This window comes from Drosophila busckii, chromosome 3L (genome assembly GCF_011750605.1).
Source record: "Drosophila busckii strain San Diego stock center, stock number 13000-0081.31 chromosome 3L, ASM1175060v1, whole genome shotgun sequence".
In the NCBI taxonomy this organism is placed as follows: Eukaryota; Metazoa; Arthropoda; class Insecta; order Diptera; family Drosophilidae; genus Drosophila; species Drosophila busckii.
In genome coordinates, this window is record NC_046606.1 from 7749101 (window position 1) to 7821189 (window position 72089).

Sequence of the window (72089 nt, forward strand, 5' to 3'; positions counted from 1 at the left end):
CTGAATTGGGCGATATTTTGTAGGCAAATGTGCAATAAATTGTAAATGTTTGCGAAATGCTGCAGGCCAAGCGACAAGGGTTTGAGTTTGTGGCTTCGACTGGCTGCTGGGACTGGAGCTAAGGGGGGCTGTCATGGGCGGCAGCTGTTCCGCTCTAAATTTGTGATGCACCAACGATTTGAGCCGAGCTGAGTTGCCCGTAAAACTTGTCCGCTGCACGCCTGTCAAGTTTTATAAGCGTTTCTGCAGATTGTTTTTTAGCGCAGCAGAGAATGGGGCCCTAAGGATTTTAACTGTTAAAAGTGACGCGCTTGTTCCAGCTGGCAAATTTACATGCAAGTTGTAGCTACAATAAATTTTGGCACACATACATTTAGTAAGCTCTATTTTATGTTGGTTAGCTGAAGTCAATTTAATTGCAAAATATTGCTGTCGGAAATTAGAGCTAAATTAATGGAAGTCTTCATTTTAACAAAGCGCAGCAATACTTCAGTATAATTATATAGCTTAAAGATAGCATTAAAAATCAAAAACGATAGCAAATGCAGCTCAAAAACATATACTATTTAATTAGTTTAATAATTAGAGTAAGACATTAAAATAATGCGATTTGAAAAGCGAACGAGAGTGCAGCAGTCACAGCTGCAAGAGATAGCCAGAAAAAAGCTCACTGCTGCGCAATTGCTGAGCAGCTATCAGCAGTCACAGCTGCTTGTCTTTGTAGCCAGAAAAAAGCTTATTGCTGTACACTGCTTGCCAAGCAGTGATTATCAGCTGCTAATGAACAGTGCTCAGTTTAATGAAATTGAACGAAGAACATTTATAAGTTTACAATGCGTTGTTAAAAAACAAAACAACAAAAAATAAAAATATAGAAAGCACAAACATAATTCGCTACTGCCTTGAATATGAAAATATTGCAACATTCTTATGCGTTGACTTTTATTTATTGAAGCGCTCATATATAAATATTACACATCAATTTTTCATATAAATTTTACGCTTGTCAGCTCAATTTAATATAAAATCTTTGCATCCGAATTTACAGAGAACAGTAGCAAGCAAATTGTTGTCTGATTTTTAATTAAAACATTAACAACGAACCACTTTATAGCCACTATAGCAATTATTTATGCAGTTCAAGACACTTTAACCTATGCAAACAATTGTTTTAAAGCGATCTTTGTCTAGGCAACAATTGTTGCCTCATTAATGCAGTTATTTTCAACAATAACGTGCAACGAGGCGTCAAATTTTTACGCGCTGCAGTTGGCTTCATTCAATTATACAATTATTATATGGCATTTATTTAATGCAATTAAAAGTCAAAAGCATTGCGTGCGCTTCTCGATACCGAAACGATGCCACAAAATTCTGCTGCATGTGCAGGATATTTCCATTACACATGCACATGCACATGCATGTGTGTGTGTGTGTGCGGCACAATGCAATCAAGCCAAGTTCAGTAGGCGCGGCAAAGTGCAATTGGGATGCATGAACTCGTGTATGCCACAAAGTTGCCTAACGCAGCAAAAATACTCTCTCACACACACACACATACATATTTAGCTATTGCATTGCACTTGTATTTGGGGCTCTGCTTTGTTAAAAAATTATTTCGTTGGTCAGCTCTAAAGTAGCCCAAGAGCTGGCAGCAATTACAAATATGTTCGTCCTGCTTCGGTTTGGCTCAGTGTATGAGGCGCTTGACACAGTGGAGCGTAAAATTAATCGTTGCAGCTGCGCCGCTGTTGTGGCAAAAGGAACAGACTGAGTGCTGTTTTTTTAATTCATTTGTCCCTTTTTTTTTGGGGCGCAATTCATATGAAGCCTTTATAGCTGGAATTTAATTTTTGTGCCGTTTTTTTTGTGGGTTTGGCGAATTTTTTACACATTTCCTTGGGGTAACATTGCTCTTTGAATTATAAGCCTTAACAGACATTAATCTTGCGCCAAAAATTGCATCCACTGAGAGCGGTTTTAAATGTAAATTAAGTAATTGGCATACGTTAAGTTTTTTTTTTTTGCTGCAAATAAATTACATTGAAAGATGAGAGCAGTGCATGAATTTAAAATAGTTTGTATAACGAGTGAGGCAATTAAGCTAGAGAGCTGCTTTGAGTACGCATTTGCAAGTGTATATTGGAGCTGGGTGTGCCACTTGGCATATGTGAAGTTTAGAAGCTGTGAACAAATTACAATAAAAATAGTTTAGATAGCGACTGCAAGACTAGAGACTGGTGAATTATTTATTAATTTCTGCATTTGCAAGTGTATATTATAGCTGGTGATGCCTGCTTGGCTTCTAACTTAAAACTGCTCAATCAAGCACACACATTTGAGTTGCCTGATCATGGATTATTCAGCTGGCAAACCAATTAGAGCAAATTCGAAAATGAGCTCGGCCCCTTGTGAGGTCTTGGCCAAGCATAAAGTGCCCGGAAAGCCTTTTGGCAGTGCTCTGGCTCTGCAGTTTTGGCGCATTTTAATCTCGCAGAGCTGCTGGGCACAGAGGCACAGGCACAGACACAGACTCTCGGACAATTAATATTCAAATTTATTAGCCACCTATGAACTAAGTGTGTGCATTATCAGCAGCCACTCCAGCCAGGGCTGATGACAATGCACGTGCAACTGCTGCTGCTGCTGCCACAGAGTGTTGCCTGTCTGGCTCTGGTGTGGCACGCACAAAAGTATAGGCGACAATTGCACGATGGGACCTAAGGGAAATATTTCAACGTCTCTCGCCCTGCCAGTGGGTGGCTTGGGCGGTGGCGTTGGGCTGGCGGTTGATGCGTGCTGGGTCGTGTCACTGGGCTTAATTATTTGCATATGATTAGACTTAATGGTCGAGTGAGCTACTGTGACTGGTGGTGAACTGGTTGGGGGAACTTGTGGTGTTCGGTGTAATCACACGAGCCAGCGACGCTGCTGTGTAATTGTTAATGATGATTAGATTCAATTTAAGGCATCATTAGTTAGCTGACATCAGAGCCACACACAGTGGACTTTATTGTCTCTGCGCTGGCGTTGGCGTCTCTTTAAATTTATGCCAATGCCGCAACGTCAGCAGCCTCTAACCCCACGGACAAGACAACGAGGGAGCAATCACAATCAATGTGTGTGTGTGTGTGTGTGTGTGTGTGGGTTGACGTTGACCCGAAAGCGCCTTACGTGGCACGCTGACTGTTAAATTGCAACGTGACCTGAGGCCGTTGCCGGCTGTCGAGTCTGAGGTTAATTTTGCAAAATTGTCGAGTCAACGACTATAGCCTGTCCAGCTACAGTTCCTCACTCCTTATTCTTCGCTTCATCCACCCACACACTGCGCCCTGTTTGAATAGTTCAAAGTGTATGCAAATGTGAGGCATTGTGTGGTTTTACTTTTGCCGGAAGCAAGCGAGAGCCACTGGGCGTTGGATGGGTGGTGGGTGGTTGATAAGGCGGATGCGCTGGTCATCTTTGCAGGTAGCATATAAGGATGGCGCATTGTGCGATTTTAATCACGCTGAAAGCATTCACGAAAAACTCAACGTCAACTAATCGCCGTTAGTTGTTGAGGCTAATTGCTATGGGCGTGGTCAATGCCGGGCCAATAAGCGTTACAATTAGTTTAATTGGCCGTCAACTCATTGCTTAAAGTTATGAAGTCTACGCTAATGCGAATTATAAAAAATATAGCGTTAGGCTTTATCTACTTGTGTCCAAAAGTTTTCATTAGACTTCTTAATAAATAAACTGCTGCAACTTTTTTAATATATTATTAATTAAAATGCCAAATTTGTTTGCACCACAAGTTCTACAACAAAATAATTATTAGAGCTGCTTCGTTTTGATAATGCTGCTGGCAATTTGCCTCAGCTTCAGTTTATTAACGCAAATTTATTGCAATTAGCTGTTGGAAAAAAAATATAAAAATGCCGCGCAGCAAGTGGAAATAAGTTTGAGTTAATTTTTCGGTGCTTATAAAAAAGTTTTTAATTTAAGCAGAGCTTATTATCCGCCTGCTGCCATAACTTTGCATAGGTGTGGAAAGTGATTAAAAAAGTTATGCAAACGATGCGATTAGCAATGCAAAATTATGCGCGAATTTAATAACATTTATTGTTTTGCACTGAATCAAACAAAAGTTATAAAACAAAATGCAGATACAGAACAAATTTAAGCTACTTTGAGATTACTTTTATTTGAGTAAATATAGCAGACTGAAAAGTAATGTAATTAGATTTATATAACGAATGCAAGTAGAACAATTTTCTATGATTTCATATTTGCGTTGGTGGAATAATCAACATTTTTCTAAATAATTTTTGTCCACATAATAAAAGTAAATCTCTCTCTCTCTCTCATCAGCACTTCAATCAATAGATGGGTTTGATTTTTATAAATTAGTATTCAACTACGCTAATATTTGCAGCAGCCTCTATACTCAAAGCCCATGTAAGCGCCTTTAGTTTACTGCTACTCATTCCAATCCATCATACATATTAACTACTGTTTGTAATAACGTAAATAATATACTTGTGAAATTGAAATTTATTATAAGTAAAGTGTGCACTATTTTTTCGTATACATAAAGCAAATATGTACTTAAGCGCTGTCATAAAAATCAGCTGTCAATGCTGCTGCTACCTTGCCAAGAAAGAAATTGCTGCTATGAAAGTGCTAACCATTGAGCCATGAAATTAACAACGCTACCCGAAAAGATCTAACAAAATGCAAAAATATTGCAACGGCAGTCACGTTGGCCCAAGACGGTGCACCAAACACTTTTCAACAATCTTTCTTTTTTAGCAATTTTTCTTTATGTGTGTGTGTGTGTGTGTTTTATTGGCAGCCACACAGACACAAAGAAGCGCAGGCAAGCAGCAACAAATTTTGTAGGTATTTAAATGAAAATTATATGCACTTTGGCGTTAGTTGAGGATTTATGGTTATTGTCTGTGTCTTTACTTTTCTTTTTTTTTTGAGACTAAAGCGGCGTAGATGAGTTGGAAAATATTTGTAGCTGCAATTTCATTGTTGACCAATTAAAATGCTTGCAGGCAAGCAATGCAATCAACTTGCCTGTAATTTGATTTGAGTTAACATTACATATATGTAGTCAGCTCGCAGTGGATAAGCAAGAAATGAACAAAATACAATTTGCCCTGCGGTGCAGTTGGGATAACAATAAAGACAGGTTTAAGTTTCGCGCAGCTGACTATTTGATACACTTTGATAAGCGCAGCGCATGCTGAAGATTAAATTTAATATTTGAGTAAATATTTAGGGAAGGAAATAAAATCTAGAAGTAGCTACTTACCAAATTTGTTGTCTACAGCGTTTATAGTTGAGAACTGCTTCTAGCTCATACAGATGGATGGACGGACTGTCAGACTAGGCTGCTGCTGATCTAGAATATATAAGTATTATCTTATAGTCTGTTGCATGCATTTGCTTCAACTTCAACATACCGTATACAACTTTTTATACATCAATATCAAAGTGTATAAAAATATTTTTTTATATTTTACTCAAGAGCTTTTCCTGACAAATGGAAAATGTACAGGTTATGTGTGTGTGTGTGTGTGTGTGTGTTGGCCGCAAGCTGCTGCACTTGACGCTCACTTCAGCGCAACATATGCGCAAAAATTGACCACAACTCTCAGGTGAACTAACTACAAGTATGTACGCTATGTACTTGTGTACTTGAGATTGCTGCCACGCGTTCATACAAGAAATATTGGCTTGGGTGACTGGGATAATGCACAAATATATAATTGCTGAGTGGCATTTAGATTGAGTGCCGAGCCAGGCAAGAGTTGATTATTAAATTGGAATTAAAGTCTCGCCACTTTAAGCGCAGTAGCGAGAGACTTTGGGAACTTGTACAGCTGTTAGAAAAAACTTCAGCTTGCTGTAAATCGAATTAAGTTCAATTACAGTTAGTGTGTGTGTATGTGTGTGTTGCTTGTCAGGGGCGGCTAAATTGCTGCCACGCAAATGGAAATCAACTCACACAAAACAGCGCATGTGGCAGGCAACACACACACACACATATGTGTGTGTTTGTGGCAATGCAAAAAATAAGGTGAGACAAAGTGTGAAAACATTTTTGATTCATTAAAAATTTAAAAAGTTCAAAGTGTTTGCAGACGTGCTTGCAACGATTCAAATGGTTTGCATACTTTTAGGCGTAGTTGGTTACAATTTCCACTTTAAGTGCCGCGACACCGCAAGTTGCAACTTTAACTGCTGCTGCTGCTTCGAGTACGCCTGTCACTTGCCACGCAAATGTGACCGGAAATTGTTTAGCATAGCCAAAGCTGCAAAAGGATTTCGAGTGGCACAAAAATATTAAAATCTAGCTGCTATTCATTTGTGGCCAAGCACACTTCAAAAATTCAGGGGGGGTGCAAACGGAAACGGCTGCGGCAACTTGGCTTTGATCTGCAACGCTGAGATTTTCGGCTTGAACTCAAACGAAGTTCAACCGAGCGGCAATAAGCGCACCTGCGTACCAGCCCCAGCAGCCAACAGCCAGCAGCCAGCATCTTGTCTTGGATGGACCAAAATGATATTGAGGGAAGCACTCATCGCCTGCTTGTTGTGCTCGCTGGGCGTGTAAGCAACGAGTGAGCGAATGAATGAATGAATGGGCGTTGTCACACTCGCAGCTCAATGCCCACAGCTTGTCCTTTTCATGTCTGTTCTTGTCTTCGAGCGAAAGCCAAAGCGGTATGCACTGAGCCATGCAGCAAAACGATAAACACATTGCGGCTCTCAAGCAGCATTGTAATCACTTTGACATTTATGCATATCAAGCAAAAAAATATAAACGACGCTCTGGTCAGCCCCCAATCCCAATCCCAATCTCAGTCCACGCCCCAGTCTGAGCTTCATTCAAATGTGTTATTTTTAATGATGTCCAAATATTGCGCAAAAATCTGCATGTATTTCGTTTGTTTGAGCTGCCTTCAATTTATTTTATATCTTTATGCTGGTTTTCGTTTCATTTAAAATGCAAATGTAATAAATATCCATTTACAAGTATCTGTGAAAAGAACTTCAAAGTGCGTTGAAGAGATTTATTAAATTGCATGCGTTTGCGTTTAAAAAAATTTGTTTAGTCAGTGAAAGTTTTTAACAATCGACGTTGCTTATTGTGCGCCCCAAAGGAATTTTCTGAAAAAAATAATTGCAGGTATTACAACTTGAGTTATTAAATGAGTTGTTTAGTTTATTTTGTTGTTATTGGTGAGCTTACAAGTTTAATTTATTGCTTAAATAGTGATTAAACTTTTAATTAACGCAATTTTGTTGTAGCATTTTTGCTTTGAAAGGATTATGAAGTTATTTCAAAATATTAATAAATTAATTTAAGCTTTTATCATATTAAACAGCTTTATTTCTTATTATAGCTATGCGTGAGACTTATTTGGTTCAGCATCAATCAATTTGTTGATGCATGTGATCAATTTTTAATTAAAATTTAATTTTATATTATACGAAATTTAATCATTTTTGCCACAACTCTTGTGAGAGGTCAAGTTCAGTTAACTTCAAGTAATAATAATGCAAATATCAACAAGCTTGCCAACATAAAATTGGCAGAATAATAGAAAATACTGTAAGCGGTACTAATTATAATCCTAAAGGCCTAAGAGCTTAAAACTTTATTGTAAATCGCGTAATCCAAGTGAAATAGAAAGAAGTGTCAATGCTTTTGTAACGAAAGCATCTGTATCTGTATCTTTACTTCTTTGAAAATATAAATTTGATTTCCTAGTCTGTGCAAAGTAAAATGCATAATGCAGCTAATCAGATTACACTATTGCCATTTGTATTAGCAAGCAAAGCGTCAAATAAAGTTTGTACAACTGTGAAGATTCAATTTAGTCCACTTATTATTGTGAAACTATTGCAATTTTCACCAGCTAACTGCATTGTCAAGCATTTTTCAATCATTTTAGTAAAAATGAACATCCTAGCTGCATTGATATTCACCTTGCTCTTGTCAAGTGTTTGGCATATTGATGCAAAACAAATAAAAATCGAAATTGCTATGGGATCAAAAAAAAGTGAAACAAACAATATCGAAAAAAGAAGAGACTTCTGGTGGTGGTAGTGGCATATATGAAGGTGGTGACGATGGACTGTGGGTCGTTGGATACGCCAAAAATAAACAATAATAACAATAAAATTTTTTGTAATTTTTGTTATGAATTTTTATTAATATAAAAATTAGTGTAATTCTTTGTATCTTTTCTGCTATCCGCATAGGGCATCCCTATGTTGTTGGGCTAAAATGAATTATACAATTGTAATGTTATAGTACGCTTTTGTAGTACTGGTTCTTCATTTAATAATATAAAAAAAAAACTTCTTTTCTTTTAGCAATTAAGCTAATATACATATTTGTATTATTCATTGACAGATTGAAATGAATAAGAAAAATAAAAACTACACGCATATTTAGCAGCTGACTTGAATTTTTAATTTGCTTAATAAATCAACCCAAACTAAACTTATTTATGGAAAATTGAATAATATCTCCATTACATTATACTTATATATTTATATACAATGCATTTGCATACATATCACTTATTAGTTTGAACTATATTCATAAGTATGCAGAACAGCCAAATCGACTTAATTGAATATTTATTTTATACATTATTTTTCAATTATATGTAATTGTAATCATTAACCAATAAAGCAAACATTATAGAACGTATTCTTATATGTCATTGTCTGCTGACAAATAGATCTTTTATTTAAAAATGTTTTATTACTTATTTACAAAACTCCTGGCACTTAATTTCTATGTAAGTCAGCTCAGAATGAGCCAAGCAATTTAGCGTTAACGCCCTATAAGTGTTAGCCGTGTCTAGTATAATTAAGGGGGCTGCTAACAAGAATGTAATGAAATAATTTTCATTGCTGAAATGATAACAATATATCAAGCGCACACTGCCAGACGCAAAGCGGCAAGTTAAATGACATTAACGATGCTGTTAGCTCTGCAGCAACAGCAACAACAATCAGCGGCATTTGTCGTGGCTGGCTTGACAGTTTTAGCTGACGCTGCTGGCTCTGCTACTGTTGTTGTTGTTGTTGTTAAAGGCTTGTCTGCGTATGCAGCGAATTGTCTCGAACACATGTTGTAGCTGCCAAAAAACCAATTTGTTATACGCTCAACTCTTTTACAATTTAACGGCTTCTGATTCGCCAAATTGCGTGGCTGCAATTACAAAAGCAAAAAGTACCAAAAAAAATAGAAGCAGAGATGTGTGCAGCACTCACGCTAACTCTAAGCTACAGCCATTGCCATGGCCAGCAGCAGCACGTGCAAGTTCTTTAGCGTTTTTATTGCAAAACTTTAGCACTTAGCTTCAGGGCAAGCGACCATTTGTATATTTGCTTAAAAACTCATTTGTTCATGTTAATGCATTAACAGCGCCTTGACCACCTTAATTGGCATTTTCATGCCGTTTTACAATTCTCAAGCAGCAGCAGCGGCAGCAACTGAATGTTAAAATAGCATATTACGTATACGCCCACGCTCGCTCCATTATGCGGCCTGGCACGTTGAGCGGCTATAGAAAACTAATTCTCTGGCGCATTCGCTTCCGCAATTAGGCTCGTTGCTTTGTGCTTTTGAAAATCGAAACCCAAACGAATCAACACACACAGACACACACACATAGACAAGCTGACAATGCTCCATCTTAATTTTGTGCTATGAGCCCACATTGAAGTGAAGTTATCGCCTGCCTTTGATATAAAGTACAGTGGGCATATTTATTAAATAAAAGTATAAATAAATTACGCTTAATGTAACTGACGATTAATATAAGTAAGCTAAGCATTAAAGATTTATTGGCTAGCTAAAATTTTATTTATATTCACATTCGAAATTTTATATAAATTGTAATTAGTTTAACTATATTTTGACTTAGATTTGTACACAGCACTTTCTTGGAATTTCTAGTGCTTTAAATAAAGCTGCATTTATTTATATTACTTACTGTTTTAATTGCTTAATTTAACTATATTTTAACTGTAATTTATCCACAGTGCTTTGGTTTGATTTTCTGCTGATTTTAGCGCTTCTGTAATTGGAAAATCGCAACGTATATAAAATGAAATCAATCAAGTGTGCCAATGTGCACTATTGTGGACTCGCTGCTTCAATTTTAGACACAAACGCCAACGAGGGTTGGCCTATGGCATTGGTATGCTCAACGCCATTTTGTCTAGCTGTTGAAATTAAGAGAAAAAGAAAAACTTTATTTGTCTTTTTTTGCTGCTTGCAACGCTTTTGTTTTTAGAACTGTGTGTGGGTGTGAGTTACTTTTTTCTTTATTCTGCTATAATATAGCGCGCAGTTGATTTCAGTTGCCAGTTAGCCGAGTTTTTGCCACATACGTTGTTGTTAGTTGCAAACTAAAGTCTTTGGCGTTAAATTAATTTGGCTGCTTTGTTTTACACACACACAGGCACAGATGCATGTATGTGTGTGCATTTGACTGCTGTGTTATAAATATTAATGAACATTTGACTTTTGTAATTTATTTTCAATCAAATTTAGCTGCAGTTGCAATTTAGCACAATTAATGTAGAGTAAACAAAAAAGATTTGTAATTAGCAATGTCTAAAATGTAGTTTAATTTATAGTTGAAAACTTAAGCATTTTTAATGATGTGGCAACAGCAACTGAGTGGCGCTTGTTGCTTATGCGCAACTTGAAAATTGTCTGCAAATTGAAAGCGAAATGTGTTCGTGTGTGTGTGTGTGTGAATTTTAATAAAACATATGCGACACTCTGAGCAGGACAACGCCGCATTGTTTGACAATAATTCTTGCACTATCTTAAGGGAGAACTCGCTTTGCAAGAAGTGCAGACAAAGCCGCAGTCACAGTCGCAGCCACTACTACTACGCTTGAGTTATGTGCGGTTCACAAAGTGGGCGTGGCTTACGCCCACACTGCCGTATGTGTGTGTTGGTTGGGTGTCCGCAAAGTACACACAAAATTTGCCGAAAATGTGTAACTCCCACTCCCAAAAGTAGTTCAGAGCATATGCATGTGAGCTTCGCTTCGCTTCTCTGCTCTCTACACTGGGACCAAACAAAAACATTTTGCGGCCAGCAGCAACAATAAAATGAAATAAAATGGGGAATAAAAATAAACTTAACTAAAATGCGACAAGAAAATTGTATTACAACAATGGGAAAGCGATTGCGGTGAAAAGTACAATAAAATGTCACTAAATTAGACATGACGACAACCGCAGCCACAAGCGCCAAGTGTGCGGCCAACTGCGGCGGAAGAGCTCTGCGAAGTTGTTGGGCGCCAGTTGCATTTGCAGCTGCAGCATTGTGGGCCCGAGCACTTTTCAAATGAGTCGAAAATGAGCTCGCCTAAGTATTTGGTTTTGTTAGCTAAGGACTTGGGCTTGACTATAATTGCACAGACTCGTAGCAAGGATCATGAACTAAAGGCTGTGTGGATGCAAACATTTTATGACCCACGCTAATGGAAGGAAAGTGCAATTTTACTCAGGTGAAGTTGCAGAGTCGTTTGTCGGCAACTTTGATATGCGGAAATTCATTGAAAATTCTACGACTAACTCTGGCATATATAGAGAGATTAATAATGTATAAAATGCTTATATAAATAGATCAATAGGATAACTAATTATCTTTCAAAACTTAAAAAAAATTACTATGCATAGCTTAGCTAATTAACTAATTAATTTAATTTTATTTAATAGCTTATGACAAGAGATAAAATTGCAATAAGTAAAAATAAACAACAACATTTAGTTTAAGGAAGTAAATAAAGCAGCTATCATAGTTTAAGAACATATTTTTTTTTTATTTTGTTTAAAATTTTCAATTTTTAGCTTTTTCTAAGAATGCTACTCAGCTCTATTTGCAGAGTCTCCTACTGTCGACTTGGATATAATGAACAATTTGAACTTAAGTTGTGCCAATTGATACAAAATCGAATCTGTGTCGAACTTGTAACATTATTTTTTATGGCAAAGTGCAATAGCAGCTTTTATTCTATTAAGCGTTTAGCTCCTCTCTAAAATTAAATTTTACTTCAAAGCTAAAGCAACAGATGAGCCCAAAGATGCAACAGAGGTTGTTATAAGAAAAAATCACGTGCAGCAGATTTGTCTAGCAAATATGAGAATATAAATTACACTGCTTGGCAACAAAAATATGCATTTTAAAAATGTTTAATCAAATTGAAAATTTTATTATAAACTCAAGTTTGTTAATTGCTACCAAATGTTGTTGTCTACGCTTTCATTTAATATATAAACAACACAACACCTTTAAGTGCAGTACTAGAAAATAATAAGCAATAAGCCTAGGCAATAACCCCAAGTGGTGAGCAACCCTCTAAGATTGTCGAACGGCAGCGACAGCTGTCCAAGTGTCTAGAAAATTATGCGATTATCGTGAATACGAGAAAGTAAAACCCCAGGCAAGCTGCTTAAAATGTTATCAAAGCTACATTGGTCTAGCGTCTTTGTCTGCGAAGCAACCTTAACCCCAGTCTACCATCAAAAAAAAAAAAAAGACAACAGCGCAAGACAACGACGACGACAACGCCATAGACCAATAGACGTCTAATGTGTGTGTGTCGAGCCGGCAACTGTTATCCACTTTGTGTGAAATAATTGCAAGGAATTTTCACGCGCATTTTCCTGCCTCACACCCCGCACTTAGCCTCAGCTATTTTTCAGCTCACCTGGGCGCAAAGTATTTCCGTTGCTCGTTGCGATTTTAACAATTTTATTAAATTGAATTTATATCATTTACACGCTTGTCGACTTCAACGTCTGCCGCTTTTAATTTTGTGCTTTCATTTTATGTGGCACTTGGCTATTCCATTTTTATTTTTTATATTTCCTGAGCTTCAGCTATGCCGCCTCGCTTTGCTTTCATGATTATTGATGCGGGTGAAATTTAATTGGTCGTCGGCTCGTGCCAAATGTACTGCTCGACTGTCAATGTGTCTGTTGCGCTCTCATGTCTGTGTAATATTTTTTGACGTCTAACAAGTTGCAAGTTGGAATTGGACCACTTGGCAAGGCGTTGACTGGTCTACAAATTCGGCTAGTCTGCGCGTCTCTGCTAACTTTTGGCTTACCTTGAATGCAATTGCAGGCTGAAACTTAAAAAATTACATGCCACGCATGTCTATGCGAAAGAATTTGTTTAAATAAAAGAAACTTTTCCTATTTTGCGCAGCGCTCACAAACTGCAAAGAGTAAGAACAACAAACAAACAAACAAATAAGCAAAGAAAAACTTCGACGCCGATACAATTTTATAAAATGTCGAAAACTGTGATTGCATACACAATAACCACCCCCCACCCAACCAGTTGCCACCCACTCTACACTCTCTTGCGCAATTTTAAACTGTAGGCCCAAAGAGCGAACGCAACTCGAAAGCGACACCAAACCAACTTTGAGTAAAATGTAAATACTTTTCCAAGCAAATATTATCACAATTCCACGCGACTGCTGACTGAGATACAAAATAAACGGTAAAGCGACAAGAAAATTCTGTCTGCAGTTGCCATTTGAGTTTAAGCGTGGATTTGTAACAGTTCTTTGACTAAAGCCCCAATGTGTGGCTGTTGCATAATCCAAAAGCGTAGGCTACATATTGATGAATCATTATTAAAAATTCTTTTAAATAGAACCAACTCCAAGAATTTTTCACTCAACAAACTACATTTTAAAATAACAAAATTACATTAGTTAAAAGAGAGTCGACTGTACTCAGCTGTTGTTTATAATATTGTATTAAGTTGCCATCATATATTTTTAGTTGCTGCAATTCCTTGTTTTATTTAGGTCAACGCCAAATTGTTGCTGTAAGTTATAAACTTAAATTAAGTTGGAAGTTAGTTACTGAACTTCATGTTCCTTTCTCTTTATAGAGATTTTTAAATAAATATCATACTTTATTCAAATTGTTACCCAGCTCAATATAAGCTGCTCAACTTGTATTCAAACTCAACTTGTATTCAAATATAAAAAATAATTCACATTAGCTTAAAATAAATTAAATTAAATAGTAAATTACTGACTTAAGTTATATTATTTATAGACTATTTATATAAAACTCATTTAATCAAATTGTTACCAAACTTAATATAAATTAAAAGAATTTGGCACAACTTGTATTCAGAAATCAAAAGTAATTAAGATAATAGATTAAGATATGGATTTCTGCTTGGGAACAAAGTAATTTTATAAGAATAGCCTAGATACTATAATAAATAAAACCTGGCCCAGATGATTTTATTATTTATATATTGCTAACATATTTCTATTAAAATATTTGCTTAGAAAACTTTTAACTCACCAATTCCTTTTATGTTGCACCCGCTTGCTTGTTGTTTATCAGAGTTTGAGCCATGTTAGGTGTCATTTATGTTGCAGAGATTAAACTTAAATGGTTTGTGACAGCGAGCAACACAAATTTTGATTGCTCAATTAGCCGACAATGTGTTGCATAATTAGCCAAAAAGCCGCTACGCCATTCACACACACACGCACGCATAAAAATTCATTGGGCAAATATTGCGTATACGCCGCTTGACGGCAGAACAAACTGCAATGCGATAAACTTGAAGTGCCATGCAATGATGACAACGCCGAGCCAACCACATTGCCCGTTGGCAAGGACAGCGTCAGTTTGGCAACAACGGACAATGGACTAGAACGTGGCCAGAGCAATGAACATCGATTACCATTACGACATGCGACAGAGCCAGAGCGAGGGAGAGCGAGAGAGAGGGAGAGAGTGAAGTGTATTGGATGCTTGAAGCTGCTGCCATATTGCGCCTGACTGTCAGTGGTTGGCGCTGGTGCCATATTAATCTGGTTAATGATGAAACTGAATCAGCGTTTAAAACGAGCCACTGCACAATGAAGTGCAAGCCAAACGGCCAGCAAGCCGGACAGCCAGAGCGACGCATAGACGGTCGTCGAGCCTGCAAATAAATTAGCTGCGGCTTTGGCCAGCGCCTGGCCAATGTCCATAAAGTTAAACACCCTTTTTTTTTCGAACACACCCAAGCTTATCTCGTTAGTGGAGCTTGTAATGGGCGCCAGGGATTGCCTTGAATATTTTATGGCTGCATGTTGAGTGCCGTGGCTATAAATAAAATTCGTAGCTGCATATTTAGTTTAAGTTTTTAAAAAATACTGCACGAAAAATTGCGCAATTATTTAAACAAATTTTTGCACACGCATTTAATTGTAGAAAATTTAGCCAGTCGCCAATTCAGTTTGTCGAGCTGTCGAAATGCCAAACAGTTTGGCCTGCGGCGCCCGCTGGCTAACGGTACGTAACGTCATAATCACCCCGAAGCGCACGTAATTGGCCAATCAATTGTGTCATTGTTCGCATTTATAACGCGGCCAACGCTCGGACTGCTGCTGGCCGTGATTTATGCCCTGCTGTGGCCAGCAACAGCAACAGCAACTGGCAACTGGCAACTGGAACTGGCGCTGAGTGTTAGGCCTAGCTGCATTGCTGTGGGTGGGTGGGTGGTGGGTGTTGGGTGTGGGTGTCTGCCTGTCGCTTCAGTTGCTTGTTAAACAGAAGTTTTTGTTGCAGTTGTGGATTTGTTGCTGCTTGTTGTTTTATTTAATTTTTCTTGCAGCTGTTTCTTTTTATTTTTTCTTTGCATTGCAACTTTTAACAAATGCACAAAACGAATGACAACTTCCGTTTCCGGCGCACAGCCGGCTGTCACAAGCGAAAAATTACATGCCTTGCGCAAAAGTTTTGCCTCTTCATTATTCTAACATCAAGTCGAGCTCGAGCTCGAGTCGACACGAGTTGCGGTTTGCAATTTTTCTTCGAATTTCCAGCAGCAGACACACACACACACAAAGTGTGAAAACTTCTTGGGCGGCCGCACATGCTGCCAGTCTCAGACTGCATGAAAAAAAAAACAAGAAAAGAAAAGAAAAAGTAGAAAGCAAGAAATTATACGCTGCATTTTAATCACAATTCAAATCAACGAAATCATCGTCATTATTCCAACAGCAGCACACACAGCATGCGTTTCAACTTGAAATGCGTCACACAGCGCGCGACTTGAACAATTCCAACTCCAACTCCAAATGGGCAAAGAAAAGCCGCCACTTGAGCCAAAACTTTTATCCACGTGCTGCAATGTTGGCTGGCTGCTGTTGCAGTTGCTGCTCATTAACTTGTTCAACTTGGTGACAAAAAATATATGCTGAAGCCAGAGCAAAGCGTGTGCTTTGGCTTGTGAAATTATCAGCACGCTATAAACGGAAGCGCCTTTTAAATGAAGCAGTAAGCTCAGTTTAAGACGCTGTTATTGCTAAAAATGTTAGCTATAGTTTTATTAATACTACATAAGTTGTAAGTACTTTAGTATATTGCGAAATTCAGTTATGTATTGACGGTTAATAACAATTAAATGCTTTGCAACGATTTTTTATTGCTTTATGATCTGATAAGAGTGGGGAGGGGTGGTGGTGACAGAGTCTTGGATCTTGGGATCCATGCTGAGGTTCAATGCGTCTAATAATTTTATAAATTAAAAGAATAATTTAGCAAGCAGCATTCTTTTATAGCAGTCTCTGTATTTTAAATGTTTTGATCTCCTATACAAGCTCCCAATTCAACTTTCATTCTTCTTAAAAAACATTGAAAATTCATTAGAAACTACAAAAAAGCAGAGGCAAATATACTAGTCTTTTTGTTAGATAATACCCCCTTCTCTAATGGGATTATTATTTATTGCTTATTGCAAATAGCTTGGGGTTAAAAAAATTTTAATGAAGTTCAGTTAAAATAACATTAGTTTATCATATTTTAACTCAAGTTTTAATGTATATTTTATTCTTAACAATAGTTTTATTTATACAAATTTTGTGTGCTTAATAATTATTTACGACTAGCTGCCTTTTTTTTTAAATAAATATAAAAGTTACACATAACTTTTTTTCAACTTCACACTATAGAATCAGTAGCTATAGCATAAAAAGTAGCTACCCATAAATGCTGCATAATTTCCTCGGAATTAACAATTGAAATGAAATTGAGCAAACAATTGCACATTTATGCGGATTAAAAGAGGCGTGAAAAATTTTTAATAAGCGTAAAATTACACGAAAAATTGTGAAAATAAAATGACAAAAATCAGTGAATTGCTATAAACTGAATCACAATTATTGGAAAGTTATGATTACTGCAAAAGTTTGCTGTGATAACTGTGCAAGTTACTTGCATATTTAAATGATTTATTAATGCTAAAGCAAAATGCAATTTGCTATAGTTTGACATGTTGCGATAAGTGGAAAGAAGTTGGCTAAAAAAAATTTGAAACTGTCAAAACCAAGCAAAATATCATTGACAGTTGCAATTTGAAAAAAAAAGAGGGACTGAGGCTGGGGCTGGGGCAGGGGCTTGAGATTCGATCGTATCGTGCGGCAATTAGCATTTTGTGGCAATGTTGCACAATAATTTAACGAGCCAGCGCAGCTGGAGCTGCCAGGATGAAACCGCACACACAGACACACACATACACACAAAGGAAGTAAAACGATGCCTGCAATTGTATAAAAGACGTTGGAAGCAGGAAAAAAAAAATTATTTGATTATCCTGCGGCCATGCGCTGTCACAATTTTGCAGACTGCCCGTTGAGCGTGTCCGTGTCTGGCGCTCCTAGGGGCAGCGGCAGCGAAAACTGCCACATCAGCGAAAGTCTGTTAACTTCCGGTTTATGGTTGCAGCAGCTTATGGAGTCATTTCCGTCCGTTAGGCTGCGTCGTCTCGCCCATTCATTTGGCTCAGCCCAAGCAGCTGGCGGTGCCCGCAGACCATTTCTATTAAATCATCATTTCATTTTGCGCTTGCTGCCTTTCTCTACATTCTCTTATTTTTTTATTTTATCTTTTGCCTCAAATTGTGTGCAGGACACTGCGCAGTGCGCTTGCGGTAATTTTTTCGCAAGTGCTTCCTTAGATTTATAATTAAGATTTGGTTAGCAGCAGCAAAAGCGGCTCCTTTTTTGAATTTATGTGCCGGCAAATGCAGCGGCAATTTATCATATTTTTTGCAAAAAAAGAAAAACTCTAGCCAAGCAATTTAATTAGAGTATCAAGTGTGTAGTAGTAGCAACAGTTGTGGCAGCTTGAACAGGTGAGCTAATAAGCTATGGCGTTGATATTAACAATAATTATGCCAGCTAATATAGAATGTCAAGTTCAGCAATTTTAATTTTCAAAACTGCTAAACAATTGTATTGCAAATGTGAGTAAATTCTCTGCTTTATCATTTCTAGCTAATTTGTTTGTCAATAAATAATATTTAATTAAGCAAGCTGCAGCTAACGCTACAGCTAATGCTAACTACAATAAGAAGCAGCAAACTAGTTTAAATACTAATTCATAATAATTAATATAATATCAATTGTAATACAATTAAGTTGTTGCTACAAAAGTTAAAGAGAATAAAAATTATTGAGCATCAAAATTAAATAAACAAAGGATTTCCATACTCTGCTCTTTGTTATGGTTACCACAGATTTGGTAATAGGTTATGAATAAGCAATCAATTGATTAATTGGGCTTAACTGATCAATTTGCCATCAACTTAAAGCTGAATTTTATAAGACAGCAGTAGATTAATGAGCAGGCGCTGAGGCTTGAGTGTGTTGTACTTTTTAATAGAGAGTTTGCCCATTATTTGCTCCATTCAAGTTGTTTCAACTAACAACAATATTATGCTAATTATTTAACTATTATGAGTAGAGCTTGCTTTCAGATAGACACAGCATTTATTTAAATGATTTCTTGACCCATACAACCTTATTGCTCAACATTTAAAATGCAATAAATCCCAACAGTTGTTGCTGCACATTAAACGGCTCATGAATCATGGCAACAAATCCGATCTCTAACACAATTTTTCACTTTCGATTGACCAAATCGCAGCACGTGCAGTTCGCATAAATAAATTAATGAGCTTCAACCTGAGGGCAACGCGACACGCGCCAAGTCCGCGCTGTCCAACGTCCAGCTAAAAAAAAAAGTATGTGAAGGAAGGACACGCAATCGAAATGCGAATGCGACTGGGACTGGGACTGGGACTGGCGAACAAGTGCAGCCAGCTGTTGGTCCTGCGATTTATGCGAGTGGCAAACTAAGCGCAAAATAATTTAAACACTGACAAAAGTATTTTGTCGCTGGCTGAACGACAGCTCGACAAGTTTTGCACTCGACACGTTCTCACGCGCTCCTCTGTGTGGGGTAAGTACGTACGCAATGTCTCAACATCGTTTTAGCTGCTTTTCTTTATTTTTATTTGCCTCGTCCTGCTATCCATTGCACTTCCGCCTGAAATCAAGGCAAAAACCAAAGCGCAATTTCTTGTATTTTGTCGCCAGCATCATCGTCATCATCGACAAGCGTCACAGGAAGCAGCGCGCAATTGCCATTGAAAACAAACCCAATGCAGTCTCAAGTCGAAGGGCAGAGTCGGCAACATGTACTCAAGGAAATTGCCATCATTATTGTCGTCGTCGTCGTTGTCGTACTTTGTGTTAAATAACGTTTAACGTTTGGTTTGTCTCTACAAATTGATTCACGAAAACAAAACTGCGTGGGCTTGACTTCGACAAGAAGAATTACACTTGAACTTGAACTATTGCTTTAAAATGTAGATAGCTTGTAATGAAGGCTATAGCCAGAATGTAATATATAATTTTTCTGTATTTTTATTATAATTAAGCTGGCTCTACGCTTGGAGCTTAACAAAGTTTGATATTACAGACAAAATATGCAAGCAGCAAATTTGTTTCAATTTGATTTTTGGTATTTAGGATGTTTTTGCTATAGAGTGAAAAATGTTAATACTTTCGCATTAGAGAATATACAATTTAGCAGGAATAAGTATTTATTATACCATTTAACAGATTTTTACCAAGGCTGCTCCCATAGTTCAAACTTAACACAGGTTGAAGTTCCAAAATAAATATGTCGACGGCATTATTTGGCTTTTTCGATTTAATATAAGGCAAGGGGTAACTTGTCTGCCGCCATTTCCTTATTTTAATGTTGTTTAGTTCGGTTTAATATTGCTAAGAATTATTAACAATTGTGTTAAAAGCAAATAAATGTAATAAATTCACTTAAATGTGCATATTTTCCAATAATCGGCCTATCGAACTACGAAATCAATCAGTTTGCCTATTGTGCCCTGCCCAATTAGCTGTGCTCCCCCCAATAGGCATTGAGCTAATTAAACAAAGCTTTACCTGACTTACGCTCATTAGCCCAAGTTAGGCGGACAGTTCAAATGGCCGCAGGACACGGCACATAAGCAATAATTATACCAGCGGGAATCGTGGCAAATTGGCGAACAAACACAAACGCCCACACATCGAGCCTGTGAACAAATCGCTGCAAAAATGTGTGAAAATTATGCCCTGCAGACAGGACAGAGGCTGGACCGCCTGGCGTGAGTTACAAAAGCGACAAGTGTTGTGGGTGGCCTGTGTGGGTGGCAATTAGGAAGCGATAAAGTTAAAAGTACGCACGCAATTGAGACAAGACGGAAGCCAAGTCAAAGGCAGTTAAAGCTGCTACTGCCACGCCCACTCTCACTGCCCATAGCTGGCTGCGACAGCTGCCAAGCGTTGAAGACACAGCTAAATTGAATGTTCTATTTTCAATTTTATATACGTTACTATGTATATTTCTTTTTTTTTTTTTTGTTTTGCTTGCACTTGACAGCATCGCAGTCGCTGCCGTGCCCTGCCACATGTTGCAGCCTTGCAGTGGATGTTATTACTTCTCAATCGTTGTCGCTGCTGCTTGGCAAAGAAAAAAAAGGTATAATAATAATAAAACACGAGCCGTAATGAATATGGATATGTACACAGCGTTGTGCTTGCCTCTGCAGGAAGTGTCAACATGCAACGCATCGATTATGCTTAAGCTGCTGCAGTTGCTCACGTGCATCTGGATATCGATCCCATTATCGTATGTTACAGTTTGTATGAAATTGAGTTTTTGATGGAAAGTCGTTGCTGTTAAGCTGACTTACTCATCAGCTGGCAAAATATTTATAAGAAAATATATTTTGATGCATTTAACATTTAAAAAAGTTTATATATATAAATGTTTTAAATATTTGGTTTTTATGTATGTATAAATCTTATATATACGTAGTACTCACCTGTTATAGGATAACTTTGGACAAAATAGTGAAAGGAATTGATTGTACATATTGGCGCCATTAATTCTTCTTCTGGCAACACGATCACCACTCACTGCTTGACACTTGTTCACTTGCCCACAGGCTTAGTGCTAAGAGAGCGCAAGTGGCCTCGCATGCTAGCTTCCCACACATGTAAGATCTGCTTGGCCTCTGCTCCTCGCTCAAATGCTAGTGAGAGCATCGCTGCTTTCATTCGATATGCAAGTAGCCAGCCTCGCTTGCTAATTTGCCAGCCCCACACAATCGCACACATTTATACAGATTGGGGCTCTGCCGCTGCTCGCTCAAATGCAAGTGAGAGCTGCTGCGTCTGATCGAGAGCGTCATTGGTTTATTGCAAAGAGAGCGCAAGTCGCCTCGCTTGCTGCCAGTCACGCACACATTGATCACAGTGCACGAATCGAAGCTGAAAGTGCTCGCTGCTCAGAGATCGTGAGTGACAGCCAATGCTTGTTATCAGCTCAGCGAAAGCAGCGCTGCTCGTGTCGTTCGTTCGTAGGCGCTCGTATGTTCTGAGCTGCTGCGACTAAACGACAGCGTCGCTGCTTTGTTGAGCGGGTGGAAAAAAACCGATTTAAGTACAATTACATATGTTCACAGCCACGTGGCATGTTCATTCATGTTTTTATTAAATATTGTATTTGTAATTATTAAATCACTTTTTCTTATTTGAAGTAGAGAAGGCTCTATGTGCATTGGGCTGGGTGTGGGCTTTGCTTTGACTGCGATATATATTTATTTATTTTATATTTTATTAAGCAGAAAGTATTTTGAAATCACAAAGGTCTGTGCAATGTCAAAAGCTATTAACTACTTTTAAATGTTATTGCTTTTTGCATTCAAGATCAAGCCAAAGTTGCTGCTTAGCCACTTATAACGCTGGCAAGTGTGACAGACAGCACATGTTCTTCAGTTTTGGTTTTATACTTGCCGTAGAAAAAATTAATTTTGCCGGAATACTCGCCTGGATATAGAAACTTATGTGATGTGCCCATGCGCCAGTTGCGTAAATAATAAGTTCCCACGTCCACTGGACAATTGAGCTTGAAGTTTCCATGTTTCAACATGCTTTTGAACCAGTTCTTGAAAAGTCCATCCTTAATATTGTCCACAACCGAACAGATATCGATCAAATGGCTTAAAATTGATTGAAAATTCTTGGCATTCTTCAGCTTCAGCTGATAATCAACGTGAGCTTTGAATCCTCGCTGTATGGGACGCAATAAAGTCATGTCCATGTTCAATGTGCCGTTCACTAAAGTCATAGTGAAATTTTTGAAATGTTTCGGATTGAATATAGAATCAGAGTAAACAAATTTCACAGAACGTTCCTGCAGCAGAGGCAAAGTTAGAAAATTATAGGCACAATATAATAATTTAGAACTTACGCTTGAACTTAATTCCACATTTAATATTAATAAAGCAAATACCAGAGAATAAATGCGCAATTGAAACATTTTAACACTTTTAATGACAATTTTATAATGACAGCTGAAAGTCATTCAAAATGTATTTTTACTAGAGTGAAGTGTTTATTTTCCCATTAACATTATGCAAGCTCATTAGCAAAAGTTGTGTTATTGAATTTTTGTTACTAAATTAGGCAATTGATCATTGTATAATATTTAAAAATAAAAGTATGAAAAATTCCATGCTCTGTTGTTGTTTTGCATTTACAGCTTCAAAAATTGTATTTAAGACATTTTCTAAACTTTATTTTCCATTTTCCATAAGAAATGTTGATTTAATTTATTTGCTCAAGGCTACACACAATAAAATACATAAGAGTTAATTAAGCACTTGAATATGAATTTAATATTATTTCACTATTATTTCACTATTAATTTAATATCACTTCAACTGCACATTCCAATAATTGATTACTCCGTGACTTGCGAGATTTTCCATAAAATATATTGAACAACACGCGATAGTCACCGAAATGTAGAAAAGGTGGCACCAGATTTCCATCCATTTTCCAGCCTCTTAAATAATAGTAGCCAGGCCTAATCGGGCAGGTCCAGGACAGATTGCCATGCTTGATCATGCTTTGATACCAGCGCCTATAGAACGAATCCTTCGCGCTTTTCATCAAAGCACAAAAGTTAACATTGTGTTGAAATATTTTCTGATATTCATCGTTTGCACTTTTGCGAAACTCAAAGTTCATTTTACTTTGTATGCCGTCAGGTACATTATTAACAATTATAAGATCCATTTCAACAACTTCCTTATTTACGCGTAGCGAAAAATTGGAAAAATATGCACGATCAAATTTGCAGCCTCCCGATCTGAAGAGTGTTCTCTTAGCCTGTTAGAGCTTTAGCAATTGAATTTGAATATTAAAATTTAGTAGAGCTTAATAACGTTACCAAAATATTGCAAAATATTCCTAAGATTGATATTAGCCAAACGTATTTTGTATTGCTTAAAGTCATGTCCTTAACTGTTTGTGTACAAAACTTATTTGTTCATAATATATTGAAAATATAGTAAGTTATAGTGTGCTGGCTATTGAAGCGCAAAATAAATTGTTGGAATAGCTCAATTTTGAATAATCATATGAGCTAGTCAAACAAATTGTCCACATGTGTTTTGTTTAGACCAAAACAAATTTATTAAAGTTAATAGCGCTGTGTGTAATTGTGGCGTGAGTGGAAAAATTATGGTAGTTAAACCTGCTTAATATACAAATATGCAAGTAAGAACTGGAATGCAAAAAAAATGCATTATGAGAAACTGACACTCAGAAATTTAGTGATCGTAATATTTAATAAACATAGTAAAGGAAATTTAATATAAGCACATGCAAGTGAATTGAATATTATATTTGATTTTAGTAACGAACTTCCTTGGCGCTTCTTTTAGCCACACTTTAGTAGTTGCATTTTATTTTCTATAAAAAATAATTTTGATTTAATATAATAACAAGTAAATTGTTCTTGATGCTCACACTTAACTCACTGAGCTTAAATAACTTAACACAACTTTGAACATTAACTTAACGCTTATTTCAAGACACTTAAGTCTTAAGTAATCCTTCCAGCGAACATTCTAATAGTGGATTACTTATCTTTTTATATTTGCCATAGTAAAAACTGCCTGTAATTCGATAATCTCCCAAATATAGAAATGAAGGTATTTGATTTCCCTCCAAATCCCAGCCCTTCAAATAGTAGTAAGCCTGGAGTAATGGGACACTCCTTCGGCAAAGTTTGCTGTCTTCATCATGCTGAGATACCAGCGACGATAAAAAGATTCACGCGCACCCTTAATCATTTCACAATAGTTAATATCATGTTGAAATCTGCTTTGATAAGAGTTCGCCTTAGGCAAACGAAGCTCAAAGCTAACATGACCCTTTAGGCCATGTCTTAGAGATTGTATCAACATCATATCCATGTGTATTTTATTGTGAATAACTTGTATAGTAAAATTGGAGAAGACATCACGATCATAGCGGCAAGCGCCAGTTCTGAAGACGACGCCTTTTGCCTGTCAAATTAAACAAATGAATACTTTAACAAATTTATGTAGTTTACTTACCAATACATGTTGCATACAACTATAAAATAACATTGTTATTAAAAATGAAAATAAATAAAAACACATTGTTAATGCTGCCGTTTTAAAATGCAGACTGAGCTTATTTTTTGCATGAATTATTTGTTTAATTTTAATTACGCTGTGGACACTGAAGCGCGACGCATTAAGCTAAAATAATTATCAATATGGAATAAAATTAAAAATAAAAAAATATAATTACGTTGTTGCTGCTATTTATTGTATAAGTTATGTTTTCAATGTTGCATAGATAACCAAGTTTAGCACAAATTCTTCACTTTTAGCTTTCAGTTTGCCAAAAAAGAAATGCCCAGTAACGCGATAATCACCAGCGTATAAATATTGCGGCACCAGCTTCGAGTCCAGCTTCCAATTGCGCACAAAATAATGTCCTGCGGTAACAGGACAATTGATCATAAGATTGCCATGCTTGACCATGCTTTGAAACCAGCTTTTTGAAGATGCTGCTCTTCATGGTCGAAACTACCAGAGCATGTATCCAATATATGAGCAAACACGCGTTGATAATGCTGCTGGCGGCCCAGATTTATAGAGAAATCCACCAGCACCTTAAAGCCGCTTGTTAATGGCAGCTTGGTAATCAAATCCAGATTGACTGAATTATTGATGATGCTAATGTTGAAGTTGTCAAAGTATTTGTCATTGTAGTTACACTCGCCGGACTTGAACAGCACGCTAGACTTCAATTAGAATTATGTGCCAAGCTACTAAGCTGTAATTAATTAATTTACTTACAGCATTTACAATTGTTAGCCCACACAAGCAAATTAGCACAAAGAGTTTGAAGCGGCTCATGCTACTAGCAAAGGCAAATTAACATTGATTTATAGATTTAAACAAATACGTAGTTTGTACTTATAGTTGGTTAATTGCATTATAATTGTTTTTATTCAGGGCTGCAGCACTCTATATGTTTTTAACTTCGATTTCGACAATGCATTTCAATGTTAATTTCTTGTTATGCATAAAGTCAAAGATAATTCTATAACTGCCGAGCACTATAAACGATGGTATATGCATCTCGGTTGCTGTATAATTTCTTATATAATAATAATTCTGATAGAGCGGACATTTCTTAACAAAGTTGCCATATTTTATGAATGTTAAGATCCAACTCTTTAGTATATTTAAACTTTGCCGCGCCATTATACTGCAAATATCCACAGTGCAGCCATAAAACTTTTGATAATTTCTTGATTTTAACCTGCTAAGCAGCAGCTCTAATTTAATCTGAAAGTCCGCATGTATCGTCTTTAGTATTGCAAGCCCCACATTAAGTCTGGAGTTCTTGAAACTTATAGACAAGTTGTTGATATACTGATCGTTGAGTACTTCACATGTGGGCACATTTTTTATAAATGCTTTTGATATCTAATGCAAGAAAAATGTGAATTTATTAATTGAGCAAAAAAGTTTACAATTTACCGTCTGTGCAGTTTGTATAAGCAAGAGAACAATCAAAATTGTACGCCAAATCTTCATATTTTGTCTGTCACAAAATAAACCACAAATCTCGATTTAAAAAATTATACTACGCTTATAAAATTTATATATATATATTTCAAGCCATTTTCAAGCCAATTCTATTTAATAACAAGCAATTTGAATTAATTGAGCTAGTTCAATTTGAATTCACAGAGCTAACCAATTTACATAATTGTATTGTAATTAAACTAGATATGTAGCTTTAAGCTAAAACTATTAATTTTTATTATTTTAAACGATTATAGCTAATTAACTTTATGCTAGCGAAAACTGTAACTTACCCATTCAACTACTGAAGAATGTTTTGAGTTTAAATATTTTTAACTGAATTCATTTATTTTTTAATCAATATGAGCTTGAATTATGTGCAAATTCCATTCAAAATAATTATTTTTATGTTTTGCATAAACTAATTGATTTCAATATTTTTGTTTATTTAATTTCAACGTTAGCTCTACAAGTTATAACATTATCATTAGTCTTGACACCTTTTTTACACTGCGTAATATCAAATGTTACGCGATAAAGACCAGCAAATAAAAATGTTGGTATAGCAAGCTCATTGAAACTATAGTTTTTGATAAAGTAATGCTTGGTGGGTACTGGACACTGTCTTTGAAAGTTACCATACTTTAGGAAAGTGAAGAACCATTTCTTAAATATATTATTCTTGCGAGAGCTCAGCATATTGCACATGTCCAGCGAGTAATGGTAGAATTTTTGATATAAATTTGACTTGGGCTTGCGTGTAAAGATGTCCATGTTAATGCGTAGACCAGGCGCCACTAGCTGACTAATTAAATCCATATCCATGCTTAGCGAATTGTTGAACACAACCAGCGTTAAGTTTTGCAAATAACTGCGATTGTATTGATTGCAGTCAGGAGTATCCAAGACAAAGACGTTGCTTAGCTAATGAAAGAGCTGCAATTATTATAAATATTATAAATATATGTGCTGCAAGGCTTACCAGAGTAACAATTGGTAGGAAACATAAGGATAAACTGAATATTATTGCAGGCTGCATTGTGCTAGGCAACTGTTTTAACTTTGTATAGCAGCTGAGGCAACGAATAAAATATTATTAGCTGTGTGCATAGCAATTATATGCCTAATTAGAGTATATAATTCGCAGCAACTGATAGCAGTTATATTATTTAAACATTTAAGTTGAGCAACAATGGTAGTCAAGCAATTATAATTGAGCACAGCAGCGATACATTTGACTTTTTATTGAATTAAAGCATCCACTTCAATATGCACAATAAACTCTTCTGATTTTGTCTTGTAGATGCCATAAAATATATGCACCATTATCTTATATTTTCCAGCAAACAGCGACGTATGCGGACCCTCAACACTTGAGTAACTAAAATCATTTATATAGTAACGACCAATGGGCACTGGGCAGGTTTTAACAAAGTTGCCATGTCTCAATGCAGCTAGAAACATGCGCTTGAATAGACTCGACTGCATAGATGCTGCTAATTTACAGATGTCTATAGTGCGATCTAATGCATTTGTATAGGTTTTGCCATTTGGAGCAAGTCGATTAACGCTTACTTTAGCCATCATTTTTGCTGGTAACGTTTGTATAACTTGTATGTCCACATTTGCTGCCGAGTTGCGCATATCCAGTGTAAAGTTCTTGAAGTATTTTGCATTATATGTGCAGTTGCCAGTTTTAAAATGCACCTTGCTTAACTAAAATATATATATTAGTTATATATGCATGTTAGTTATAATAACACTTACTATACGCGCCGCTTGTAGTACCAGCATATAAATGAGTAATCCATGTTTGAACCACATGTTGATTAATGCGCTCTATGAATAATGTTAGTTAATCATATAAACTTGGCAGCGGATTCAACCAAGCATAAAATTGAGCTATATTTTCATAGCTTGTAAGCCATAATTATTGGCTAAAAACTTACATTAATTGAAAAATATTATTTAAGCGCAGCTTTGAATGCTTTGATTTTTATTTTTGGCACGCCTCTAATACCATTTTTTTATGCACATTTAATATTTTCAACATTACACTTGCAGCCCTGGCGCGCTTGCTTTATTATATGCGACATATTAAAAATCATTTTTAGTATTTAACTGACAAGCTGCTCAATGAGCAAAATGATTAAGCACGTATTGATTTTAATTGCTTTATTTAATGCGCGCGAGCTGCTGGCCGTAAGTACTTTTTACTTTACTATTATATTATTTTATTTTATTTATTTGCTGTTTAATCGAATAGAAAAAACTTCAATTGCAAAATGACGGCTGCAAACATAATCCCAAACATTTTAATCACGTCAATATAACGGCGTTTAACAATAGCATTTATATTGAACTCGATATGAAAAGTCAAGTGTCAAGCGGCTTCAAAATTAATGTGGATTTACAACATCGTTTGCCAAACTTCAAGCGTTACAATAGCATTTTTAACTATGATATGGACGTTTGTCGCTTGCTCAAGTCGCTGCGCAGCAGCCTCTATAAGAAATGGCTAAGCAGCGTGCATGAGTATGGCAACTTTACAAAGAAGTGTCCTGCTCCTGCGGGCTACTATTATGTTAGAGACTGGCAGCTGAACGAGGATTTGGTGCCAGCGTTTATCTTATCGGGTCAATATCGCTTGAATGTCTATGCATATTACGGACGCCGCAATACAAGCTCTGAGGATATGTTTCTGGATTGTACGATGCTTTTAAATATTGTATAATAATCGTTAATTTGCCTTCAGTAGAACTGCTAAAAATATAATTTCTTAAGCTATTAATTTTAGATTTTCTAAATACAATTGCATATTAGTTTATTATATTAAATAAATAAGCAACAAAGCAACTTAGGTTGAGTAAGCAAAGCTCCCAGTAGAGTATTTAAATAAATAATTCCATTTTGCGTACTATATTTTTTATTAGTAAACATCACAGCATAATTATAATTAGCCGTTGAATACAAAAAGTAATTATTGCTATAGTTGAACAAAAAATATACTATTTATAATTGTAACAAGTAAACACAATAATTAGCTCAATGGTAAAAAACATATTAAGGCCAGTTAGCCAAATCGCATAAATTTCAAATTAGCTATTGCACTAAACATTGTATTGCAAAAAATCAAATTAAAGCAAGCAATGTATATTAGAATGCTGCAGCGAAAGTTTTGGCTGTATAAAGAAACTAGCTTAGCTTGGAATTGTATATTAAAGTCAAATGATTCTAAATGCGACGCATTGACTGCAAAACGCGCCTAGAAGCAGGCAACATTTATTTACACAAACTGTTGGTAAATATTGTAGCGAGACTCAGTCAGTCAGTCAGTTAGGCTGGCTGGCTGGTTGCTTGACAAGCAACTCTCATCCGATATGCAGCCAACGTGGATTTTGTTTACCCATCGTTGCATGTTGTAGTCGCAGCTCGTATTTATGTACACGACTCACTGTGCGGAGAACAATTGCACGTAATTCTGCTTACGACGTAGCATTGCAACAATGCAACAACCGTACGTAGCTGGCATTGCCGTATTTTTTGTTTTGTTTTATGCGCAACGCTTTTTTTTTTTCTATTTGGCCTGCGGTTGCGGCCAGACTGACTGTCAGTCGCATAGACATGCGCGTCAGTTGAGGCGACCTCTGTGCCCTTAATCAGAAAAAAAAAAAAAAAAACTAAGGCGCTATTTTCAATTGTCGTTTGCGTCGACATTCAGACAGGCTGGCCAGGCTGCTGTCTGGCTGTGTGTTCTGACCAAAAAGAGCAACTATGCTGCTTTTTTTTCTTAGCATCTTTGCTTTGCTTTCACTCAGCGCGCCTGCATATTGCATTTATTTACATAGGCCTGACTGGCTGGCTGACTTTTGCTTTAAAGCGCTTAGCTTAGCCCCAACTAAACTCGATTCCCTTTAGAGGCTGCAGCTGTCAATGTTTGTATGTGAGTGAGTCTGTGGCCTGCTGCTTGTTCTTTCTCGTCTTATATGCTACTGCTATTTACACATGCATTTACGTGCTGCTGCCCCGTTGCTGCTGCTGCTGCTGCTGCTGAGTAAATAGGCACACAGGTTGCAGGTTGCAGTGTTGCAGCCACAGCTCGTGACCATCAATACTATATAAGCGTGTGCCTGTGACTTTTCATGCGAGTTTACTTACTTTAGCTTGCATTTATATATGTGGCTGGCTGCAAATGTCACCATGCCATCGAGTTAAAGTTGTCCTTTTGCTCTAATGACGTATCTCGTTAGAAGTCTTTGAATGAAAGTGCAGCTGTTGAGGCCTTTGAATTGTATACAATTCGTGCTAAATGTATGTTTAGGCATTCAGCTTAAAGTCAACTATGCTAGGAGCTGGATTAATCCTTAACTGGTTATTCTTTAGATTTGTAAATTAAAATTACGCTTAGATATTCGTAATCGAACTCAATTAAATTCTTGCATATCCTTTAAGATTAATTCAGAGAATTGTTACTGCTTTTGGAATAAAAGCTCAGCAGTGCCACATTTATTAAAAAAAATATATATCTTATTTAATATAATAAACAGTTTGTTTTGCTTACATATTTAGCTTTGTTAAATGATTTTTTTATAAAGTTGATGCTTGTAAAGATTTCTGCTATTTCAAGCGTTAATAGCTTCAGCATAGAATTAGCTTTGATCAATAGCTGCCTGGAAATTCTTTCAATAAATAGTAGTATTGACTTCCATAGTTAGTTCCTATGCCAATTCAAAGCTTTGATGAACTGCTCACTGATTGCGCAGTTAACTCTCAAGTGCCAAAATGAAATGCGTAGTCAACAGTTTAGACCACAATTTTTGATTTCACAGCAGAGTGCAGACAGTTATTTCTTATGGGTGTACGTAATATTTTCAATATATAGTCTCTCTAGCTTTGTGACTTTTTGTCTGTGCACTCTAATTTAAACAGCAATCAAAAGTGCAACGAAGTAAAACGTTTTCACACTTGGCACTTGGCAATATTTTGCAGGCAAACATGCTGACCCCAAAATAAATACGATGAATGCAATGCTCTGACTCAGACTCAGGACTCAGTCGTGCGCGCCAAAAGAAGATGTTGTCATCATAATGTGCACCAAGCAGCTGCTGGGTAATCAGCCCAGATGCCTACAAAATATGCAATGCGAAAAATCAACACAGCAGCAAGACGATGACGATGACGATGACGACGACGACCTCAATTACCCTCGTTTTGCAATGCGAAAAGAGTGTTGGGGCCCAGCACTGTGTAAAGAAAAGAAATCACAAGCGTTGCTGCTGCTGCTGCTGCTGCTGCCATCAAAAATTTGTCACCTAGTCCCCAATGCAAGAGGCGGCAATGCGAAGTGGCACTAAGCAAACAGCTCGACTATGGACTCAGGCCATATATTTCCATGTGTGCGTGTGTGTGTGTGTGTGCATGTAATTGAGCCTAGAGATATGCAACGATTGCAGGTTATTGTTGCTGTTGTTGTAATCGACACTTGGGCGGCAACAAACCCTAGAAAATTTCTACGCTGCGTTTGCGCGCTCTCTTGCAAATTGCAGCTGTAGGGGCAAGGATTGCAGCAAGCAACTCTTGGCTGGAAATATGCAATGCTGTGATTGGATTGCGCAGCTTGCGCTCATAAAGTTTGCATGACTGCCGCTGATTGGTGCAGCGCGGCTTAAGGGCAGCTTCCAATGCGCATGCGGTGTGAGAGAGGGAGAGAGTGAGAGAGCGCGCATCATAGAGCGCCAGCGTAGTGCTCAGCAAATAGTAGGAGCGCCCTACGTACTGATTGTCCTGCTTTCTTTTTTTTTTTCTTTTTTGCACTGCTGACTATTTGCCTTCGTTGTCTGGCTGGCTCTGCCTCTGTGTGTGTGTGTGTGTGTGTGTGTGTGTTTGTCTGTGTCGGTGATTAAAGCTTAGTGCGTGGTGAGAAATGGTTGGGGAAGCGCCTCCTGCTGCTGCACTGGTGGTGGTTTTATTTATATTTTTAAGCACTTGTGCATGTGTTAGTGCATACTAATTGCATTGGAATGCTCAAGCACTCAATCCAGGTGTTTGTGTTTGCATTCGCTTTTCAAATGTTTACATTGATTGCATTTCAATTAGGCGCAAGCAAAGCAAAAGTTTACTTCAAGACATGCATAGCTTAAAGCCTGAAAATAACTATTAAGATAATTTTTAAATTTAATAATATTGTTGTAAAATAATTTGTATTGATATAAAATAATGCCAATTGATTTTGAATCACAACTTTTTTTTATATTACAGCTCAAGCAGCGCTCATGGGAATAGCTTTGGTGTAGACTTTGCTCTCACGCGCGCTCTCGCTCTCTCTCACTCTCGCAAAAGTCAAAAGTCTACACCGAACGTGGCGAATTTCCTGTGTTACAGTTTCCAAAAAGCTTTATGCACTGACAAAAAACAAACTAAATTGTATAAAAAAATGTAACAATTATAAGCTATGTTCTGGATTTTATTTATATTTGAATTATTTTTTATAGTACACTTAACCCACTTAATTGTTGTTTGAATTTTGTTTCATTATATTAACTTATTATATATTAATATAATTATAAACTATTTTTAGTAAAATTGAAAATGATTAGCAATAGTTTGAACCTTATATTTCATATAATTTTTAATAATTTAATTATTTTTCAAGTCTTTAAGTAACTAAAATGTTTTTCGCTTAGCTGTTAATTGCTACAAAATAAAACGAAGTAACCTTTTAGTAGACATTTGAACATACAGACTAGGCATATAAAATTAAAATTAAAATGTATTTATAATTTTATTCATTGCAAATGGTTTTTAATAGATTTTTGTATAGAACTTGTAACACACTTAGTTGCAATTTGTTGCTTGCATATTTTCATAACAGCTGCTATACAAATTTCGCACTGTGTATTTACTGCAAAGCTTTTCAGCGAAATGCTGATAGGTTACTGCGTGGAGAAGAGAAAGCGAATGAGGGTTGTTGTACTTGTTGCCATTACTCGTATGCGGCGAATTCCAGCAGACAACATGTTTGAACTTTACTGCCCACAGTTTTGATTTTAAAATTGTAAATTAAATAAAAACTATATACAATAATTATTATAAAAGCTGAGCTAAATTTGCTTGTAGTTATTATTGAAATAAAATTATAGTATAAATTGTTTGCTTGGCGAACGCTCTCTTCGCTTACAGGTTGCATGCTGAGAATGCAACACATCTTCATTATTGGTCCAGGCGACATCGGCTGGCTGCATTCGTCGTTGGCCTGCTCGTTATTTGCCGAGATAAGCACTTGGCCAACAAACACTATGAAGGAAATAGCAGCAGTAGCAGCAGCAGCAGCAGCAGTAGTTGTTGGTAACAAGCAGTAACCGCCCGTTGCCGCCCTGTTGCTCCTCAACATTGCCATTGTTGATTTGCCGGCTCGTTGTGTCGTGTGTCCTGCGTCGTCTGTTGTCGTTGTCGTCGTTTAGCTCGGCAGCTGTCGCTCGTGCATTGTGTAAGGTTCGTGCTGGTTGCATATTCGCATACTGTGGCGTTGCCAAAGCAGCAGATTTTTTCGGAATGCGTTAAGGATCAGTTTTGCGCGAAATACGGTTACGAAAGGTACATGACGACAAAGAGCCGGCGTCTAAGCAAACATTTCCTCTGTTTCTTGTGAACAGTGTCTACTAAAGTGTGTTTAATTTTGTACGCGTGTGTGTCACTGTGTGTGTCCTTTTTGTACTTTCTATTGCATACATTTGCGGGCGCATATTAATGAAATCAGCAAACTGACCTATGCCAAGTCTTTTGTGGTAGCACAGCTTTGACTATGTAACTGACCTAGGTTTAGCTTTAACAACTAAATAGCCTACAGGACAATACAATAAATTTTTGGAGAGACACTAACGGGTTAGACCATAGAGACTGCATTGAGAATCTTTGACAAGCTTACTTAATTATAAAAAAACATATTAATAAGCTGTACTTATAGCAATTGATTTACCTAACATATCATTTGCAAATTTCTAAGCTGGCATTAATCAAAATTGAACATTAAATTAAGCAGAAACTTCTGTATCGCTCGCTTAAATGTTAACGGTTGTGAATATTAAATAATATAAAAACTATACTTAACTCAAAAACACGGCTTAAGTAACTTAGCTTCAGCTTATTTCCATGCTAATTGTTTATGTAGATCAATTTAAACGCTAGTTTTAGATATATGTGAACTAAAAATATTCAAACGAATACTTAACTAGTTAGGTTAAGTGAGTGTTAAGTGCAAAGTGAATAAAATAAACTAAACATTAATAAATTTGACGTTTTGTTCAATGAAATTCAATTAAAACTGATTGAAATTAAAATATTCGCATAATAAAATATTCATGCGTTAACGGGTAAGCAATTCATTTTATAATTAATAATAATATTAATATGTGGATTTTTGCTAAATGTAAAAGTTACCTTAGATTACGCATACGCAACGTTCGCTTCGTTTTTCGAGCTTTTTTAAAGCTATTTATTTGTTGATCAGTCGCTGAAACATTCTTTAGCAAATTATAATAAATGCGACTTGCAGAATTACAATTTCAGGTTTTAAATATAATGAATTGTTGCGGATTTGATTTGAATTGAACTATGAAATTTAAGACAGTTAACAACAATTAATTAATATTTATTTTGATTACTGTATTAATTTACAATTATTTACATTAAAGTTAAAGAAAATATTTATTTGCAGCTCAAATGAATAAACGTTTTTTTTAAATTTATTTAAATGCTTCGAATTTGTAGATATAATTATCAAACTCTTCACATTTAAATTCAAAATTTAAAAATATGCATACAATATCTATATAATCCTTTACAATAAATATATTAATATGAATAAAAAACTGAAATTGAAAAGCAATTAATAATTGGCAGCTATGCATTAAGCAGTAATGCATCAATGAATTAATTAAATTAACTGAAAATTTGCTAATATATGTATAATATCTATTTATTTTATGAATTAGTTGTTTCTCTTTCACTTACTTTGATGACTTCGACATAAATTATTATTATTAAAATTAAAATCAAACCCAACTATAAATTTTTAGGAATTCAAAAGCCAATTTCTATGCCAATATTAAACAATTTTAAGTGCCACGCTCTAGCGTTAACCCATTTATGGTTACCATTCCACTTTCCGTCACTGCAGTTGCAATTAAAATCTAGACAAAAATCGCTGCTGGGCCTTGGGAGTGCAAAGTCAGCAAAATGCGTTTGGCTTTGGCTTTGGCGACTCTCGCCCAGACAAACGTCAATTTTAGCAATTTCAGAGTTGACTGCATTTTCATGCACAACGAGTGCATCAATTTTCCAGGGCTCTCATGTAAGTGAATTTTTACATTGATCTGCCTAAATCGTTGTCAGACTATGTAGCTTAGTGTAGTGTGTGTGCGTGTGTGTGAAATGAATTGCATAAATGTGCAAGATGTTCAAGTGATTTGAAGTGAAATGCATAAATTGCAGACAGAATGAGATGCATATTCTATTGGAGTAGAGCATAAATTGCTGTGTCATTAAATCAATTGATAAACACCGAAAGGATTTGCCTTAAAGTGTTGCAATTGGCAGTCGATTATTAAATTTGATGAAGCAGAATTAAAACAATATATAGCTAACATTGAAAATAAACACAAATTTCAATTTGTTAGGCAATTGCAAAATTTAAGCAACTTAACACATTGCTATGAAACGCTCGTTTTAATATTTCGTTACGCTTTGAGTTCAATTTCCAAATACTGCTCAGAAAATAATCAAAACATTTTGTTTAAAATCAACGCATAGCCAGTGATAAAAACAGTTGCAACGTAAACAAAAGAGAAAGAACAATATAAATGTTGACAAAAAGCGTAAAAATACGAACAGCTCAATGAAAATGACACAACATGTAACCAAAGAATAAAAACTCATTCGAAAAAAAGCAAAAGAGAGAGACAGAATGAATGAAGGACCAGTCCCTGGCCCATGCAAATAAATATGCCGTCCAAAGGCAATCAAAGTCTCTGTTCCCTTCAATTTCTCTGTATAAAGCCGCAGTTGTCGATATTTGATTTGAAAACATTTCGCAAAAATGCAACGAAAATGAATTTTTTTTTCGTTCATTGTTGCCGTTTTTTAATTTTATTTTGAATAGTCGGCAGCAGTCGCTACATCCTAAAAATAAATAACAACAGACGGTTGCAGCAATTACAATTTGGGCAGACATTTAGCTACTTTTTGTTTTATTTTTATATTTGCTGAAAACAATATTATTGTTTTTTCGTCACTTGATGTTTTAATTTGTAGGCAGCCAGTTTAAAAGTATTATTTGGCAAAGCAAATAAAATAAATAAATAAGTTTATGTGCAGTTCAAAAACAGCGAAATACTCAAATTAAAGAGCAATAAGTTGAGCTAAAATATTTGAAAAAGAGCAGCTTAACGAGCTTATTTTAAAGTTTAAATATTGCTGCTAAAACTTAATACAATAAACAATTAAATTGCTTGTATTAGTGCTAAATTTTTATGTATTGTGTAGAATAAATTAATATTTGTTGCAGATTAAAATAATGTTTTGTAAAATAAAAAATACAATTAATAGTAGTGCCTTGTTTGAAGTCCAACAATATAGGTTATATAGTCAAATATATGTAATTTTCACTTAACTTGAATATGCTGGCATATTTTATTTGATCGAATTAAAGAATTGTTTTAATAGTTAGTGAAAGTTAAGCAATGTAACTAAGATAAAGATACTTTTTTCATTGTAAAAAGTGTATTTAAGAACTTGAAAAAATCTTTAATATTCTAATAAAATTAGTTGCTTAACAATTTAATAAAGATAACACGCTAGATAAAATATTTGTATACAAAAAATTCATTTAAGTAGTTACAGAAATTATTGATGAAAGTGTGCATAATTAAATAAATTAATAATAAATTTGAATATTCGAAAAACATGAATACATTTATTAACAACTTAAAATTTAGTTACAAGTACAATTAATTTAATTATTTAGTCATATATTATATTTGACAAACCTCGCTCACTAGAAATTGAAGATATTTTGAATAGAAGTTAAATTATTAATTTAGTCATATATTTCATTTAATAGACTTGCTTCACTTGAAATGAAGATATTATTGAATAGAAGTTAAATTGTTAGTTAACTCATATATATCATTTAATAAACTTGCTCACTAGAAATGAAGATATTTTGAATAGCAGTTAAAGCTGTAAGTGATGCTGCTTATTGCTTTGAATACATTGTGAATGGAAAGGCGGGCAGACCTCAGTGCGGAAATCGTTTAAGCGTCTGCAGTCGTATAAAGTTTAATGAGCCGCAATTAATCGTACATGACAACACTATAAAAACGTTTACGAAAAATTATATACTTTTTGTTCGCTCGACTGCGGCTCCAACTGCCAACTCGCAGTCCCAAACCAACTGCAGAATTTTTTGCTCTGTTGTTTTATGCGCTGCTGCTGCCTTTTGGGGAGAATTGTTGTAATTGCTGCTGTCTTTGTTTAGCCAGTCAGGCGCTGGTTGCTGTTGTTGCTGTTAATGTTGCTGCTGTGCACACGTTGAATAGTTGTTAATATCTAAAATGTTACCTATGATTATTGTCGCAATTATTTTAGCTGATTGCTGATGGCATTATTTAGCCTATAAATTTGTTTAATTTGTCATCATTGGCAAATGCAATTGCTTTCCCTAATTAACAATTTAAATAAATCGCGCAGCGTTTTGTAACGAAATGTTGCAAAGTGAATGCAATTTAATTGGAAATTTAATTGCTTTTGTGGTTGCATTGCAATGTAATGTGCATGTGTGTGCGTGTGTGTGTGTGTGTGTTTGCCCTTTGCTAGCTTTTACCTGCTCGTTGAGCATTCATTTTAATTTTTTTGTTTTTACAGCGCTGTCATCCTTTCATGTTTGTCGAGCTCTTAATTTAGACGTGTCGACCATTGAAATTTGTCACCGATGGCTGCAACGTTTTTGGCTTTGTTGTTTTAATTATCTGCGGTTATATTTATTTAAATATTTACCAATTCAATTAGGGACCGAGTTTTATTTCACATATTTTTTTTCAGCTATTGATTGTCATGTTGTGTAATTTATTATTTTATTGATGGCGAGTTTGATGACTTTAATTAACTAACAACAACAGCAAAAAAAAAAAAAAACTAATTTAATTTCATGTTAAAGCACAGACAGTTTCAATTAATATAATGTCATATCTGACAAATTGTAGCCGCAGACATCGCAGCTAAGATCTAAAAACGCGACGAGCCGGGCAATAAGTTAACTGAAAACCTCGCTGAAAGCCAAACGCAAAAAAAGAAGAGAGAATGTTACTTTTTCTTGATATTCTTTCTGCAACTCTAAGTTGCTTTTGGCTGGCTGCGTGCCAATTATAAAAGTGATTTTGCTGTAAGCTACACGTCCCAGGCAGACATAAGACCCAAACACACCCACACACACACACACACACTCCCACACACACATGACACACACTTCCGTCAACGGGAAGTCATAAGACGTATGAACTTGTCGCCAGTGCTAAAGCCAACGCCAGCGCCAACTCCAAAGTCAAAGTCGTTGACGTTGCTTGCCTCGTTTGTTTGGTTTGGGCTATGAAATGCGATAAATTGAATGACTGACTGACTGATGCTGCAAATACTTTTTACTCAGACTTGCGTTCGACTAGTGCAACCGCCAAATCGCTACGGATCAATTTCAAACTCACAGGCAATACGACAAATTGCGCGTGGTTAGGATTTTACTTTTATGTGCGCACACACGGGGCGTATGAGCAACAACAACAACAACAACAAGGTGAGAACTTGATAAAATCGTGACTGGATTATGCTCAACTATAAGTATATAGTGAGTGATTTGCCACAAACTAAAGACAACAAACAATTTTCAATTAAAGCAAATCCTTGGCATTTATCCGCTTAGAAACGAAAGCAGCAGCAGCAGCAGCTACACTAATTTAAATGCATAAAAACTTACTCAAGCGTTGATTTTGTTTGCCCAAAGTCTCGTTTCATAATTTTTGCACAAATTGCGGTTTTACGGCAGCAACAACAATTACAGAAGCTGCTGCTGCGCTGCTGCTGGCAAACGCTTTGACGTTGCACATGTGTAAAAATTTACACCCTGCTGTGTGGGCGGCTGCCAAACTGGCCCAGAGCAACGCGCAAATGTTGCGCCAATTCGTTAGTGCGATGCGATGCGAGTGGCAAGTGGCAAGTGGCGTTGGAATAGGCAGTTGGTGGCCATTTTGTTGCCAACTCGACATATTTCAATCACGTAAATTTATTACGTAAACATTTGCTTTGCTTTTTGCACACAATTACGACGCGTCCAGCAACTGGACTCGGCGTACTCTGTGGCGTGCAAAGAGGCGGAGGGGGGGAGGCGGAGTTTGTTGGTAGGTGCAGCCAGCACAATTTTCAATTTCAATCTTTTTACAGACAGGCCGCAACGCTGCCTTCTCCACTCCCAGCCACACTCCACACATGTGCTCAGGCTCATCGCTTTGGCTTTTTACTCTCGCTGGTAATATTCATAATGGATTTACCAATATGGTGAACAATTTTTATTAATGCAGCCCTAGCAGCATAGGGTCAGAGCCAAGGGTCCCAGGCAACGTTTATACTCATTCATTTTATGCTTCTCTTTCTCTACTTTTGCTTTACTCTTTGCCAGCCACTTCCATCGCTGCTGCTGCTGCTGCCACCATTTGCTCCATCAACGCCCAGCAGCAGTCTGATTGTGTGAACACACACACACAAACACACACACATGTTTGTATGTCCTTGCTGGCCCCCAGCGGGTCAAATGGGCAGTTGGCTTTTTGATCTTTAAATGTTTGTACAACGCTTTGATGTACATCAATACGCTGACCCGCTGTCTGCAGCTGTTTGAGTTTTTTTTTCACACTCTTTTTATAGCTAAATCATATATCCATATATAGATTTCTTTAAATAATTTGCAACTTATATTTGAAAATTTTAAATATATCAGTTAATCTTATTATGAAGTCATAATTCAAAATTATAATTAGATGAAGTTGCCGCATAGGTAAAAACAAACTAATTTAACAGCAAATCACACTTCTGAATAAATAGGAATTTTATAATTAGATAAAAAAATCATAATTAAAAAAATATTTGATTAAAATTGTTATGGCAATTTATTTAATTTTAAGCTGCTGCCTCATTTTGTTTTATATCTCAAGCATCAAGCTTTGTTTTTTTTTAAACACTCTTTAACTTTTATTATAAAAAATATTTTTAACGAATAGGCTACAATGCTGAATAAAATGTTTTTTATTTTTGCTAAATCCTAAAGTAAAGAATCATAGATATTTTATAGTAATAGTTATAAAACTATATTGACTTTAATGCTCACATTTTTTTGTATGTCCATCAATATATTTTAATGTTTTAGAATTTACTATTGATTGATAGCTATATTATAAATTTATGCCACCTTTGCTAACTAAATTCTAATTTAATATTTAATCTATTTAAATCCGCTGCTCTGCATTTAAATCATAGCTGACAGCAATAACCATTTAAGCATTGAATAATGAACAATTGAGAGCGCTAAGCATTGGCCTGCGGCAATCTACAATGAAATCCCTTGTGTGGGGTGGGGGTGGTTGGGCAGAGCTGCTCGCTGCAGTTTGCTTGGGTTTTTAAATTAAGTGGATTTTACGCTCGTTGACAGGGCAAAACTTCATAATAAACAATGTTGAGGCTAAGAGCGAAAGAAAGAGATAACGCGGTAATAAGTCAGCCATGACGCAAATGGATAAGCACCTGGCCGCAGGACTCTGACAAGTTGGCCTTGACGTGGGTACGCCAGACAGACAGACGCGACAGAGTGCTGAAAGTTTCTGCTGAAAATCGCATTAAAGTGAAATTGGAAATTGATTGAGTTGACTCGTCTACATTATGAATTGAAATATTTTATAGCCTTAGCGAAAATTTGCATAATTATGCGCTGAGCTTAAAGAATTTAATTAAATATGAACGCTAGTCAAGGCTATAAGATGCCAAGAACGCATTTTTTTTAATGGAAAACTTTTTGACACTTTAATTTTCGCTGCGATAAAATAAATAAAAACTAAAAATAAAAGCAGCAGGCAGTGCACACGCCTAAAAGCGCACTATATATAAAACTTCGTGTGGAAGTTGCCGCTTATTCAACTTACAGCAGGCGGCTGGCAAGTGGGTGGTGGCAGTTGGAGTCAAGAGCATCAGGCATATGAACATACAAAATATTCCCTACAAAGGAGTTGATTACACAAAGGAAAATTACGACGAATCATTTCCGCTGCTTGGCTGCTTACACGACCAGCGACTGGCGCTGCTGCTGCTTGAGTGGTGGTGGTGGGTGGTGGGGGTGCTGGCTGGTGGTGTGGGCGGTAAACGGCTTCAAAAAAACAAAGCACACTCAACTAGACTTGGCGTTTGAGGCAAAAATCACAAGTGAGATAGCGCTAAAAAAATAAAAGTAAAGCATAAAAAGTATAAGCAAACTGGCTCGCCCATGCTCACTTGCCTATTCGTATTTGTTATACACTCCTATAACTATTTGCTAACGAGGCTACTAAACAAAGCGGGCATTTTAAATGTGAAGTGTGCAAAAATTAAGCTGTTATAATAATTTAAAATAGTTAAGTTATCAGTGCTTAAGCTTGAGTGTATAACAGACTAAATTAAACGCTTTGCAAACAAATATTTTACACTCCACACATCCAAATATTTTAGACCCTGCACATCCTAAATTCATAGCTGCTCTTTTAAGTTAGTCAAACGGAAGACTTTCGTGGTTAACGCAATCTACAGAGCACGAGTTTAAATTCTCTTAAACAATATTTTTTTATATTTTATTTGCATTTTTTTTAATATTAGTTCTTTCATTTTATTCATTAATATTTTCTATTACGTATACGTAAGACCCGAAAATAAAGATTCTGTAATAATAGTTCGCTTGCCATACCAATCTTCTTTCTATATTCTCTCTATCTAGCTTTGAATATATTAATGATTGGCCAGCATAATGTCCATCTATCGTTTAATTAATGCGCCGTACTATAACAGACTAAATTAAACGCTTAGCAGAATAATATTTTAGACGCAGAGTCATCCAAAATCCATAGATGGTCTTTTAAGTTAGTCAAATGAGACTTCCTTATTGCATGAGCTAAAACAAAGGTTTGATTCCCTTAATCATATTTTTTTATTTTATTTGCATTATATTTTCTATTACGTATACGTAATAACCAAAATAAAGATTCTGTATAAAGTGCGCTTGCCATAGCAATTTTGTTCTATATTCTCTCTCTCTCTCTCTCTCTCTCTCTATGTCTCTCTCTCTCTCTCTCTATTTATCAGCTTTGTTGTCTTGGCCAGCAAAATGCCCATTTATCTAGCTAAGCCTTCGCTTAATCAATGCTCCGCCTTTTTACAAAGTTCAGTTTGCCTAAAAACGAAAGTGCCATAAATTAACTACTAACAATGGACTTGCAGCCAAGGTCACCTTTTAATATTGACTTGAAGTCTGCATTTAAATGAAACTAATTTCATAATCTGCAAATTTTTGGGGCCACATAAATTAAATTTAATTGAAATTCTTAAGAAAAAACTTCAGACCGCAACGAGACAGCTCAAAACTTTTGTGTACCATAAATTGTTGGTGTCAGGACATTAGCATACGCCAGGACTCTTACCCTAGCAACAAAACGCGACGCGGACTTGTAAACGTCAACGATCGTCTAATGTTTCCATGCGTCATAAATTTCATTGAAAAGCGTTTCCGTTGCGCCATTTTGTGCTGCTTATGATGCAAAGAGGGGGCGGGGCGCAGAGTCTGCCATGTCTTTTACCTGGGGGCCAACTGTTACTGCTGCCTGCGGCTGCTACAAAATGCATAAGGGAAATGAATTGCTTTACGGCCACCGCACTAGCAAGCCCAAGCCCAAGCACAAGCCCAAGCACAGGGCAACGTAGCTTGGCTAAGAAATGTGCAACTGTAAATCAACACACACAGACAGGGAAGCACACACACACATTGGAATAGTTGTGCGGTCGGGCATTTTGTAGGCGTTTATAAGCTGTCGAAAGTAGTTAAGCGTTTTTCATAATTTATTTATGAACGTTGTTGAATCACATTTAAGCATGTTTCATTTTAAGTGCACAGTTTATGGCCAAGCGGCTATAAACTGGAATTAAGTAGTTGTATTTACTGTCACTGTCTGTGTGTGGGTGTGTGTTTCTATGTGTGTGTGTGGCATAGTTTTAACGCTTGTGTGCTATGCAAATGGCATTTAAACAGTTTACGCTCTTGGTTTTGTTTTACTTTAAGAGTTGCCCCCAATAGACTGAGCGCCTCTGATTGCCACAATGGTAAACTTTATTCACAATTAGTGCCATGTACTTTATACTTTGGCACTTACTCAACCAATTGGTAAACATTTATCCGCAACTTTCGGTTACTAACACGATTATAGCATTTAGTGAAATAAAACTCAAGCAATGCCCCAAAACTTCTGCCAAAGTGCAGCGAACGCACTCACTACAAAACTTATACCTAACGACCACCAATTGAAGTTGTTAATGAAATAATTTCTTATTACGGGCCCAAAACTTGTATTGCCCCAAACCGCAAGCTGCGAAGAAAGTGAAACTTGGCATTTTAGTTTAGCTCACTAGCTGCTGATATTTTGCTTTGTGTGTAGTTCTTACCTGTTTTGAAAAAAAAAAAATTGATAAGAAATAGCAAAAATAATGTAATGCCAACTACTTGACTATAACGAATCGCTACATTTATAAAGTGTACTTCAGACATAACAGCGCAGCAGGCGTAGTAAGTGCGATAGGAGCTGTTTCTTATTCAATGCTTTGTGCATTGCTTCATTATGCGCAACTCGTTTTTGTTTGACTTGGCGGCAAAAAGATACAAAAACTCAAAGTTATATGCGCTGATCAACTGAAATATGCTCTGTAATTAGTTAAGGCAGTGTTAGTGATAATGATAAAAGGAAAGCTGAAAGCAATATACAATATAGCAGCGCTATATACAGACAGCATATTATATAATTAAACTTGTAGCTATATTTCTATTGATAATCGATGACTGCAAAATATTTTATAAAATTATTTTAAATAAGTTTTACGCTTAAAATTCGTTTCAAAATAAAAGCTGAACAGCAGTTCAATTGATAAATTGATAAAAATCCCAATCTATAAGTTTGTTAGATCTAAAAACAGAAACATAATTTTAAATAATTTTTAAATTTAATTTTAAATATTTTATGTATTCTTTTCTTTATCGTCGACTGTCCATAGTTGACATTAAATAAATAAATAAATAAAATCAAATCTGAGCAATCAGCTATGTATATAAACATTATTTTAAAGTACATATATATTTTAAAGATATTCTACGCTTAAAACTTGTTTTAACAGCTCAAGATCCTTTGCTGTATGAGTCATTTAGTTAATAGTCTATATACATTGCTATATGCAGGCAAACAATATATAAAACGAAGTCTGGTCAAGCTGCTATATTTCTATTGATTATATAATATGAATTACATTATAAAATAATTTTAAAATATTTTAAATAAATTCTACTAATCTATTCTATACTAATCTAATTCCACATTAAAGCCACAACAATTTGATAAGCTTATGCCCAGTCTGGCATTGCTCAAACTGAATATAAAACAGGGTATCAAAAGTCTAAACAAATTCAATGTTTTTAGTTGGGTTAGGGTTGGTGCTGTTGGTGCCTGGGCTGGGCTTTTTGCTTTCGTTGTGCTACTTTGGCTTGCACTTAACTTGTGTTTTATTGCCTCTCAGTCTTCCACTGTCCATTGGCGGCACTCATCAACATTGTGGGGCGCTCCCAAGTCCTTGCACACCACTCTTGGTGGCATTGTGTGCGCTTTGTTTAATGTTATGTAAACTTTTGCTATGGCTACTTTTTGCCAGTTTTGCTTTTTTGGTTAGTAGCTCTGCCTGCCTTTGTGCATTTCTTGAGCCCCCACTCAACTTGTGTTTCTATCTATTCAAGCATTCATTTGACTGGCGACTTCGACTGCGACTGTGGCTCTGTTTTTTGCGCTCTCAACCAACAACTGTTCATTATGCTTTGTTATTTTGTGCTGTGCGCGCACTTAAAGCTGCTTAAAGCCCGAGCCCAATTTACTCAAATTGCGTCAAAGACTGTGACTGAGAGTTTTTCGCAAAGTTGGCAACAAAATTTTTGCTACGCTGACAAATTTTGTGGTCTGCTGACTTTCCCAGCGCTCCTCATCATGATTGATGACTTTTCAATATGAACTGCGATTCTTATGTACAGCAAAACAGCCGCAACGTGTGCCCAAATGTAAATATTATACATGCCGCGTGTTTGTGTATGTGTGTGTGTTTGTTTGTAGTGGGGTGGCATACACTTTGGCTTATCGCTGGTAGAGGCGGCTTTATGATTGCGGCCCCCCTTGGAAATCAACTTAAGCACTCAATGCTGGATTACATGCGTTTTATTTATGATTTTCCACGCTGGTATAACAATATATATATATTTTTCGCTTTATTTTTATTGCTATTTAGTTGTTGTTGCTGTTGTTATTTTTGTATCAACGCCAGAGTTTATTTACAGACTGCTGCCTTCGATTTTGGATTTTACTTTTTATTTTTTCTATTTTTTTGTATTTCAGCTTGACAATTTTTGCCATCAACTTTTGTGCTTGTAAACTTTTCGATGTGCAACTTTTTAGCCAACTGGCAACATTTAATTGCTCAGAAAAATATGAAAATAAACAACAACAAGCACATAAAATGTATTGTCAATTGTTGTAGTTTATTATTATGTTGCAAAGTCCGCAGACCAGAGACTGAATTTGAATTTCATAAATTGTTGCCATTCAAGTTGAGTTTAAAACTTTGCATATTCGCTTTAAAAGCAGCTGCCAATTTATATTGCACTTTTAAAGCTGAGTATGTTTTTCATTAAATTTAGCTAGCAGAAGTTCAATTTATTGGCAAGTAGTAAACAAAATTAAAGCTGTAGCAATCAATGTTAAAGCTTTAATTTACTTTACTATTGCAGTTGCAAACTTATGTTAATAAATCGAAGACAAAAGCTGCGCTTTAAGTACATTAAACTTTGACAGCTTAGGCATGAGAATTAATCCGTGTGTAAATTTTGCAGTGAAAACAGTTGGCAACAGTTAGTTGTTCGCGCGCCTTTGACTCGTTTAGATTACACACACACACACACATACATAAGTAACAGTGAGTAGCTGCAGAGTGTCCGTGCTTTGTTTTTAGAATCTTTACTTCTTTTTTTTTGCTGGCGAACGTCGATGGCTGTCGCTGCTTTTGGCAAGCAATGCTGTTTGCTGTTTGCTCGCTGCACTTAATGTAATTAATTTTAATTAAAATCCAACATAATGGCAAAGGCTCGAATCCAGCTGAAAAACATGCAGAAAAAATTTGCCACAGTAATGAGCAGAGACTCTCACGAACGAAATCTTTTTTCCCATTGCAATTTCTTTTCGCGCCTGCAGTAAAACGCAAATAAAAAAAGTGTTGCCTGCTTTTCAGCGCGGCTGTTGCTGGGTTAAAGCGCAAATAGCAGACACACATACAAACGCAGCCACAAGCAGACGCATATGTATCAGTGTGTGTGTGTAAGTTTATGTTGGTGTTTGTTTAGCTGCTGGCCCGTAAATTTACGTTACAACTAGGATGAAGCGTTTGGTAAACATTTTAAAGTTACCATTTTAAATTATGCTCTGAAGCTGAAAATCGTTGCTCAGTTTCAGAGCAGCAAGTGGCAGGCACAGCTGAGGGAGGGCTCTAGGCGGATGTTGCACTCAACTTGGCCATGTGTGAGAGTGTGTGTGTGTGTGTAAATTGCTAAACAAATAACGTACGAATAACGTAACATGAGCAAACAATGCAAAATGCTTTAAATGAACTCAAATCTATTAATAGGCGATATGCAAAGCGATGTTGGCTATGCAATTAAAATTTTAATTATGCTGAGAGCATTATATATATTTATTATGAATGCTTTTATATTATAAGTAGAAGCTTGAATTTGAATAAGTTTTCTTAACAATATTTGAATATTTATGCAGTCAGTTGAAAAGTAAATCTTAGTATAATAAAATTAACTAATTGTAGTGATTATAACTTAACTGTCGACTCGATGGACTTAGCAGCTAGCAATCGTCACGCTTTAGTTATTATACTATAATTTTTGTAATTATTGACTAATATATTAATTATGGACAGTATATTTTTCTAACTCTGAGCATGCATGAATAAATATTTGCTGAAAAACCAAGGAGACATAATACGCAGTATTTTGAAACAACAAAATGAGTTTAAAATATAAATGTTAATGTGATCTAACCACGGCAGTCTAACAGTCATAAGAGATTTTGTAAAAATAAAAATAAAATTATAAATTAAATGCAATGAACGCGCCTTAAATTTGTACCTAACCTAGCGCAACGAATCCTTTTCACTTTTTACATGGGCTTGAGCCACAAACACACACAGACAATAGACAAAGCATATACCTACCATAAAGACTGTGAATCTGTCTGTCTGACAGCATCATTAGAAGCAGGCTGGGCGCAACTTTTATGTGTGCTTACCTGCCCCAAGGCAGGTATTGACAATGAATGTTGCACCTACAAGCCCATGCAGCAGTTTTTTTCTTCTTCATTTTTTAACTGTTGTGTGTGTGCTTTGGCTGCATTTTTTTGCCTTTTAGTTGGTGGGCGTTGTTGCACTTTTTTGTGGCGTAGCATAAACAAATAAAATGTTGGCTGGCTGCTTGAAAATTTTCTATGTGCTCGCTGCCTAGACGTTGCACCGACGATTCACGCGCCGCTGCACAAAGCAAAGTCGGCATTTGTCTGCCCCCCAAGCTTGCAACGAAATGTGGAGAGCATAAAAAATGCAGCACGTGTTTAAAAGATTTGCGCAGCTTTAAAATCTGCAGCAATTTAAGTTTGAGGCATGCAAATAATGAAGCAACTGCTCAGCTTAGGCAAACAATGCGTTGATTATGCCAATAGGGATAATGCTGTCAATGCGATTCTGTCAAAATGGCAAACAGTGTGGCAAATTTTACGAAAACTGCACACACAATTTTTAGTGACAAACCGAGAGCGGGGCGTGTAGGGGGAAGCAACCTCAGCAACAACTGAAACTTCAACACAGACGCCGCCTAATCACATGCAAAACGCACACGAGGACGCAGGACGAAACACCAAACGTCAGCTGAAACTGACAGTGGCAGCCGGTTGCAGTTTTTGCGTTGCTTGACAAAAGTCAAAGGAGCGAGAGAGCGAGAGCGAGCGAGCCTGGAGGACAAGGGCAACAAGCAGGCGTTAGAGGCGACGGCAGCAGCATAACATTAATTAAGTTTGTAACGACAAATGCCAACACGACAGAGACATAAACACACACACACAGACACACACACACACATACAGTGAGTGCTAGAAGTACACATCGTCACACATAAATCAGACTGGCAAAACACATACAAATGCAGAGACGACAGCTCAAAGGATGTTTTGGAGCGTGACAAGTGGCGAGCAGTTTGGTTGACAGCGGGGTAAGATATGGCTAAGGGGGGTGCAGGGAGGCTTGTGCTAAGTGGCGACGGGCAAGCGGCTGCTGCTGCTGCTGCTGCTGGTAGTTTGATGAGCTAAGCAACGACTGCGTTGCCAACTTGAATGTCATGACGATGTTAATTTTATAAACTCTTCACTTTTTGCAGCTCTACCTGCAAATGATGCTTAAACTACTTGTGTGTGCATGTATGTGTGTGTGTGTGTTAGACATAGCTGTATTGCTGTTTGTTTGCTTCTACTTTTGTCTTATTAACACAGTTTGTTAACTAAGTATTATTTATTGCTGCTGATTAGTTAGACAAGAGCCCATTGACAATGTCATTTGTTGCAAAACAATTGAACTAATGGCATGACTAAGATATTTCAATTCATCTTGCTGTTACTTTTAGTTTAGTATCTATTAATAGCAGCGTTTGTATTGCATCTTAACTCACATTAGTTTTAGTTGGTCTTTGACTTTTTAATGGGCATAGGGAAATTGATGTTTAATCAAATATTTATGCAGCCATTTAATTATACATAGATAAGGCCAAAATATATACGATCTGTTGACTTATTCTTATTCTCAATGAGCTTTACTCTATTTTACTTTGATAAGTTCTATGGCTCGTAACTAGTTTGGGTTCTGTAGCATTTCAAATTGGATGTGGCTCAAAGAGTTTTTTTTTTGGGCACGTACAAATTTGAACTCTGTAATTTATTTATTTAATTATAGGATTATTATTTTAAAGGATTTTGAATATTAATATAGTAAATTAATTGATTGGGCTCCCTTCTCCTACTCAACGTCTCGCAGAAGTCAACCCAAAAAATATAAAAAGATTTTTAAATATCCTAAAAAATTAAATTTAAGAAGATAATTGTGAAGACTTCTGTTGCTCTGGCTACATTATTGAACTATAGAAACAATTCAAAGTTACAATTAATACAAATAAAAAAATAATTAATTCATTTTGTAGACTGTCCAGCAATCTTAAAGCATAGCATTTCATATACTTAAATTTTGAATACCTTCATCATAGAAACTTCGAACTAATATCACTCTAGTCAACGCAAAAGTTCTGCTTACCTCTCATCCAGAAACTGCAGCATGGACACAAAGCTCGCTGCTTGGATAGTTACAGGCAGAGCTGGTAATTTGGTTAATGCCAGTCGCTTGGCCCAGTTCAGAGTTATTGTTTGCAGGATACTTGTAAGCGAGTTGATTGTTTGCCCGCCTTACGTCAGTTGTTTGTTATTTGACTTAATTTAATGAAAATGTTGCAACCTGCAATTTACAAAACCAACACCAACAAAACTTGAGCTTGTTTACACGAGACATTTCTCAGACGTTGCTGACGTACCTTGTGCTAAGATGCGGGCTCAGTACCCAGTACGCAGGACTCAGGACTCTGTGTGTACATATCAAAACTCTCATCTAGCTGAAAGTTAAACAAACGAATGCAAAGGAATGCTGTAATAAATTTTTTCTTACTTTGTTTTGCAAGTTAAAAATGCACTTAAGTGTGTAAAGCGAATATGAAACTTGATAATAAGCGTCTGTTTACAGCAGCGACTTGAGTGCTGCCATTTAATTATGTTGATTGCATAAGCTAACAAACAATATTGAATTGTATATTTTGCAGCTCTTCACCAACTTTAACTATATGCGCTAGTAATCTGCTATGATGAGTTATCAAAAGGGTAAGTGCAAAACGATTTATGCGTAGGCTTAACGACTGTTGCCTGGGCATGGCAGGTAAGCTAGACAAATCAACTGCCATGCATAACTTACGAACGTAGCCAATCAATTTATATATGTCGACTACACTTTGATGGCAATACAATTTACAGTAAATCAAGTAGAAATGAAATTTACGCGGGTCATTCGCAAACAATTTGCTAGCGCATTAGCCCCAGGACTACACAAAAGATAAAGTGCGTTCAAGCATTAAAATAAAAAAAAAAGGAGCAGCAGCTGAAGCGACGATACAAAAGTTGCAATTGAGAGAGCATTAACTAGCGTTAGCCAAGTCCGTACAGTAATGGGCTGAAATGTTTTGGGGCGATAGCATCGCATACAAAAGAATTTACTGCATACTTTGTGGGGCGGTGTGCTATTCATACGCCCCGTTGCCTAATGAGCTTGCATGAATCAGCATTTGTGTGTGATGCTGCTGCTGCGCTTCATTGAGCCGCATAGGCTCGCTCTCTGCACTAGTTTCAAATATAATTGCCACAGCATACAGTAGCTTAGGCACACACACACACATAGATATATAGACATGTATTTGTAGTTTGCAGGCAGCAGCGCGTTCAATTAACTTGTGCGACAATCCAATCAAAAGTGTATTAAAGCAGCGTTTATGGTGCCGCCGCCATTTTGAGCGCTTGTCGATAGCAGCAATTACATAAATGTTTTTATGCTGCGCCTGCTGTGTGCTGCATGCCTGTTGTGCATGTGTGTGTGTGTGTGTGGTGTCTGCGGCGAGCCTATCGCAAAGTGGCAGTGTTAACGACAACTGCGTTTTAATGGCTCTGCCAGCTGCAAAAGGATTTTGTTCACACAAATAAAAACTAGCCATTGACTTTCTGCTGCTGCTGCAATTAAGGCATAAATTCAAATTATCACGCATACAACATGTTGTGCACAACTTATGGCAATTAAAAGCCTTTGCACGACAACTTTTACTTAACGTTTAGTTCGAAACTTTTCTAATCATATTAAAATTGCACAACCAAACGGCCAATTTTCGATTAAAGCAACACAAATAAAAATAAACCCAAACTTTTACTTTGTGCGCTCAATTCATAAAGCAAATGAGTAAGCAGCGGCTAGAATTGTTCAACTAGAATACGCACGTATGAGATTTCTTATTAACGATAAAGAGACACAGAAAAAAATAGAAAAAACTTCTGCTTGCCCCCCCGGTTTACCACACTTGGCTGACTAGTCAAGCAGAAAAAGGCAGACAACAGTAGACAAAGCATGCGCCAGTAAAAAGGCCAAATATTGAATTGTGCGTAATTTACGATAAAAAGGGGAAAATTGGAAAAGTTTCCCAGCCACCCACACACTCGTTTCCAATACCAATCGCTGCTGCTGCTGCTGCGGTAGCTTTTCTCATTCCTTTGAACTTTATTTATGTAGTTCGTGTCGTGAGGGCAACGCACGTGTGCGGAGTGGGAGGAGGGACTGGCTGCTAAATAAAAATTGTGATTGCCCGAATTTAGGCGCAGTGACTTGCCGCCTCATGCGCCAATTGAGGCATTTTTATTAAATATTACAAGCAGCTATATAAATAAAATCGACATCAGCATCTAAATTTGTTGCCACTGAGCACAGTCAAGCATGTTAAGCGATTTTGCTAGCAGCAGACACTAGCTGAGTTAGTAGCTATTAATAGTTACAGGCTTGAAATATTAATAGAAATGTAAGCTTATTTTTTTTTTGCAACATTTCTAGCAAACATAACATTGCAGTTTCAATTTAAGCTAATATATAAAAAGTTAACAACTTTGCTGCTTTTAATTCAATTGCAAAAATAAAGTAAAAGCGGTGATATTATAAATAAATTTAAATAAACGTTGTGTTAATATCATTATCAGAAGCTTAAGAAAAATGTTATAGGTAAAAATAAATTTATAGATATATAGACATATTTCCCAATATTAACATTATCTTTAGCACAAAATATTTATAACAAAAAGCCGAAGAGCTCAACGCTTAACCGTCTTATCGTATTATAATTATATAAAAAAATAATTTCACATTAAAAAATAAATTCCTATTTGATTTTAATTAAATTAAAGATTAGATTAAATTGAAGAATATCTTATAACAATTAAAAATAAATATATAATATAATAATAAAAATATATATATTTAATTTTATATATATAAAATAACATATATTACAAATAAATATACAAGAGTATCATTTAATTGGATTTAAGAAAGCATTAAAGTTGAACTAAATAAATAATAAAAAACAATTGCAATATGCAAAATGCTTTTATGCTTGTAATAAAGCAAACATAAAGTTAATCTAAATATTCAAACCTACATGCAATTTAAAGTCTAACAAATTAAATTAAATTAAAAATTATATTGAGTTAAATTGTATTGATTGCTAAGAAATTTGCGGAAGAAAACGTTGAATGCAAAATTAATTTAATATTATATATATGCCTTAAATGTCTGCAAAAGTGCGTTTATGTGTAAGTGCGTGTGTGTGTTGGTGTTGTGTTAACGATTGTTGCTGCTGCATACAAAATCAGTGCATGACAACGACCTCGCCACGGCGTCTGTGGATAGTCCCATGTCTCGCCTGAGTCCACACACAGACAGAGGCCAGCACGACTGTAAACGATTGAGTGAGTGTATGCGCCCTATTGTATGCAACGGCTTTTGTGTCAAATTTTTATGCCGCACATAGCACGCAAACGTGTGTGGCGATAAAAAAAAAAAATAAAGAAAGAAGTAAACTATAGACAAGCCTAGTGAATTGAAAGAGCGAAGACAAAAATTGACTAGAGCGACTGCTGCTGGTTAGAGAAGCAGACGAACCGAACTGATTCAATTAAATCAGTCCAATTGAGGCTTGACTGTCTCGCTTTGTTGCATGTGCATGGAATATTTAAAACAGAACTTAAATTCCATTTGCTAACGTGGCTACGGTCATTAAGGCAACCAACTTCATTATCAGCCTCCAACCAAATGTTGCACTAAAAGCAAACAAAAAAAAAAAAAAAAACAAAAAGAAATAAATGTATTTATGTCGTTTGTCGCATTTAAAACAAATAACTGCACATTTTGTTTGCGCAACACTTGTGCAACATTTTTTAAATGTCTCCAACACTTTGCACTTTTTGCTTGCCACATGTTGTGAAATCAGCGAACCAACAGCAATGCCGGCGACTTCTGTCGCGCTTCGTATTAATATCTCAATTTATAGCAATTTATAAAAATATGAAAAACGCCGATAGGCTTCCAAAGTGCTGCAGACCGCCACAAATAAAATTTAAATGCACATGTTTTGCTGCTTTTTTTTATAAATGCAGACAATTTTTTTTTTTGGGTTGTTGTCAGTTTAACGAAGCCAATGTGACTGCCGTTGGGATTGTCGAGCGGCAATATTTAAATTTAAATTTATTTGACCAGACATTGTAAAATTGCATAAAAATCATTTTAAAGTAACACATATTAAATTTAATTGCAAAATATTTTTATTTAAAGTTATGCTGCCAGTTTTGCACCACTGTGCAGCAGCGCCTGCTGTCGCTACAAGGCGAAACTTTTTGCTGAGCAGCGAGCAGTTTTCTCTGCTGTGTGAAAATCACTCAAAATTGTGTTTAACTAAGCGTAAAAATTATAAGCAAATTAATTTGCAAAATCACAGCAACAACAACAACAACAACAATTGTTAGTTGGGCGTTTGCAGCACAAAACTTTTATGAAACAATCAGGCAGGCAGCCGACACTACGGTTAGAGCTCTCGCTCTGCTGTGAATCTTTCATGGCTCTGACTCTTCGTCTGTTGTCTTGGCTGACGGCGGCGGCGGCGGCGCCTGCAGAATGCAACCAAACGTAACGGTTGTTGGGACACCAAAGGTGGGGCAGCTGGGCTGGAGCTGTTTGGCAGAGAGTTGGGCAAGCATATAACCGACAATTTATCTGCATAAAAGCGCAGTATGCAACTTTGACGTTGCCTTCGTGGGATTGATGGGCGTAGCAAACTTTTCTGGCATTTGCTGTGCTGAGCTCCTCTAAAAGAAAGTGTGGGAATTTTCAAATTAAATTGTTATCGAGTTGAATATGAAGTCAATAAAATGCGCGTTAGTTCAATTTATTTCCAAATGTGGCCTAGAAATTTTTAATAAAATCAATAACAATGAAACACAATTTTAATTTATTTAAAATTTTTTTTAAATAACAATTAATAATAACATGCTATAATTTATGAAGTAAGTTGTTTAAATTGAAGTAATGTTTGCTTCATAAGTCAGTAGAACGGAGTTCGAGTTCTCATGGAGACAGATCAATTAATAATATTTTCAAAGAAAGAAAATACGTAGGCAGATCTTAATACAAAACAAATTAATTTGTTAAACACAATGTATCAGTAATATAAAAGAATGTTCTTAAATATTACTTGACGACTAAGGTCAAATATGAAATTAAATTTACAAGAATTCTCCGAAATAATAAAAATGTTAATAAAAATATATTTGATTCAGGGAATGGTTGCAGCTAATTTAAGACTCATTTAGATTTTGTATTTAAATAAGAAAATATTTTATTTAAAAAGTTTCTAACTATTTGGTTTTGTTATTTATTCAGTTTAAATTTAATGGAATATGTTTGGGCTATCACAATATTCTAAAAGTCTTTTAGCAATAGTTAATTAGTATTTGACAATTAAAAAGCTTTTATTAATTAATCTAAATTATTTTTGATAGATTTGTTATACATTAACAATAGCAATTAAAACTTAAGAATAACAATTCGTTAGCCAAATAAACTTCAATTACTTACCAACCCCCGCAGCATCATTAATTTCTTTGTTAAAAAGAAAATTTTTGGGGGTTCGCCAGAGCTGTCGACAAATTGTTGCAATTGCATTTGCCAATAGAAAGTATTTTGAAAAGAAATTGCTTTTGTTGATTTTGAATATTTCGAATAATAAACAAAGCTATGGGCCATGCCACATGTGGCAACAACAACCACCAAATGAATTTTAGAATTGCCTTGCGGGCAAGAAAAATGTTTTAAATTTATGCGCCGACTTGGGCTCATTAGAAGAAGCGTTGGTTGCCAAAATTTATGGGGGCGTGGCGTGATGAGCTGCCGCCCATGCTGGCAGTTGAATGTATTGTCATTGTGTCTACGTTTAATTATGGGGCGCACCCAAAATAAATGTCTTTCATTTGGGGTTATGTGGTCCAGCAGACAGACAGACAGACAGACAGTTGGTTGGTGCCGAGTTTTAATGAGCTATTGACATTGTTTTTGTTCAAGGGTGTGCAGCCAGTAAATAACAATAAATTGTTGTTGTGATTTAAAGTAACTGTTGGTAACTTAACCACCCTGGGCTGGGCGCTCAATAATTAAAGTCAGTTAATAAGCAAATGACCAGTCAACTGCAGATCAAAGTTGTTGCAATGCAACCGAAAATCAAAGCGACAACTTGAGCCACTCGCTAACAACTTCATTTGTCTTTGTTAAGTCCAACGACAGCGAACTCCTTTTGGCCAAGTCCCCACCCAGCCCCAGCTGCTTAACCACACGCTTCGCTCTACGCTCTGGTGTGTTGCTTATCTTGACAGCAAACATTTACAAAAATTCGCAGCTAAAGTTGAGCGCACGTCTTTATCGCAACCAAACACAACAATTTCCAATTTTCCCTTACAACGTAGCATATTTCTTTCTTTATTTTTGTTGTTGCTGTTGTTCGACTTGTGCTGCTGCTTGTGGGCACCTCAGCCGCCCCAAGGGCGCATCTTTCTTTTTAAATACTCCTGAGGTAGATTAATCATTGAGCCCATGCCACCTGCTTGCCTGCTGGCTGCTCTTGAAGCAAACTTCAGCCAAATCCAATTATAATTGCGCTTATCAAAAATAAGTTTTCGATACTTGCTCCCTTTTACAGCTAAAGCCACCCAACGCATTTCTCTTGCTCTCTCTCTCTCTCTGTGTGTGTGTGTGTTGTTTCCACTTTGACACCGTCGCAGCCAATTTCGCCAATATGGCAATTTAATCCACACAATCAGTTTAAGGCATTGCCATTTATCTCTTGCCCGTATATAAGTAATTTCCGCTTATCCCCCACCAGTAGCCAGTCAGGGGTTCAATGTTTTGTTCAGCTTTTGCTTGCTTTGTTGGCATCCGCGTCAATTACCTCAAGTTTAATTGAACCTGAAATTAAGCGAAAGCCAAATGTTTATATGCTCAAGCCACAGCGACGAAATTTCAGGCAGTGTATACACTTTAAATAACAGAGTGCATGTAAATTTAAAATATAGAGCATACGGTTTTATATATTCAATACGACAAATGAATTTGAATCCATTAGCTGTATTAATAGAAATTAATTTTGTATAGGGCATGCAACAGCTTTGTTAGAAAATTATATAAATAGTAAGATATAAAATACTATAGGCGTAAGTATATATAAAATAGTTATTGTGGTACTTAAAGCAGACACTTATAACTAATATTAATAATAATGGCATATACATAAATATTTATTAGTTAATTGAACGATAATATTCAATCTAAAAACGACGTAAAGCTCAAGAGTTCAAAACAATTAATTGTTAATTATTAAATAATAATACCATAACGTTTTTATGAAATTATATAATTAATCAATAGCGTAAGCCTCTTCAATCTTTTTTATTAGCATCGCTTAACTTCGACATTAAATAAATTAATAAATAAGCTTTCAGCTATTTCTTTCATATTGTATATTTAGTCGCTTTTAGTAAAATTTCTTACAAAATATAGTATACTTTACTTATAGTATAAACTACAACTGATTTAAATAAAATTCAAGTACTCGATTTTAGCTTAATCTATAGACAGACTTCGATTTTATTTGAAATTTGCTAAAGTGAATGTAAAAATCTAAACATTTGCTATACATAATTCATTATATTTTTGTACAAATTAAATTTCTTGCACAATTTTCTTTTAGATTTGTGTAAAGTAAATAATCTTGCAGCTTGTTTCACAATTTCGGTGCTAACTACAAATTAAAAATCAACTGGCCTCATGCTTCAGTTCAGCGTAATTGGCTGTTTCCTTGATCCATGCACTGAATCAGTTCAATGACAAGTCCCGGTTTTAATTACAATTAAAATATACATCCGGCCGTTGGCGCTGGCGATGGCGGAATGGCAAAATAAATGAGTGAGCTTCGCTTCAGTCAGTTGGCCACGCACACTTTTCATTTCATTTTAGCCAAATGATAAATTTTCTCTTAAAATTCATTTCATTAAACATTCTCCATGCGGCTACACAATGCTACGAACGTTCGCCACCCAGCGCCTGAAGTCGTCCGGAAATCTTTTGTTTATGCGCCCAGCGCCTGGTTGGGCTCCGGACTTGGCGCAAATTAAGCAAGCTGACAATTTTCTCTCTCTAAACTGTATAACAACTTAATGAGCCTGCATAACTTTGCGACAACAGCAACAGCAGGAGGACTGTGTGCCTCATTTTACTTTTTACTTCGGAGGGTGGTTGGGACTGACTGATAAAAAAAAAAAAGAAATGCTCGTAAACTTGGCCTGCAGGCAGCTCCAAAGGATGACGACGACGACAAGAACGGTGGCAAAAGTCATTATTCAGTGTACTAGTAGCGTTCCCCCCAAATCTAACGCCCCAGATACCTAAACGCTGCTGCGTGGCATAAAAAAAAAGAAAATAATCAACTTTTGCGCCAGGACTGTCACACGTTGTGTTCGGTTTGGTGGCAAGTTTCACGCAAAGTTTTGTGTGGAGTCAGTCAGAGGCGAACTTCCGTCGACTTGCCGCGGGGCTCATGTCGCACACCCATATGGTGTATGTCCATGTCCTGGGCGCTATGTCCATAGCTCCCCCTCAGCTCAGCTCAGCTCAGCTCTCTCTTTTACAAATGGCGCATTAATGAAGTGATTTCGCCTTTCTGCAAAGCGAGTGTTTGAATTTTTGAATTTTCTCTTTTTGTGCCACCCCACCGGCTCTCATTAACTTCCGTTTGAGGGCTGTGCCCCGCCCGCCTTAAAGCCTCTGAGCTCTGTTGCTGTTTGTTGCTTTATGCAAATGTTTTTCTTGTTATTATTGCGGCTGTTGTTGTTGTTTTTGGTTTTCTAGAAAAACACGCAAAGTAAACAAACTTTCAAATCTGTCTCCAGCTCCTTTCATTTCTCTTCCTCTCTCTCTTTGGCTTGTTTGTACATATTTTAATTACGCGTCTCGGATTGTTGCAACATTTTGAGGCAAAGCGTAGCCAAGTTTACTACAAAGCGTTGACATTTGTGCCCATCTGTCGTCATGCCCGCAATTTTTGGTAATTCCAAGTGGTTGACATTCGGGATCGCGTCAAGCCGTCGAGCACTTTTAAATAGCTTGTTTATTTAAATGTCCTTGCTGCTGCTGCTGGGGGTTGTAGCCTCGAATATGTAACCCCATTGTAAAATATAATGTGTAATTTTTCTGCTTCAAATTTATGAAAATTAATTGCTTATAACAAATAAACTGCGTGCACTTCAAGTCACATGCCCTGAGCACTACTCAAACTAAGCATTAGAGACTTTACTCATGTCTGAGCTGAAAGTTTTCATTCCATATTATTAAAGATTTTAGAATAATTGAAGTATCTCAGAATTAGCATGTAAATATTTGCTCATTCACTAATCAACCTTTTTATTCCAAATCTTCAATCATTCGGTGGTTTATAAATTAGACAAATAGTTATTGAATGGCATAAAGTCTTCTATATTATATATTTTAATAAATTTGAATATTGGATTCCAACATATGTTATAGACTTACGTGATGAAGGGTTAGCTTTAGGTTGAACAGGCTTCCTTAACGGGAACACCCAATTAATTATTATTAATAAAATATATTTGTTACATTTAGCATTTAAAGAAGTTGGTATACATTTTTTAATATATTTAGTTTATATATAGCCATACGTATAAATCTTATATATTTATAAGTATACTCACCTGGATGTAGAATAACTTGGACAAATTAGTTAACATTGATTGATTGTAGGTGTATAGTACATATTGGCGCCAATCAATTCTTCTTCTGGCAACGCGATCACCACTCACTGCTTGACACTTGTTCACACTCGCCCACAGTCCATGCACTACTGACCTCCAAGTGGCCTCGCTTGCTGCTTAGCCAGCCTCCCACACTCTGCTTGGGCTCTGCTCCTCGCTCAAATGCTAGTGAGAGCATCGCTGCTGCCGTTCGTTTGCACTCGCGCTCGATATGCAAGTAGCCTCGCTTGCTAACTTGCCAGCCTCACACAATCGCACACATGTAAGATGATTGGGGCTCTGCCGCTGCTCGGTCAAAAGCTAGTGAGAGCAACGCTGCTGCGTCTGATCGAGAGCGTCATTGGCGTATTGCAAAGAGAGCGCAAGTCGCCTCACTTGCTGCTTAGCTGCCAGTCACGCACACATTGATCACAGTGCACGAATCGAAGCTGAAAGTGCTCGCTGCTCAGAGATCGTGAGTGACAGCCAATGCTTGTTATCAGCTCAGCGAAAGCAGCGCTGCTCGTGTCGTTCGTTCGTAGGCGCTCGTACGTTCTGAGCTGCTGCGACGAAACGAAAGCGTCGCTGCTTTCTTGAGTAGGTGGAAAAAACCGATTTAAGCAAAATTATGCATTGAAGCCACGTGGCAACGTGCATGTTTTTATTAAATATTGTGTTTAAATCAATAAATAAACTATTCCTAATTGAAGAATAACTAAATTGTAGATTTGTAAAATAGTTTAATATAAATGTATAGTATTCTAGATATAACAAAATAATAATAAAAAATTGCTTCGCCTTGTTTTTGCTTATATAAGTATAAGCACCAAATGTCTAAAAAAAATTCTATTTGAAAATTAAGCAGAAACTATTTCAGCTAAACATTATATTATTACAAATATTTTACCAAAATAATTTGATTGATTAGTAAGACTAATTTAAATAAACTAAACTATAATATTAAATATATAGCTCATAAATATTTTACATTTCAACGATATCTATTTTGTATAGTAAGCACTAGCTTGTAATTTATTTGCTCCCAGCCGAATAAAATTATGTGCGACAACAAGTTATGATGTTTAGCCTACTTTGTTGCCAAAATCTAGTTAATGAAGCTTGCAACGTTTGGCAACAGCTGCTGCAACCAGAAATTAGCATTTATGTAGCACATAAACATAAGCACACACACATAGAGAGCTTATAAACAACACAATAAATAAATTTCGTTTGCCATGTGCACAACAATAAGTTTGCCAAGCATAAACATATATATATATATTTATATATATTTTTTTTTATATATATGCATGTGTTTATAGAGGGAAAACTGTTATCACAAATCAGCGCAAGGACATAAAACGAAAGCGAAAAGTCTCGGGCAGATGGCGGCGTCTTGAGAATGTTGCGTATTGAATTTCATATTTGCCACACAGCTGCAAGGACAAACGGCAACATGTTGACTTGACAGACATAGAGCCAAAGGACTTGCAGGCAATTGACACCCTTTTTTCAATTTGACAGCCAAAAGAAGAAGTCAACCCTCAAATGTCTGCCAGCCTTGCTGCTTTATAAGGGTAATCGCCATAAATTGTAGCAGCCCCCCAATATAAATTTTTTGCATAACGCAAAATCAGATTATATATGCATATAGATATATATATATTTTTTGCAAATGTAAGTAGCTGAGGGTAAGTTTGTGCGATCGATGCAAAAAGTCATTAACATAAATTTCAGTAACAGGACAATTAACAATCGACCTTCCAATCATCATCAACAATTGCCATAATCCACTCAACGTCAATGCATTTGTTGTTGTTATTGCTGCTGCTTAAATTGCCTCATTTTAAATTGTAAATAAATTTTGATGGCATTAAATGTGTTTAAGCTCATATGCGCATATAAGTGTGTATGTGTGTGTGTGTGTGTGTAAACTGATTGGCAGCAGCGCTGTTAATTGTGCGCTTAATTAAATTTTCATGCAGCTGTAATAAATAATTTTCATACCTGACAATCTAATTAGATTTGCATTTAATATACAATTTTTTTGTGACTTTAAAGTCAAAGTGATGCAGACTCAATAAATATAAAAAGATTAAATTTAAAAAATATATAAAATAGAACAGACACTAGTATAAGTATTAGCATTACTTTTATAATGTTTCTGCGCAGTATTAATGCTAAATAAACTATATTTATAGTTCGATAATTGTTTAATAAAAATTTAGTCTTATTTAAATTAATAAAAATAATAAAATATAGAAGGGCACTGAAAAAAGTTATTTGTGTCTTTCTGCAAAATTTGTTGATGTCCAAATAAATAAAAAATATAACGAACCGATAAAATAAGCAACGAGCATATTTATAAACAACTGAATATAAAACCAATGCCAGCATAATATAATAGCAGAATAAAATAATGGGGGAGACAATTATTTAATTCTATTTTAATAAATGCTAACAAATATGCAAATCTTTGTTTGAATCTAAGCTTGTTAGTCCCACATGTGAACTTTACCAAGAATTGGTTTATTCCTGGACTTCTTGGGCTTGCACTCGTCAGAGTCCTTGCTTGGCTGCTCTGGCGCCGGCGCTGGCGCATCCTTTGCTGGCGGCTGCTCAGCTGCCTTCTGAGCCGAGGCGAGTTGCTTCTGTTCAGTCTGCATCAAATCAATTGCCGGCTTGACTTCACGCCTGGCATCGCGTGTAAAGTACTGATTGCCGGACAGCAAGGCGGAGCTATCGGGAGGACTGACAGTTGGTGGAGTTTTGGGTGAAAGCTGATCCGCAAAGCGATGATGAGTTTTATGGACACGACCCAGCAGAAAGTCACGCAATTTTTTGAGCAACGGCGCAATGTCGCGATGCTTGGGCGTCATTTTAAATAAACGTATAATTTGAGTTTATAAAAAAAACAAATGTATATAACTATGTGTTTGTATTTACTAGCACGTTACGATTTGAATAGTCAAAGCTAACACAGCATGTTGCCATGTTAGCTAACTCAATATGAAACGCCTGCTTGTGCCACAACAAGTTGCCGCTGTCAAATTGAGTTGTCAGTGCAATAAGCGTCTGTCAATCAGCCAAGCTGCCAATGAATTTCAATTATGGCCAACAAATCAAAAAACAATGCAGACGCCACATTAATCGACTGACCGTAATGAAATCTTTGCGCAAATGTTCAATTGATATTAATAAAAACACTTCAATTTCCGATGCCAATCAGTGAGTCGTCACTACAGTGAAGCCCTCGGCTTGCAGCGCTTGCCTAAGCTGTCACTTTCTGACAGGCTCGACTTCTTCCCCCCCATCAGGCAGGCGCCGGATGCTCTGCCGGCCCCGTGAACGTGTGAGATGCTTATCATATGAAGCGAGTTGCTTGCAACGCTGCTCACATTTCATCAGATAAGCAGCTTGTCGAGATTTACGCAATCGAGGCTGATTGGCAGGCACTCTGACTAACGTTGCACGCGACGGCGGCGGCGGCGGCGGCTCCGCGTACGTCAAAGGGTGTCCTTGCCTGTTTACCTTTTGGCTTTCCAGCAGCCGGCCTCGAGGCTTTGTTTAAGACATGAAGCGAGAAGGGCTGGGGCTGCGCTTATCCTCGTGTTCTACATTGACTATGGGCAATGCATAAATCAGCTTGACTTCTCTCAATTTGATTCTAATTTAGCGACGCACGTTGCGCTGTAATCATTTATGATAAGCAAAGCTAAATATCAGGTTAACAACTTTTATTCGAAAGGGGCAGGGAAATTGATTTTCATGAGAAAAAAAAAATTTATAGTTGTCATATCTTTTTTTTGGGGTGGCTATGATTTTCTTTAGTTCGACAACATAATTAATATCAAATTCTTTATTAGAAGCAAAAACAAAGTCTGCCACAGGTTTTAAAAATGTTAGAAAAATTGTTACTAAGCAAATTCATTTAGTAACTATTAAAAACGTATTAATACGTACTAAAAATGTTTAAAATAAAATATAAAAATAAATGTCAACAGATAATTTTCTATTGCAGTCGACTGCCTAATAAAAAAGCTTACAAAAATAATAAACCTTTTTTTTATACACAATAAATAAATGCATTATTATAACTATCTTAGTCTTAATACTTTTGCCATTTTTCATTATCATTATAAATTGCCACGTTGCGTTTTCTGATTTGGCGTAATTCAAACGAAACATTGACAGTTTTCAAATTGGTTCAAGGCTATTTTTAATAATATTTTGTCAACGCTTTGAACTTTAATATAAACCTTCCCTTATATAAAACGTTGCTGCAGCAGCTTGCACTATTTGTTGAAGCTGTTTCAACGAGTGTCATGTTGCAGCAACATTGAGAAAGTGTTTGGTGACCCCACAAAATGCGGCAAACTAATTGATATAATTTTTTTTTTTTTTAAATTGAACACTGAACCCTCGAGATTTGGCAGCGAGCGCTGAAAAGTGAAAACAGATTTTTCATATTGATATTTGAGCCACTGCTGAGTTCGAGGGTTAGGATCTGATTGTTGGTGGTGTCACACATGTGGTTGTTAGATTGAACTAATTGGCAAGGAAACTGCCACGCAATCGATGTGGGAATAAAGTAATATGATCGAGGGTCAAAGCTCGACTGAAACTCTGAAGCTTGAAGCTTGTAATGCGATATGTCAACAGTGTCTAAAGGTCGCAGCAAAATTTAAAGCAAAACTTTTTGCAAAAAGTAAAAGTAGCGAAGGTCAACATCATCAAAATGTCTGGCTTAACTTGCGGGCAGGACAAACATACACATGCCACACGCTACTTGCAGCAGCAGCAGCAGAAGAAGAAGCAGAAGCTGTGTGCGTTGTCTTCGTCTCGTGGTGAAAATGATAATGTTAAAGTTTTACAACTTAAGTCGTCAAAGTCAAACACACTCTAGGGAAATTACAAACACATTCGTGACAAGAGGATGTGAAGAGGCTGTTGCTGTTGCCCCATACCCCCCTGGTCCAGCATGGGGAGGTCAAGCAGCATACTGAGGGTGGTGCTGGTGCTCTTCAACTTTTTGTTATTCTATGATGAAATATACTGAGCCAAGTTGGTACCTGCTGCTGCTGGAAATCTTAAGCTCACTATCCGTACTTATTGTTGTTGTTATGTGAGTGCTTCACTCTTTTATGTGTTTACAGCGCTTCGGGGTGGTATTAGTATAAAGCTCGCCATGACGCCACTTTGCCTGGCTCAACTTTGAGAGAGATACAACAACATTGGCGCCCGCTTGCTTCAGCTCACCCATTAGCATAAATAAACGCTCTTAAGTACGCCCCATAAAGGTGTAAATGCTTCGTATTATTAGCCCCCACCAGGAGACAGAGCAGAGTGTGGCAGACCGTCTGTCTAAACCGCCAAGAGCGCCTCAGCGCGGACTTTAACTAAATGCTAAAATTTTATGCGCGACTTAAACACATAAAATTTGCTCTCAAGCATTTCATAAAATTTTGTTACACATCAAAATGAGTTGCATGCCAAAGTTGACTTTGACTTTTGTTTGTCTACTAGCATAAAATTTTATTAAATGACTGCCACAGAGTTTGTCGCACTTGGGTCAGCTCTAAATTAAGCCGGCAGAGCTAAGGAAAAGTATTAGAAAGTGCAGAGATTATAAATATATATTTCAAATTAGTAAATTATTCAGTCCATTGAAACGATTTATTGAATTAATATAAAATATTATTTATTTAATTGTAAACACTTCAGTAAATTTGTCTGCTGCTTGCGCTTTCCACTACACATTTAATTTTGAATCTGACCAGAAAAACATTCTAAGTCTAATTAATATATAAGTTGCTCCCAGTCTCAAGGCTTTTCCTTCTATGAATCATTTCGATTACTCCCAATCTTTACTAAAAAAAATTAATTTGCTATATTTGAGTTCATATTACATTTAGCTCTGTTTTAAATATTAGAATCTTAGCTTTAATATGTATAGAGCGCAACTTTTGCCTGCAGAGCTGGGCCATAAACACTGAACACTCCTATCAGAGATACCTACGCTCATTAAAATGCGCAAATGTTCTGTTTATGCAGTGAAATTACTTTTGAGTTTGCCTCTACACACACTCTCACACACACATACACACACAGACAATAGAGAGTTTATTCATTTCATGCCCACGTTTATTGTTTTCCCAGTCATTTGCAGCATCTTATCAATTTGACTCAGAGGCTACAGCTGCTGCTGCTGGTGCTGCCTCAAGTTTCTTTGCTGGCAATAAAAGAGTAACCATTGTTTCCGTTCGCCTGTCATTGATAATGAAGACACCACCCAGGCCACATTGTCTTGGCACGCCCACCACTTCAACTGTGGATTCGTGAACGTGACTCTCTTATCAATGCGGCTGCTCCTCGGGCAGCTGGCGCGCTCGCTATCGCAGCAGCAGCAGCAATTAAAATTTGTAGCTATTGGTAAAATGTTGGCTACAATGGGCATGGGCATGGGCATGGGCATGGTTTGAATTCGATTTCGTTTGCGCACCGTTTACAAATCATTTTGCAATTGCTCAAAATCGGGCATGACTCGAGGGCAACTACTTCTTCCTGCAACCCTCGATGCTGTCTCTCCCAATGGGCGTTAATTGCATGGGCTTGGGTTAAGATAAGCGCACGTGATTTTTCTACGAATTTTACGCCCAGCAGGCACAAGCGGCATTCGCTTTTCTTTTCTTCAGCTACATTTCAACTTCAGGTTATATATTTTCATTCAGATTTTCGATGGGGCGTGCCGCTGGCCCATTTTGTTGGGTGCCACACTTGGCGATAAGAGCGGCAGCGTATGGGGCAGGAGGTCAAGTATATTTTTGTATAATTTTTTGAATTGCTAAAACGTGCGCCAAATGGCTTAATTATGACTGAAGTCTCAACTTTGATCTTGACTTTTGTGCCAACTCAAGTGCCAGTTGGCAACTGGAGCATTATTTGCATTTGGCCTTTAAATGTGTAAAGCAAAAAAGTCAATTAAATGTTTTTCAAATAAACAATGCAAGAATTGTTCAAAAACAAAACATGTAAGTGACAAATTAAATTTAAATCGAAAATACTGTAAATAAATACAATAATTAATTTAAATTAGTAATGCTTGAAATTAGTAATCATTATTTAATAGGTAAGCGGTTTAGTATTTTTGTCTATCATTTGTCATAAATCATTTAAGTGATTTAACAATTTTACACTACAAACTTCTAGCATAATTTTTTAACAATATTTATATGACATTTATTGTTTGACATAATATAATATAATTGGATTAAAATAGTATGAAATAGAACAAATAATACACTTAATCATTCAATAGTTTTCTTAGCGTCTACACAATTTACTAAATTAATTATAAATTGAATAAATGTTTATTTGATTAATGCTAAAAATGATTGTATTGCATAAATGTTGATAGCTAACGGTAAGCTGTCTGGCATTTTTAATGACTTAAAGTTCAATACAATTTTTATTTAGCCTTGCAGTCGTTCAGACAGACAGACAGACGAAGAGACGGACAAAGACAAACAATCAAATATATGAGAACTCACTTAAAAGTAAGTAAAAGCAGTAAAACGCTTTTTATGTTTAATGTACATTATGCAAATATGCTTGCATATATATATGTATATATATTTTGATGTGCTGAACGATGTCTCTCGACTGTTGACACTCGCTCCTTCGATTGATGCGGCTCGAACGTCAATCAAACGTTGGAATGGGGGAGGGGGCAGCTTGTGCTCTAATTTGCAATTGAAGCAAACAACACGAGCTCTGTACGGCTTGGAATTTATTTAAAATGTATCACAATTTGATTTGTGCTTATTGACTGGGCTTTATTTCAATATTTGTTACAATTTGTTGTTGATGCTTATGTCGCTTTTGCATATTAAATATTTATTTATCAGCTTTTATGCAAGCGTCTTGTAGAAGCTGAAGCTATGGAAGATTTATAGCCAACTGTTGTTAAATTGATGGCAATGTGTGAGTGTGTGTGTGCCCAAAATGTTGACCTTGTTGCAAATACAGCATGCCATACACACAAAGTCATGTAAATAATGCGCAGAGGCCACAGTACGTATACTTGATATTTTGGCTCTGCAGCTCTGAAGACCAAGCCGAGTCGACGGCATCACGTCTTTATCATGTTTTGCATATTGTTTATATTTTTCTGCAGTCTTGTTTATGTAGTCGGTACATGGGCCAGTCCTCGTTGGACTCGATTGCTCTGCCGTCCTTCCTTGTCCTGTTGAACTGTTGTCCTTTGCACTTTGGACTACGATACAATGCATATCAGATTTATTTTACAGTTACAATATTTAATTTGCTCTTACGCAAATTGTTGCCATTTTCCGTTTTGTTTCATGCAAATTTCAACCACTGGCGCCCACTCCCCCCCCCGCAACAGATGCTTCGCAGCTGTGCGGCATTTAAAATATTGATGAAACTTGTTCAACGCAAATGTATTTTGCATTCTGCATTAAAATAAATGTGTAACTATAAATTGATTTACATAGGCGCCAGTTGAATGTGTTTCCAATTGCATTTACCCTTCAGTACGGCTGGTCGTGGTGAATTTATTGGTGATTGGAGCTTAAACTAAAGTAATTCATCTTCGCTTAAACATTCGAATTTCAGCAGCATGTTGGTGAATTTATGAGTGATCCTCATGTTAATTTCATCAATGCTATGCTCAATGGGCTAAATTGCATTTTTTAGGCTTCGATTGTAGCAAAATTGAATCTCAAAATCTTTGTTGCAAAAATTGTTAATAACTGTGAAGCTATGCTAAATATAATTGTTATCACACCATTGAATATGGATTATACTTTCTGAACCTAATCAAAAATATCAGAAATACTAATGAAAAATTATGTATTTCAAATAACTTACTAGAGAATTATCCAGATGGGTTTCATACATAAGATATGATATTCTATATAGATATTCTATATAGAAATATTTGACCTTTCGACATGATCTGTCCAATCTTAGGATATAAAAAACCGAAATATAAAGTTTCTTTATTTTTAATTGTTCGGTTTTTTACCATAAAAAGGACTAAGGCCATAGGTTCTATATATATTCTATATTTAACTCATTATCGTATGTGTTAAGCTTCAGCTCACTAGCCTTTTAAATTAACTCATTAAAAAACTGGCCCAATGTACAATTGCTTGTAACACTGGCGAACGGTAGTCAGTGAGGTAACTGGCTGTTCACTAGTAAGCCGCATTTTGAAACACAAACTTTCTGCTCTTGGCGCCAAGTTGCTAACAAAAGTTTTGATGCGTATTGGGTTAATGCTGAGAGTGGGCTCCTGTTCACAGGATATGATGTGTGTTGGAACTATCCACGCACATGTTGTAGCTGTGTCGACTTCATTTCAACAGCAAGTCGACAACAACTGTGCGGCGCATAAACAAACCCGGAAACTACGATCAATTGTCGGATAGTTGTCGTCGTCGGGAAGCGTGTGCGCTTAAAACTTTAAAATACAGTTATGTCTGTTTGTGTGTGTGTGTGTGTGTTGCGCAGGTGGAAAATTTATAATTTGCAAAATTGCCACGCATGTTGGCAGCATGTTAAATGGCCAGGCCAGTTATCCAGCCAAGCAGGCAGGCAGGCAGGCAGGCTGTCGTTAGAGCCGCTTGGCTGGCGGCTTAAATTATGTTAACCTCAAACGAGCCGCCACGTCGCTGCACCTGCATATGCCTGCTGCCCTGACCCTGACAGCGACCCCCAACTCGAGAGCCCAAGCACCCAGAACGACCCGAGTAGCCGTGTACAAAGTTCGATTTAAAGCCTCGTTTATTTAGCCAACCAAGCGGTGTCGGAGTCGTTTGGGTCGTTGCTTGCATGTTGCAAAAGTTGTTGCCGTTGCACAACCGCATGCCACAACATGTAGCAACTCGAACTACAGCTTGGGGCGCCTCCTATGTATGCCCCACTTGGCAATTGCCAAAACTATTTGTTTACATATTTAGACCATGCGAAAAAGGCAGGCATGTTGTCAAGTCTTGTTTACTGTGAAATATGTGCATTTAAATGCAGGTTGGTGCCACAAGTTCACACACACACACACACACACACACACACACGCACGCACGCACACACACTCACTTATATATATATGTAGTGTATGTAAATTAAAAGATTAAAGCATTCATTAAAGTTTCGGCGCAGCCAACTTTTTTTTGACTTCACTTCATGAATTTCAAGATCCCTTTTTTTTGTTGATCTAAATTTGTGTGCTGTCTGAAACAAATCTCCAAAGAGTGATAAAAACGGTAATTGCATAGACTCCATAAGTTATTCTTAAGCGTTGAGATTTACCAGTGCAGTAATCTGCTCTTTGCTCAATCCATTGAATATCCTCAGGAATTCCAATTCGTCTTGCGGCATTCGAAAGTTCATCTTTTGTTGAGTCACTAATCTCACGGACTCGTGACAATATGACGTAGCTTGGCATAGGTGAGCTAAGAGACCCTCCGCATAATATTACCATATTTTGTGGCTCTACTGCTAATACCTTCGCATCAATAGCTTCGTGCCTATTAGCAAACCTTAATAATCCAAGGCGTGTAAGATTATTCCACGGCCACCACAAATATCTAAAATTACTTTTATACGTTTTGTCCTTGTCTCCCTTGTAGAAACCTGAAAGTCCAAAATCAAGTTGATCTTGTGTGCTCGCCAGCGACACTGAGACATTGAAGCATGTGATGTTATCTTCATAAGATCCTCTCCCCACATAATACCACATGCCACTCAACTAATTGTAAATAAAAATTAATAAAGCTTTTCTTTTCCAAGCATTAGCACAAAAACTCACACTAGGTGCATCATCAGGAATTGGAACCATAGGTGCTGAATGGCAATTATAGAATGATTGAACACAACTAATCCAACAAAACGGCAACATCAGCAAAAAAAATAGTTTGTATACCATATTGAGATTTGTGCTTTATTCGAAGTTAAAAGGTTGTTGTAAACTGTAATTTCTCAAATATTTTAGGCAAGCATAAAGCTAATTTTGAATAATTTTAGTTTCGATATAGGCCAAAAAAAAAAACGACATATGTCTCAGAGATTTTGATAATAAATGGGAAACCCTACATAAGATTTCACAAATTTCTAATCTTACTATTTAAAAGCCAACTAAGTACAAATTTTTGTATTTTAAATATACAATAAAAAAATGAGTTGAGTTGACGAACTTACTAAGTGTATTTAATATTATTTTAAAGAGTTTGCAAGCACAAAAGCTACTCCAACTTTTTTTTTGTTGATCTAAATTTGTGTGCTGTCTGAAACTAAACAAATATCCAAAGAGTGATAAATACGGTAATTGCATAGACTCCATAAGTTATTCTTAAGCGTTGAGATTTACCAGTGCAGTAATCTGCTCTTTGCTCAATCCATTGAATATCCTCAGGAATTCCAATTCGTCTTGCGGCATTCGAAAGTTCACCTTTTGTTGAGTCACTAATCTCTCGGTCTCGTGACATTATGATGTAGGACGATGCTGTATTGATCCCCATGCATAACATTACCATATTTTGTGGCTCTAATGCTAATACCCTCATATCAAAAGTGAAGCGATTAAAAACCAGAGTCGCACCTCCAAGGCGTGTAATATTATTCCACCCAATGAATTTATAATCAGATTTACTTTTATACGTTTTGTCTTCCTTCTTGTAAAATGAAATTCCAAAATCAAGTTGATCTTGTGTGCTCTTCAGCGACACTGAGGCATTGAGGCATGTGATGTTATCTTCAAAAGATCCTCTCCCCACATAATACCACATGCCACTCAACTAATTGTAAATAAAAATTAATAAAGCTTTTCTTTTCTAAGCATTAGCACAAAAACTCACACTAGGTGCATCATCAGGAATTGGAACCATAGGTGCTGAAAAGCAATTATAGAATGATTGAACACAACTAATCCAACAAAACGGCAACATCAGCAAAAAAAATAGTTTGTATACCATATTGAGATTTGTGCTTTATTCGAAGTTAAAAGGTTGTTGTAAACTGTAATTTCTCAAATATTTTAGGCAAGCATAAAGCTAATTTTAAATAATTTTAGTTTCGATATAGGCCAAAATAAAAACGAAATATGTCTCTGAGATTTTGATAATAAATGGGAAACCCTACATAAGATTTCACAAATTTCAAATCTTACTATTTAAAAGCCAACTAAGTACAAAGTTGGCCAACTAAGTTGAGTTGACGAACTTACTAAGTGTATTTAATATTATTTTAAAGAGTTTGCAAGCACAAAAGCTACTCCAACTATAGATACTTC

General features: G+C 36.4%; 5 protein-coding genes, 1 long non-coding RNA gene and 1 pseudogene across 6 annotated transcripts; 1 reads left to right on the forward strand and 6 right to left on the reverse strand.

The window, feature by feature from the left end:
* Positions 1-22137: 22137 nt before the first annotated feature.
* LOC108598031 lies at positions 22138-22750 on the reverse strand. The gene is made up of 2 exons (XM_017984646.1): positions 22724-22750; positions 22138-22624 (listed from the first exon to the last, which is right to left on the reverse strand). Exons 1-2 carry the CDS (start codon positions 22748-22750, stop codon positions 22157-22159), a joined length of 495 nt encoding a protein of 164 aa, XP_017840135.1. The 3' UTR covers positions 22138-22156.
* A 1565-nt stretch (positions 22751-24315) lies between these two features.
* Positions 24316-24872, reverse strand: LOC108598030. Its single transcript, XM_017984644.2, is given in 3 exon segments — positions 24316-24498; positions 24501-24788; positions 24840-24872. Coding segments are annotated over 3 exon segments (504 nt in total).
* A 213-nt stretch (positions 24873-25085) lies between these two features.
* Positions 25086-25673, reverse strand: LOC108598029 (annotated as a pseudogene).
* Positions 25674-28719: 3046 nt separating this feature from the next.
* LOC108598028 lies at positions 28720-32644 on the forward strand. The gene is made up of 2 exons (XM_017984642.1): positions 28720-29059; positions 32610-32644. The coding sequence occupies exons 1-2, from the start codon at positions 28720-28722 to the stop codon at positions 32642-32644; spliced, it is 375 nt and encodes a 124-aa protein (XP_017840131.1).
* Positions 32645-62202: 29558 nt separating this feature from the next.
* Positions 62203-62742, reverse strand: LOC108599337. The gene has a single exon (XM_017986139.2). It carries the CDS (start codon positions 62653-62655, stop codon positions 62272-62274), a length of 384 nt encoding a protein of 127 aa, XP_017841628.1. The 5' UTR covers positions 62656-62742; the 3' UTR covers positions 62203-62271.
* A 7188-nt stretch (positions 62743-69930) lies between these two features.
* Positions 69931-70849, reverse strand: LOC108601121. Its single transcript, XM_017989041.2, has 3 exons — positions 70611-70849; positions 70400-70550; positions 69931-70341 (listed from the first exon to the last, which is right to left on the reverse strand). Exons 1-3 carry the CDS (start codon positions 70725-70727, stop codon positions 70301-70303), a joined length of 309 nt encoding a protein of 102 aa, XP_017844530.1. The 5' UTR covers positions 70728-70849; the 3' UTR covers positions 69931-70300.
* Positions 70850-70981: 132 nt separating this feature from the next.
* On the reverse strand, positions 70982-71872 carry LOC117134793. The gene is made up of 2 exons (XR_004458849.1): positions 71656-71872; positions 70982-71595 (listed from the first exon to the last, which is right to left on the reverse strand). It is a non-coding gene; the product is annotated as an uncharacterized LOC117134793 (long non-coding RNA).
* Between the last annotated feature and the right edge of the window lie 217 nt (positions 71873-72089).

Coding starts and splice junctions, on each gene's coding strand:
- LOC108599337 (XM_017986139.2), bottom strand. CDS start 62,655: ATGACGCCCAAGCATCGCGACATTGCGCCGTTGCTCAAAAAATTGCGT.
- LOC108601121 (XM_017989041.2), bottom strand. CDS start 70,727: ATGGTATACAAACTATTTTTTTTGCTGATGTTGCCGTTTTGTTGGATT. Junction 70,551..70,610: donor TTCCTGATGATGCACCTAGT/GTGAGTTTTTGT, acceptor ATTTACAATTAG/TTGAGTGGCATGTGGTATTA. Junction 70,342..70,399: donor CAAGGACAAAACGTATAAAA/GTAATTTTAGAT, acceptor TGGATTATTAAG/GTTTGCTAATAGGCACGAAG.
- LOC108598031 (XM_017984646.1), bottom strand. CDS start 22,750: ATGTTTCAATTGCGCATTTATTCTCTG. Junction 22,625..22,723: donor AATTGCGCATTTATTCTCTG/GTATTTGCTTTA, acceptor CCTCTGCTGCAG/GAACGTTCTGTGAAATTTGT.
- LOC108598028 (XM_017984642.1), top strand. CDS start 28,720: ATGAAAAGTCAAGTGTCAAGCGGCTTCAAAATTAATGTGGATTTACAA. Junction 29,060..32,609: donor TGAGGATATGTTTCTGGATT/GTACGATGCTTT, acceptor TTTATATTACAG/CTCAAGCAGCGCTCATGGGA.